Source organism: Thermobia domestica, chromosome 7 (assembly GCF_964235325.1).
Source record: "Thermobia domestica chromosome 7, izTheDome1.hap1.1, whole genome shotgun sequence".
Taxonomy (NCBI): domain Eukaryota; kingdom Metazoa; phylum Arthropoda; class Insecta; order Zygentoma; family Lepismatidae; genus Thermobia; species Thermobia domestica.
This window is the reverse complement of record NC_137460.1, coordinates 29,510,584-29,582,672: the sequence shown is the minus strand read 5'-3', so window position 1 is coordinate 29,582,672 and position 72,089 is coordinate 29,510,584. Positions and strand designations below refer to the sequence as shown.

Here is a 72,089-nt window from a genome sequence, read left to right as displayed (position 1 = left end):
CTGGACCATTAATTTTCGTCAAATTAATAACATAATTTACAGCAAAACCAGCATAAATTGTTACTGGATCCAACATTGTTTTCCAGCTTAGAGGTCTCCAGCAATATTTTCCAGTATGCCATGCGGGAACATTTTTGCCCCGAAAAAAATTGGCCAATGTAATTAGGATATAAAGAATATAACAGTTCCGTATATGTTTTTCTGAACTCATTAAACCAAACTCGGATCCTTTTACTATATCTATATGTAAATTGCTTCGTCTTTATTTAACCGGACTTCAACCTTGTCTTTGGCTGCTTCTAGTCCGAGGAATGCTCTAACGTCACAATATCCAAAATTGACACGGATTGTTCCGTTAGAATAGGTTTGAACTTTCTTTTCAGAAAGTTTAAACTCTCTAACACAGTAGCATAACTAGAATTTTTCTCAGGGGGGTCAATGAAGGGCCCAAGAAAATTTTGAGGGGGCCATCTCCAATGAATGATTTTTTCATATATATATATATATATATATATATATATATATATATATATATATATATATATATATATGTATATGTATATATATGTATGTATGTATGTGTGTGTGGGTGGGTATGGGTGTGTGTGTGTGGGTGTGTTTGTGTGTGAGTTTTCAAGGTGAATGTTTTCATCTTTGTTGTTCATGATTTTACTCTTTTACGGTGAAAATGTATGAATTTACTACTTCAAACAACTAGGATACATTAATACAATTGATTTCCAATATAAGTAAGTGGTAATTTAATCGCTGCATTTAAAATATGTGTGGCTGGTTGATTAAGTGGAAGCAGAGAAATACACTTTTACAGGTCAAGAAAATAACTTAGAGGTTCATGCCTCTACTTAAAAGAGGATCTTTCTATTCTTGTGGACAGCAGCAAACTTGTCAACAACTTCTTCAAGATCTAACGATTTAGCAATTTTCTTCAATATAAAGTAATCATAAGTTTTTCGACCTATCATCAGTCATTGAATTGCCTATATATCTTTAATCTTTTCAAATATGAGAATGGCCTTTCACATGTAGCACTAGAAACTGATATAGTCACAAAGATTATATCTAACTAGTTGGTTTCTAGGAATGCGTTTTTGTAGACGCAAAGATCAATGAAATTCACCAAGGAATCAACTTTGGTTTTCTCTCGTCTTCAAACAACTTAATTGTGTTTGGGAGGATTTTGAGTTTACATTTAAATATTTCCAGATCACTTTCATAATACTGGGCCATATTCTCCACAATGTTGTAATTTAGAAAGTTCTCACCTTTTGGATGTAGAGTGGTGATTGATCTAATGATTTTGCTACATGATCCAAAGCGTTTTTCCGTCTCAGTGATTGCTTTATGAATAGTATGTAGAAAAATGTCTCTTAGTATATTATCTTTAGGAAATTAGTTTTTTTGCCTCCAGTAAAGGAAGAGACTCATCCAAAATAAATTTGTGATATTTCTATGGCGAATGTCTAGTTCATTTCCACGAGGAACCCCTATAGTCTATCTATTTCCGGTTCTGGAATTTCAGGACCATTTTCTTTGCATATCCACAAATATTCTTGATAAATTTGTTCGAATGTTGTTCGTTGAGAGTCATATTCTCCAGACCACATTTTCGACAGCGTTTGAACTAGTGAATCTACAAGAATCAAATCTTCCGACATGTCTGCATCTACTTAAAATAAGGCAAAGTTACAGCATGGCAGCAGTCATATTAAATTTTACCCGAAAACATTCCATCTCGTACAGATGACATTTATTTCCAGGATGGAATGATGGAAGTAAATAAATATCACAAGTTCCAGATTTGGTTTAATACCGCATAATAATATAAATAGTTGTTTGGTAGATAAACTGTATTATTAATAATAATAATAAAGTAAAATATGATGTATGAGGACAAAAGTGCTTACGAGACAAACGTCGCGCAGAAACAGGAACTGAACTCTAACAGGACAGTGATTTGCTGTTCCAGCCCAATTTAAATTATAAGCCTTGCTCTTGAAGCTTAAGTTTCACTTTAAAGTAAACTGCCAATAATTATCACGTATTCTTAATATTTCAGAAAAATGTCAAAATTTCACGCTCTAAAAATGGTAGCCTAATCAGTGACGAAACTAGACCACAATGCCCAGGGCAAATTTTGCGATTAGTACCCCTTTCATCTATGTACATCTACACCAATAAACACACATATTAGTTTGATGGCGCCCGGGCAACTGCCCCGGTTCCAGGTTCTTGTTTTGATCTGGCCGTAGTTCAATTACTTTTGGTTACTTTTACCCTTGAGCTTTAAATCTGAGTAATGAATGTGCCTTTACGTTATTAAAATGATGAAGTGAGCACTCTTTGAAGCAAAAAGAGGAAATATGTTTTTCTTTCCCTAATATCAAACAGTGTTAGAGCAGACATTTAAATCGGGACTCCTTACAGCAAAAGAAGTATACGTGGTCCTTTTCTTTCTTTCGTTTGTCTACCTTCACTACTTTTTAGAATTTGACGTGAATTCAAATACACAAACACTTCACACCCACACTGAATGGCCAAAGCTCAGCGGTAAAACATCAGCTTAATATTCGGAAGATGGTGTGATTGATCCCTCATGGATAAATTTTCAACTGAGAAGATTACCAAGATTCCTCCTCGGTGGCCCTATTGACTAATTTCCCTTATTTCTATCCTCTGAGTCTCGGATGTTTCAAAAGCTTAAAATAAATTCAAATGTAGTTGAAATAACGCTACTATCCTGTAGTCGATGCTAAATTAATATTGTAAGTTTTGAGATTAAATTTGAAGGAGGGGCATGGATTAATCGAGGGAAATTGATTACTTAGTGTACGAAAACTTATTTCGTCCAACATGAGTGTAAAGTTTTACTGCACGCTATTTGTAAGTAAGCATCTCTTATTTTAGTATGACTTTCAACATTGAAGCAAATCAGAATGCAGACTGATTTTGCTTTTTTTTTTTTTTTTTTTTTTTGGTTCTTTGTCGAAAACAAAGAAGACAACCAGATAAGGGACAGAGGTTAAAATGAACGTTCAGATGCTGAGGTCAATGCATGCACCTTACAGATTTCAATAAATTAGATCTTGCAGTACTACAAACTAAAAGGAGCCTGAAGATTTTTGCTCGGAACGCAGACTATTGCAACATACGATATTCTGAAGTTGGTAACTTTATTGTCGAGATATGTTTCGGCAGAAGTTTAGCTTGTGGCCACTATTAACTCACCGTTTGTCGACCTATAGCAGTATCACTCTGTGTTGGGGGGGGGGACGCTAGGGGGGGCCAAAATTTTGAGCAAGGGGGCCTGGCTCCCCAGGCCCACCCTTGGCTCCGCCACTGCTCTAACATTAAATTTGTGGAAGCAGCAGAGAAAATATAAAAATACGTTACTTGTGTAGGAGAACAGTGCTGCCATCTATTGTCGCCTATCTCTCTTTACACCAACCACAAAGGAATAACATTACTTGTGTCAACGGACCTGTGGATAACGCAATATGTTAACAATTGCGAGAATCCAAATATCCAGCAAACTATACTTGATACGAAAAAAGCTTTCTGGATCTATTTCCAGATCATACAGTTGAACTAACTGCAGCGTTGCCAGAATTCGAATTTTATCAACTTTCGCTTTCAACTTATGTAGTGTTGCCGGATCTAGAAAATAAATTTACTGACAGATATAGGGCCATTCCTACCATCTCTCACCAAACCTATAGGGCCATCGTACCAAACCAGTGTTTGAATTAAACTTCCGAACTAAAGGGGGATGTTTTTGATAAATATATGGAAAGAAAATACTTACTCCATGTAAAAATATCGTTATTTCTGCGAGTCGGGCCGGGGATAAACTTTAACGAGAGGGGATTTCCCCGCCATCCCCAACATTAATCGCTAGTAGTAATGTGAAAAAGACAGAAACAACAGAAATATCACATTTCGCAGCAATAGGGAGTCTTATTCGCTTTTCAGACCAAAACAGAAGTTCATGTATTCGTGCGCGCCCGCGTGTATGTGTTTATGTCGCAAAATAAAGTCCTAAATCGATGCTGTAATAAATTTCCAATTTACAAAGTTTTTCTTTCTTTTTCTTTTTTCGTTTTCTTTCTTTTTTTGATATTTAGAAACTAAAGAATTCTTTAAATCTGAAAATGAACCTTGAATAATAATAAATCTCATAAAATGTCTATAGCCCCAATCACTTTTTTGTTCCTGGAGGCATTAACGCTCAACTTACAAAACTCAATAAGTGTAAAATCACTAAATGTACAATTAAATGTAATTCATAAATGTTGCGAGACTGCGAGAAGTCTCGCGAGACTTCTCGTGCGAGACTTAACCGAGTCTCGTCTAGCGTCTCGTCTCGCATGGTTTAGTCTCGTCTCGCGCCTCGCATAAAATTTTCAGTCTCGTCTCGCAAATGCGAGACGAGACGCGAGACTTCTCGCGTCTCGCGTGCATCCCTAGCCGTGACTTAGGATTACAGATTTTATTCAAGGTAACATTGAGTTGAATTGCTTTTGAATTTAATGTTCCTTTCAGCAGTGAGGCTATCTGAGACGCGACCTACTGATTAACATGCAATCCGAACCACATGAACTCCCGTCGGGAATCAAACCCAGATCTCCCACGCCAAACAAGATAACATTGGAAACTCAGTTCAAGGTACGTACTAACCATGTTAAAAATTGCCTTCAAGTAGTAAAGAATATATGGCCATTCGCAGTGGGGGAGAAGAAAGGCTATTGTACCCCTTTCAGTTTTTAAAGTAGACGTTTAGTACATGTCAGACACATTAATTTGCTTACTCACATATCATAGTATCTAATATATTTATATTAAATACTATAGTAGATAGTGATATATTTTATTTAGTGTAGTTGATAACGACAACAGTGTAAATTACTCTTGTTTTATGATGTGAATGCCAACATCAAACTGGATGTCAGTGTTTTGCTCAACCCTTGGAATCGGTTATTTCCATTTCTTTCCTTGGAAGAAAATCCTGCTGGCGTCCCTGTTCTTGTGTTTTCTGTTATGATGTAACAGACGGCATGTTCTCTGCGTTGATGAGTTAGTCGCTTTTACAGGGCGAACCAACGGTCGGGCAACCCGGGTAACTGTCCGGGGCGCCACATTCTGGGACGCCTCAAAATTAAATTTAACAACGTATAATAACGTATTAATAACGTATTTTCTACCGCCTTTTGGTTTATATTCTTGTAAAATGGCGTCAATTATATTATCTTTTTCCATTCCACCATGAAAGAAGAGAGTTTCATAGTATTAGGGAGGCTGTATCGACAAATGGGGACACGGCATGTACAAGAAAGAGTAGAAGGGGAGTTGGTATTGTCTATAGCGAGCCATGTTCTTTGTAAACTTTTCCCAGGCAATGAATGTTATTGGATTTTATATAAATGTTACTCTTTTATAGTGGTAGTGGAGGGGGAACAGTATATACAGCACTTACTTTTGATTTCTTAGAAATGATACCGCCGTGCCGAACTGTCAGTCTTTGTTGAAAGTAGTGTCTAGGAGATGTTATTGTTTCCCTCTGTATAGTTCTTGCCAAATCATTCATTACGACAGTGTTTGTGAAAATTAATATACCACTGTGCAACAACATATTGTCTATGCGCAAAACAACACCTTCGACATAAGTGAACTGTATTTATTGGCATTTCGCATTGTTAGAGCAAATTGTAGCATAGTCGGATATTTGGTAATGACTACAGGGGTGTTCTTTCATACTTTGCTTGGGAGGAGGCAAGAGTACCACCAACATAAGACTCATGTTTTGTACTAGTATATTAGTACAAAATTGACTAAAGTATATGTATTCCTGAAACTCTTGGAAGGAATTGCCTCTCCTGCCCTCCCTAGATGACGCCCCTGAATGACTCCTGACATTATTGATATAATAAAACAATTTAGAATATAGCAGTAATCATGTCAACATTAGTAGTATTCAATAAATGCTGCCCGATATTGTTTCTGTTTATACATATCGGTATATTGAACCATATGTATATTTTTAAGTACTAAACATAACTATAGCATGTATTTGATTAAGTTTTATTTCTGAAAAATGTGTTTAAAATATTAAAATCGCTGTGATACCATGTAATATATAGACTAGGACTAGGGGGGGCTCAAAAAGTCACTTGCGCCGGGTGATAATTTTACCTTGGTCCGCCCATGCGCTTTTACTCTTTTATATAAATATTGTATACGTACTGTAGTAGTGCTGCCCTACTGAACACAAACTGTGGAACAGGGAAAAGTAAAAACCATGAACGGGAGTAATTTTACTTCCCCCTCAAGATGGTTAGCCGAATGTAAGCAAGTAATGTGTTCTCTCGATTTTTGTTCCATTTTAGGTATCCAGTGACTTGTTTCGTGTCTAGTTGAATTAAAGCCTGAGTTTGTTTGAAAATAAGAATGTGAAATGTATATTTTTAAAAAAGAAAATGTCCCGGTATCAACGGTCTAGCCATGCAGAATGAGTTTAGCAATCGAAAGATAAAAAAATGAAATGAAATCTTTGAGTTTTACGTCCCACGGTTATGCCGGTTAGGCTAAAGGAGACGGTGATAATGAGAGATGAGTGAAAATGGTGGAATGAAGAAAGTGGGAGGAAACGGGAGTACCCCGAGAAAACCCACGAGCACGATGTTTGTCCACCACAAAGTTCACTTGGCGGGGGCTGGGATCGAACCAGGGACCCCAAGCACCAGAGGTGAACGCTCTACCACTGAGCCACCGTGCCCCCCTCGAAAGATAAAGAAAAGTATTCACAATTAAATGGCATCTTGATTTAATATAATGTGGTGGCCGGCTACATTCCCTTCTCTTACGCATAGGGTTATAACAATGATACGTTGAAGATAGGTGAACATTTAATTTTGAGAAAGAATTTGAAGTTATACGCGTTTTCCCTTACTTTCATTATTTCTCTTTTGTATGAAGGAGAGACGTGTAGGATTTAGTGGGTGATTGTAGCAGATGTAAGTAGAATGTAGTTAGTTATACTAATTACCTTTGACTTACAGATAGACGATTGCATGTATGTTCATAGTTATTGAGGTAATACGGTACACTTTTGAATAGCAAGTGGTTATTATATGCTCAACGACAATTATAAAATTATGCTACATTTTTTTTTCTTTTAGCAGTCAGCGATGAATGTGTCGTATTGATGTCATTATAATTTCGGAATTTTTAAAAGAAAATATGTTAGCTAATTTTGTTCATCTTGATAAATATATATTTTACTAATAATATGAAATATGCGTAAGTAGTTTCTCATTTATAAATCCAAAGAAGGTAATTTGTTCTTTGTTTTAGTAGACAGAAGAAGGCAATCTAGCATAATTGATGTCCGATCGTTTAGAGGGGCTGATTGTGACACTGATCACTACCCGAGAGCAGCGATAATAAGAGAGAAAGAGATTATCGTTGAATGAAAGAAATATTCAATGTCCGAAAACGGGGGACCGACCTATTTTGGAATGAAAATTGAAGGGTTGGAAAAAATCACAGGTGTTCTCCCGTTTCCTCAACCTTTATCATTGTAGTTAATGGATTTTTTTTTGTCTCCGCCAAGAGACTCTTGCTACTGCCTTCCGAGCAGGTGAGAACACTGACTTTGAAGAAAAATTTCGTCACATAGAACTAAAGCAAGAAAAAAATAAATTTCTCCAACGTCGGGCATTGGTATCAGTTATAAAAAGAAATAACCAAACCTCAAAAGTGCCAAATATTCCCTAAGATGCATATGCAAATCCCCCGCTTGATCTAACTAGTGGTTAACGTGTAAGACTTCGGTACACGTGGTCCTGGTTTAATTCCCAATGGGAGTGCATCTTGGCGTTCACCCAGTGTCGTGACGTAGTGCTCTCAAACGGGTCGGGTTGACCCGATCCGACCCGACTCGGATAGGGTCAACTCGGGTTGGGTTACGGGTCGGGTCAACTCAGGTCGGGTTGTCGGGACGGGTCTGTCGTGTCGTGTCAATCGGATCAGCTCGGTTCGGGTTATTCGGGTCAGCTCAGATCGGGTTGTCGGGTTGTCGGGTCGTTTCGGATAACGGGTCGGGTCAGTCAATTCGGGTCACGTGTCGGGTCGAGTCGGTCTTCAACCCGACCCGACCCGACCCGTTGAGATCACTAGTCGGGACGGTAATACAGCAAATAATAGATGCGTTAAAATAATAAATAATACTTTTGATAAAGTGGATACTTTCAAATGTCTAGGATCAGTATTAACAGACGAAAATCACATTCAGGAAGAAATTGAATGTCGACTAAAAGCAGGGAATTCATGTTATTATTCAGTACAAAATCGCTTGTGGTTGCGAATTCTGTCGAGGAATTTGAAGCTTAAAATATATAAAACGATAATCATGCCTGTTGTTCTATATGGTTGCAAAACATAGTCGCTAACTCTGAAAGAGGATTGTTGCGAGTAGCTCGGGATAAAAGTGTTTAAAGAGTAATAAGATACTAGTTGTAAAAGAAAAAGAAAAAGTCGTTCTTAGGTGAATGTTTGTTTTGTGATTTAAAAAACAAGGATCTTGTCGAAGAGGTTTGTAGATGATTGAGTTGTAAGGAGATTACTTATATAAAAAAGAGTCTTGAGTAAAGTATTGGTCAAATATTATGTTATGTGGAATTAATATGTATAAATAGTGTCGTAATAAAAGTACGGAAGTAAAGTCTTATACAGGTTGTAAACAGTTACTAGTACAGGTTTAACAATTGGCACAGTCGGTAGGACTACACTTGGCGTTTGATTGGTAAAAATTGCTTCTTTTAACAATTTTGAACCGTTTGATATTGAGAATGGCAGAATTCAAGTTTATATCGAATGATTTGAGCAGATGGCACTTTCTTTAGCTCTACCAGAAGACAGAAAACTTTCCACTTTTCTTGCTGTTATAGGTTTACAAGCTTATGAAGAACTACGAAATTTATGTGCTCCTTTAAAACCGGCACAAAAAAAAAAAAAAAACGTATGCTGATGTAAAAAAAACTGATGCTTCAGCATTACGGAGTGAAAACCAATCAGATAGCAGAACGTTTTAAATTTCATAACATCAGACAGCAAGAATATCAAACTGTAGCACAATTTGTGATGGCTTTAAAGAAGCAAGCAAGTTACTGTGATTTTAACTCCTGTTTAAATCATTCTTTAAGGGATCAATTTGTTTTGGTATGAAAAGCAACATTGCCAGACGGCAGATATTAACATCAAGCACACTAACATTTCAACAAGCTATTGATATTGCTACTGCTGTGGAAAGAAAAGAAGAACAAATGGCCTTGTTTAATAGTGTATCTGATCAAGCACAACATCAAGTTAATCTACTGCAACCACGTTGGTCTAAAGGTTCAAAGAAATTCCAAGGAAGATTGGGATGTACAACAAATAGTAGTAGTTTACCTGAAAGTCCAAGACGTACTTCTACTTATTCTTCGTCTTCGGACTTAGCTAGCAAAAATGATGGTAGAAGGAATTATTGCAAGAGTTGTTTACGCTCTCATTCTAAAGGAGAGTGTCCAGCCTACGGAAAGAGATGTTTTAAGTGCACCGGTCTTCATCATTTTGCTACTGCGTGTGTGGTACAGACTTTGGAGGGTAAAATTAATGAACTTCATTTAAAGGAATATGATACCGATAAAGTACCGGAGATTGAGAAACAGAATCTATATGATGAGAAAACACCTAGAATATTAGATGAAGATAATGTACAAGATTTATATCAAGTTTTAACATTAGAAACACTACATTATCAATCTTCAAATGATGTTCCACAGGAAAGGCCATCAATGGAGAGATTGGATAATCACAATGACGTATACAAAAGGAAACCTAGCCAAGCAACAGATCTATTGAGTAATCACAGTAAGGATAAGACAGTTAAACATAAAGATACGCCTGAAAGGAAAGGGATATTGCCTAAATACAAAGATAAGGTGAAATATAAAGTAGATATGTTACAAGCAAGTACTAGTAGATACAACTCACTAATAGATTCGGAAGAAGAGGTCCTTCTTGGTTCCGATAGCTTAGAAGAAGAACAGTGCAAGGACAGAAGACAGGGAGAAACGTATCAGAAAAAATATAAAAAAAATCAAGTCTTTAAAGAATCAAGAGATTATGATTGTGGAAAGACAGATTTTAAACTTGAGAGAAGAGGTTTCTCAATTAGTTCTTAATGAATTAGGATGTTGGCAGAAAATGGTTCAGGCATGGTGGGATAAAGTTAACCAGATAGAACAGAGACTAAAAAGAGTAAATACAAGGCCAAGGTCGAAGAAAGGGGCAAAGGTCGAATAAAGTTAAAGTAAGAAATGTGTAACATCTGTTTGTTTTTTAGGATACCCGGGAGGATTGTTGGGAGTAGCTCGGGATAAAAGTGTTTAAAGAATAATAAGATACTAGTTGTAAAAGAAAAAGAAAAAGTCGTTCTTAGGTGAATGTTTGTTTTTTGATTTAAAAAACAAGGATCTTGACGAATAGGTTTGTAGATGATTGAGTTGTAAGGAGGTTGCTTATATAAAAAGAGTACTGAGTAAAGTATTGGTCAAATATTATGTTATGTGGAATTAATATGTATAAACAGTGTCGTAATAAAAGTACGGAAGTAAAGTCTTATACAGGTTGTAAACAGTTACTAGTACAGGTTTAACAAGAACATAGACTGAAAGTATTTGAGAACAAGATCCTGAGATGAATATTCGGACCCAAGATGAACGGGAATGGGGAATAGCGGAAAGTTCACAACGAGGAACTACATAATTTATACGGTTTATCAAACATTGTTTGGGTCATGAAGTCTAGGAGGCTTAGGTGGGCAGGTCATGCAGATAGGATGGAAGAAAGAAGAGACGCTTTCAAAGTCTTGACTGGAAGACCAATCGGAAAACGACCATTAGGAAGACTTAGGCGCAGATGGGAGGACAATATTAAGATGGATCTTGCAGAGATAGGAATACAAAGTAGAAACTGGATGTAGTTAGCTAAAGATAGAAGTCAATGGGGAGCTTTTGTGAACGCGGCATTGAACATCCGGGTTCCGTATGAAATAGAGTTAGTTAGTTTTCTTATTCCTTCTACAGCAGTGTGTATTGAATCTCAGGGCGCTACTATATTTAAAAGTCTTTGAGAATAGATTTGCTGTAATTCAGAGTTGACATTTTACAATTTTTGATAATTTGTGCTCATTACATTAAATTATTAAATTCAATATATATATATATATATATATATATATATATATATATATATATAGTGAATTCTGAATAAATTTTATTTCTACCTGAATAATTTGTTAACAATTTGAATGAAGTTAGTTATGCTAATTGGAATACGTAAAAAAGTTTATTTTGTGGGGGTTTACAGGTGCAGCTGAGAGGTGCTGCTTTGGCTGAAGTCACTCTTACTTTTAAAAATCCAACCAGAAAAGTGAAATTTTGTTTTTGCTTGATTGCAAATTACGGTTGTAGTAAAGTGTGATATCGATAAATATGACAACTTATATTGTTAATAACACTACACTGTATTGTAAATAGCTTCTCACTTAAGAAACCACACGGTTAGGTTATCTCTGGTGGTAACGTTGTTCCGAATGTTACTCAAATAGAATTTTAGCGATTTTGTTCAAATATCATAAACATTTCGTTAACATCCCTTTAATATGGAATATATCATTTCTTCTGGAAAGACTAGGAAGGGGCAAATTATACATATGGATGAGTAGTTTCGGAAAATTTTCCCAGAAGCTGGTGATGTAATTTTCATATTTCATAAACACATAACAATCCTACAATATCCTATAATTCACTTCTGATAAAAAAAAAAAAAAAAAAAAAACAAGGGATAGTACCGGTACATTCTTGGTTATGCTGGTGACTATAATTCAGAGTGGTTCGAAAGTCCTATTGAAATTTTGTTCATACTAAAAGTAAAGTACAGTTATGCCAAAATTTTTCACATCAGAAGTTCTTCTTCAATTTTGCGTATCAGCAAATTAGTTATGTGTAGTATTTTTCGTAATTTTTTTAGCTCTTTATTGTTAGGACGTATGGATTAAAATTTACAACATATTGAGAGCATCAACATCAGAAGTTGTTTCAACAAATTTCGGTGCGAATATAGAGTATGAGAAAAGAAGTGAAAATTAAAGCTTTTTGATTTTTCTTAGCCAAAATGTTAGCGTGGCGACTTAACTATGTGTGTAACCTGACCTATTTTCGGTGAGACAAAAGATTTTCCGGTTTTAACAGATGCCAGTATCGAAGTGGAGGTCTAAGATTTGACGATAGTATTATATATGTTAACGACACGGTAAATAAATTGCACTTTAACCATTTTACAGTCATTGAAACACCATGATGCATGAGTAATTGCTCGGTTGTACTGTAATTTAGAGCCACGTGTAGCACCAAGGTTATGTGAAATGTGGACCTACTCAGAGCCGGTTCTAGACATTTCATAAGGGTAAGTAAACAATATTTAGGCGCCTCCACCTAAATGATAATAAAGAGTAGATTAAATGGACAAACATTCTTTAAATAATTGTTACTCTTGCAAATTTCTTCAATATCTATTGTCTCCCTGTGAATATTAACGAAAAATGGCGAAATTGACTGTGGATTAATACTGAAATAAATTCCAATTTTAATAATTAATATAATTTTTTTATTTAAAAAAAAAGCACATGACACAACTAAGATAAATACCTAAGATTTATTTTGACAAATATGATTGAAACATAAAAGTCGAAACAAAGTAAAACTCATGAGATTCAAGTCTAACGTTAACACAGGTTTGATATTGACAAAGAGGTATGCTTTTATGTTTCATTAAAAACATGTTTACATAGTTTTTCTTAGTGATATGATTGTGATAATTAGCTTAATTTCTCGTTTTCTTCGTTACTGGAAAGTTCAAGTCATAAAGGCACTAATGAATTTCAATTTGGCAAAATCTCTTGTTCTTGCACCCGTATCCATTGCATTGAGTACGTTAGTGCGTGGCTTAGTCGATACTTAATTTGTCTTCAATCCAGTGGCACAATTTCAAAATCAATTTCCACCCGCAAAACTTCTTTTCAGGGCCCCATATGTATTGATGTGAGGTGGAAAATTTTCCGCGCAATAGCGTTCTAAAAAATATTAGTAATCAAGTAACAATTCGTCAGTAATCATAAAATTGACTGAATTCATGTATAGAATGTTAAAAAGTGAATGATCGTTTAAAGAATCTGAAAACTTTCATGGCTCAGACAATTTTCAGTACTATGTAGGAACAACCGAAACAATTTTTCATGAATCGAAATATTTTCTGTTTTCTATGGAAAAATTGAAGAACTTTTTAAGAGTCGGAAAACTTTCATCATTTTGAAGCAAAAAGTAAAAAAAAAAATCTTTTTGTAAATCGGAAACTTTTATTGCTCTGTAGAAAGAAGTGAAAGAAATTTTCATAGATCGGAAAATTTTCATTACGGTGTAGAAACAAGTGGAAAAAACTTTTCATAAGCCGGACAATTTTGGATATTGTGTATAGTGATGTTAGATGGAAAATTTTCCACTATATTTAACTGCACATTGAGCTATAAAATTCAATTCCTGTAGAGGAAAGTTAGACCGATACAAATTATAATTTTCAAATTAGCTTTGAGGAATCGGAAAAAATTTGTAATATTTCAAGTTAGAAGTAATAATTTACATACTGTTTCTCTCTCTTCCCCCGTCTGCGAGCCCCTTCGTTGCTAAACAGTTAGCATACCCGCCTTCGGTATGATAGATCTGGCTTCGATTCCAGGCGGAAGGTCATGTAGTTCGGATTATACGTTAATCAGTTGGTCAAGTCTCATATGACCTCGCTGCTGAGAGGTACGTTACTCAAAATCACCTCAACTCTCTCTCTCTCTGCGTGTGTGTGTGTGTGTGAAAAGTACAGAGAACATACATCGAGTTCGTAGAGTACAAATATCCCATTCTATTATTTAAAATTTATTAAAAGTGATGAATATTTTGCGATTCGTAAAAACATATTCCACTTATTCCTACATCGTTATTTAGCCGCAAAATTTACTGGTAATAAATATTGTCTTAAAAAAGTTTCATGAAATGAAAATTTGACGATTCTTCATTTCTTCAAAAATGTTTCAAAAACTTCAATTCGTTCTTCCCTCAGAATCCAGCATTGATGTCAGAATTATATCTTGTTAGTTTAATACGCGTAAGACGAAGTTTTTCTCATAGCTTTACTACTTTTCTAGTTTTACATACTGCAACATTTATAAATAGGTAGAGATAATATATAATTCCTACTGTAAATTTTGACTACCCAAAATTGGAGTTTAAGTAAATCATGTAAACAAATACTGACCATTTTCTGGAAATAAACATTTATTTATTCATATATTCATTCAGAAGAGAAAGTGAAATATATCTAATAAGGAAGCTGATTTGTGTAGTTGTTCTTCAAATAAAATAATAAAAGAAACGTAAAAAGGTGCACTGTTAGTGCTGCATTCTAAAATAAACAAGTAATTTCATTTTAATTTACAGAATGAAAAACATATTTCTTTATATGTTTCCCAATTTTTTCCCAATTTGACATATTAGAAAAATTTCTGGTTCCCGAAAGCTAATTGGAAAATTATAATTTGTTGTTGTCTATCTTTCCTCTACAGGAATTGAATTTTATAACTCAATGTGCAGTTAATTATTGTGAAAACTTTTTCATCTAACATCACTATACACAATATCCAAAATTGTCCGGCTTATGAAAAGATTTTTCACTTCTTTCTTAATCGCAATGAAAATTTTCCGATCCATGAAAATTACTTTCACTTGTTTTTACAAAGCTATAAAACTTTCCGATTTACGAAAAGTTGTTTTACTTTTTGCTTCAAAATTATGAAAGTTTTCCGACTTATAATAAGTTTTTCAATTTTTGCATACAGGACAGACAATTTATCGATTTATGAAAACTTGTTTTACTTGTTTCTACATAGTACTGAAAATTGTCTGAGCCATGAACATTTTCAGACTCTTTAAACGTTCTTTTACTTTTTTAACATTTCTATACATGAATTCAATCAATTTTATGATTACTAATGAATTGTTACGTGATGACTGATATTTGTTTAGAACGAAAAAAATTTCCGGAAAAGTACAGAAGAAAATTTTCCACCTCGCATCACGGCTAAACAACGATGTAGGAATAAGTGGAGTATCTTTTCGTAAATCGGTAAATTTTCATCACTGCCCTTTGGCCTATGAAACAATGCAGTCCTTTCATGTCTCTTTCCAATATAGACGTTCGAATCATGCAATGAATAACAATGTAGCCTAAATGCAATCGGTGGCGCACCCAAGATTTCTCTGTTGGGTCTGAAGGTTTATCGGAGTAGCCCATAAAATGCAAATAATTTTGTGTTTTTTTTTTGTTTTTTTTTTTTGAGTTGTGCTAATTTTCTTTAAAATTAAAAGTTCTGGGGAATCCAGACTCTCGGATCATCTCCATCGATGCATTCCTGAACTCAAGTAACTAATAATGAAAACTCAACTTTGCATTAGGACTATTACTGAATGTTTAAAAATATCGGTGGGTGGAGTACGAAAGAATGGATTGATAATGATTGTTACATTGTTATAATACAACAAGCATATGTATACGCTGCTGTGATTGACAGTGAGAGTGCTGAAAAAAGTGTTATTTATAATTCTAATGACCTTTCGATTACAGCTTCGATTTCTTTACACTCTACAGTTCTACAGTTACCCTTTAGAAATTTATACTACGCATATACTACGTGAAAACTAATTTTATTCAAACTCATTTTGAAATGCATTAAATTTAACTCAGACCCGCAGCCGAAAAGGCCGTATCCATTTTAATTTAACAAGTAAATTGTTGCAATCAACTAAAATAAACTTACAGTTTCAAAAGATTGTTGACTTGAAAATGCTTAGTTAATAGTATTGACAATTTCCCCAACTCAAAATTCGTATTATTATCATTTTCAAAAATTTGCCCAGAAGTTAAAAGAAACTTTTCTAAACTCTTCCCTTGCCTCTTATCTTGTTCCAAGTTTCGTAACTTTCTTTTCCGATAAAATGCACCACTTAAGTGTCTTTTCTTAAGTGTCGGCCATTATTGTCAAATGAAAAACAAAATGCTATTAAAATGTGAAAGCACGCATCATTATAAATATTTAAAAAAAAATAACAAGAAAAACGAAACAACTCAGGATAGAAATAAAAATGTTGACGAGTGAAAAATGGACTAATAAACATTAAAATAAGTGAGCGATAAGTGTTGTGTAGCGACTGTGAAGTACTGATATTAGGAACGGAAGTTAGAATTTCCCTCAGAAATGATCAAAATTACGTTTGTACCGCTCTTCTTATCTTAGTATTCGCCCCTCTCCCTGATCCAATGGAAAATAAAAGCTTAGTCGCTTGAACTTCGATAATGAGCATTTCATTTACGCTGAGCTTTATCAACTCTTAAGTGTCGTCACTGAACCGAAGCATTATGCAAGGTCATTGATTATAGTGGAGCACCCTTGAAGACATTTCTTCCTACTATGATAATGTCACTGTTTGTTGATCTATTCCCATCTCAGACATACTTGGCAATGATATTCTCCAACGAGCTCGCGAAAGGACTGTTGGGAGAGGAATGAAGAGTCTGTTGTGGATATGGTGGGATTGTGGAAAGAATGCTCTGTTTTTAGTCACACTGCAGTAGTGCTTAATATAACATCTATTGAAAAGCTAAATTTCCCTACATTTTATTTCATATTCGTAAAACTTCCCTTTTACTCTATCAAAAAAATCTTTTCCAAACCCTTCCTGCGCCGCGGAAAAATTTTCCTCAAACTTCCTTCATTTGTGAATGTGGCATTAGCACTAATTGATGTACGAGTCCACTTCAATTGTAAAGGGTTGTTTTACAGCCAACCACGTAAAGATACAACTTTATCATTTCTTAAATGTATTTTATCTGTATCTCAGTTTGTACAATATTTATTTGATGTTATTTGGAAAATTTTTCACCATAACATTTTTTTCAATGAATATTCACATTTAAAAAAAAGCTTGGCGCCTCTTGCAACCGCGTAGTTCGCAGGATTCAAGATCCGGCCATGGACTTACTGCTTCAGGTGGGGCAGAAATCACATTGGCTTCCACTGCGACTCGAATGAGCGACTCCCTTCCAAAGGTGCGTATGTCAAATATATAATCGAAATGGACCTCAAATGATCCAAAGAACAAGATCTTTCTAAAGGAGTAATGCTTGTTCTTAACTAGCTTAGACTTATGGTTGGTACGTCATAATTCTTAGCAAGAAACAAATTTTCAAGTAATGAGATACACATGTGTCGCGGATGCATAAAAATGAAAAATATTTTCTGGGATTCATTCAAGAAATTTTAGGGTTCTCAAAGTAAGATAAGTGCATGGTTCACATATGGTTGTCTTTAGCATGAACCCAGCTTTCCAACGATAAAATACACAGGTGGTAGGATATCTTAGTAGGTTTTACTAATGCACTATTGCAATAATGTTGTGTATTACTTTGTACGACTTGAAGTCAGTAATATTCTTAAATACTATTTACAACCGAAATAAGAATTTTATCATTCATAATGAAATTATTTTCTGTAAAGTATCCAAAGTATTTAACGTATTGTGATCTGGTCAATAAAATTACCACCATCCTGTGCAAAGAATATTCATACAATATATATATATATATAATGTGTTAATGAACTATACCGACAAAGTAAGAGGTGATTCCTTACATCAAAATAAGAGAAGTTTATATTGACCCGTGGGGAAAAGTGCGTAGTTTCAGAGCTAGGACTGTCCAAAATCGCGAAAAAGTCAAATTTCCACCGGCCCTGTTTTGAATTTCAGAAACTGTGGGTGGTAGTCCTTATCAGCGTAAAGGAAGTCACGCATACGCAATCCGAAAATGCATATTTCATTAATGTTCAATTGGTTTACAGAGTATTCCCTGCAGGGTGAAATTCCATCATGCCATCAACCAAATTTTGAGATATGCTCTAACTTTATGACTAGTCCAAAGTAGGCAAACGATAAGCCTTGATAGCAGTGACAACAGAATCCTTTGGCGTGATGTCGAAAGTATCATCAGAAGGAAGTTATGGACCGTCAGAACACGGTTTTTTGTACTCGGGGAAACGCATGCTGCAATGTTTTGTTTCACGCTTCTACGTGAAGAAAACGTGAAATTTACCCTGAAACTATGCACTTTCCGCCATAGGTCCATAGGAACTTCTTTCTCTTATTTTGATGTGAGGAATCGCCTCTTACAGTTTGTCGGTATAGTTCATTAACACCATATATATATATATATATATATATATATATATATATATATATATAGTAAAGAACCCGAATATGAGACACTTTTTGTCAAACTTATATTACGCTTTTATTTGTGAGTGGATACAGACAAATTTTACGGTTCTACCACAAAAAGGATGTAGAATTACTATAATCATAATAATATCAAGAAATTGAAATATTTAAAGCCTCTAGAATATTTTGAACAAAAGAATGAAAAACTCACTTTTAAAAAATAGGTTCCTATTATGAGAAAGTATGTCTAAAATGTCTAAAAGCAATGAAATAAAAGTTACATATTTCTTAAAAAGAGTGCCCTTGACACAGTGACTGCAAAGAAGAGCCGCTCCCTTGTTTTACCACATTCCTCGTGTCCCCATGAGAAGCACATCATGTATCTCCGCCCGCGAGTATCTTCCGAGTAACGCCTGTTACAAAATTGGCACTGAACGTCTTGGTCAACACTAATGTCACTGTCTTCATCAGCACTAATGCCAACGTCCGATCAATCCGATAGTTGGAAATCAGGAACACCCGAGTCACTGCTTGATTCTTCTCTCTTCCTTCTCTTCGAATTCTTGCGTGTAGGCGCTGATTGGCTTCTCTTAGTAGACTTAGGGTTACGTCTTTTCTGTTTCACTAGTAATGACTGTTTATAAGGGGAGGGAGCTATCAGTTTAGCACTGCTCTGCCTGGAAGATCTCCGCCCGTTAAACATTGACGTATGCTGAGGGATTGGCGTGATATCATTTGGTGTTACAGTGGCTAGTGTATCTGTGGGTTTTAGAATTTCATGAACAGCCAAAGATCGATTATCTGCACTAAATGGGACTGGTGATTAACAAACACAGTTGCAGAAGTACTTGGTTCGTCGATAATTTCCATTGACTTCCTAGTTTCAGAATCCTTAGCGCTGTCTGAGCTTGAAATTGTGATATGGTGGATTGGTGTAGAAGGAGTTCTTGTTTGATCGATCATTTCCGTCGAGTTTTGAGCTTCAAAATTCGTTGCGTCGTTGGAGCTTGAAGTTGTGGGCTGGTGGACTGTTGCAGAAGTACTTGGTTGATTGATTGGTTCCATGGAATTTTGAATTTCAGAATTCCTTGTTCTGTCTGAACTCGATGCTATCGGCTGATGATCCCGAAAACCATACCTGTTACAAGGATAGAGTCCACTTGTTTGAAATCCACTCGCAGACATCTCCAAGCTAGCTGCACGATTGTAAGCTTTATTGAATAATTTTGCCACAACGTAGTGAGTTACAACATGGCCTGGATTGTTTCTTAGGAATGTTTCAATTTCTTGTGCATAGTATGTCTTCAGCGGGCCCATAAAAGAAATGTCCAATGGTTGCATGACATGTGTTGAGTGAGAAGGGAGACATACGATTCTCACATGATTTTCTCGTGCCTTACCGATTACGGCAAGATTTCTAATGTGAGAAAAGTGACCGTCTATCACTAGTAAAATCGGATCTTCTTCGGTGTGTTTTGTGAAATCTATGAAATGTTGCATACATTTCGTAAATAATTCACTCTGAATCCAGCCGGATTTGTGACAACCACATATGGAACCTGTTGGTGCTCCATCCATTAACTCAGGCTTCATATTTATCCGTTTAAAGACTATCATAGATGGCACATAAGTCCCTAAAGGATTCATACAAACTACGACAGTTATCAACCTAAACCGTTCCTGTAACTAAAGTTCATTCACTTGTTTTTTTCCTTTCACACTTAACACTTTAGTATGCTTGTCCTGAACAACTCTATGTCGTGTTTCATCTACATTAAAAAGTCTGTGTGGACCTTTGATGTTTTGGAATTCTTGAAATATGTCAAAAAATGTCGACACGTTATTTTCATTGAATGAGGTTACTCTTGCAGCTGAAATACCTTGAAGAGTCCTGAACGAAAGTGTGGGATGTCTTTTTAGAAATTTTCTAAGCCACTTTTTACCTGTAGACTGCCTTTCTTGGCTGAATGGATGAGGAGTGTTATTCCTAAAAGCAAGCTGAAACGCCATACTTTTGACATCAACACACCGGAGACCAAAATATCGTTTATCCATCTCTACACAGTAACGCTCTAACTCTTCTTCAAGATCCGGAGGAAGCAATGGCTGTCTTCCATAATTAACTTTAACAAGTTCTTCTGGAGACCGACTGTCCTTAACGTATCTTTCAAGAGTCCCTTTGGGCACATCATATTCCTTAGAGGCTTTCAAATATCCCATCACGCCATTACGTACAGCATAGACAGCATTAATCATACTCTCCTTGCTCCACGACTCTTGCTTCGCCATTCTATGTGAAATAAAAAAAGCAGCATTAAGTATTAAAAAAAATCGACACTCTACCTGAACTTAAAAAAGGCTGAAATATAGTCTAAAAAAATTAGATTCGACATTCTACCTGAAAGAGAAAGCAGGCTGAAATATAAGTAACAAAAATTATATATCTGAAATAATAAATGCTGCAATATAAGTAAAAGAAATTAGATACAGCACTCTACCTGAAATACAAAGAAAGTTGAAATATACATAACAAAGAAATATATACTTGAGATTCAACCTGGAAGGAAAATATGCTTGAACATTGGTATATATATATATATATATATATATATATATATATATATATATATATATATATATATATATATATATATATAACATTCTATGTGATCTAGAAAAAACGATGCTGAAATCGGTTGGATTTGGCATACTACCTAAAAAACAAGAGGAAGGCGGCTACTTTAGTAGGAACAAATAATAAAGTAGATTATTCTCCTAAAAGAGAAACAGAAAGAACTGAAACCGATTTAAGGAAACATAATACATTGAGATACTAATATGTAATATAATTTATTAGTCTATAATTAAATGACATTATAAAATTAAAATACAAAATTTATTAAATTATGTCTCTGTACTTTAATATCTAATTTTATAAAGAGAAGCAGAGATGAGCGTTGTAGGCAATACAACGTACTGAGAATAGGGTTCTCAATATGAGACACGTCTCGTATTAGAACCCCTTTGGTATCTCATAATATGCAACTTCAAAAGAAAATAATGCGAGTTTTCTGCAAAGTAGTACGACGTCATATGTTGTAAACAAAAGCATGCAAAAATATCTTTGGAATTTCCACTTTATAACTATGATAAACATCAGCCTAGCTTAATTACTTTTATACCACATACTTACCTGAAAATGAAGCTCTGCGAAATATTTCACCACAGCGAGTTGTGACTTGCTTCTCCTATAGTTACAGGCACAATGACGCACTATCTTTGAACAGGTCACTGTACTAGGGTATTGCCTCAAAAATTTCCATTCACGTTAGACCAAGGGAAAACGGTATTTTCATGATATCTCATATTAGGCTCCTTTACTCTCTCTCTCTCTCTCTCTATATATATATATATATATACAAGGTCTGTATGATAAGTAATGAGACTCGCCGCGCCGCGGCGCGCGTGTCGCTGGAGCGGGTTTGTCGGTGATGGAGGATGTAGGGGGGGTCCGAGCAAAGCAACGCACCGCGCGTCAGTTGGCTCCGAGCCTTAGTGGAGCGCGGACAAGCCTTGGACAAAGCCCTTGTGAACATTCTTGTCACGGCGGAAAATCAACAAACATGGAGGGTTCCATCGAACAGCGTTATGCGATCAAATTTTGCGTTCGCCTGGGGAAAACGGCTACTCAGACGCTTTCTCTCATCACGGAGGCCTACAAAGAGGAAGCCCTATCCAAAGCCCAGGTGTTTCGTTGGCACAGTGCGTTCCGGAACGGCCGGGAAAGCGTTGAGGATCTGGAGAGGGCTGGACGCCCGACAACAGTGACTACGGACGAAACTGTGGCAAAAGTGAGGGATCTCCTGAACTCAGACCGTCGATTATCGTTGAGATTGATTGCTGATGAACTCGATATGAACCACACAACAGTGCACAAGATTGTGACGGAACAATTGGGAATGAGAAAAATCTGTGCGAAACTGGTGCCGCGAGTGTTGACTGACGAACAAAAGCAACGACGTGTTGATTGTTGTCAGGAACTGTTGAACCTCATGAACAGTGACCCTAACTTTGAAGATGACGTCATAACAGGTGACGAGTCGTGGGTGTTCCAGTACGACCCTGAAACGAAACGTCAAAGCGCGGAGTGGCACACTCCTGCGTCCCCGCGCCCCAAGAAGGCCAGAATGTCGAAGTCAAAGGTGAAAACAATGTTGATTGTTTTTTTTGACAATGTGGGGGTGGTCCACAAGGAGTTTGTACCCCAAGGACAAGCCATCAACGCCGCCTTCTACAAACAAGTCCTTGAGAGACTGCACAGGAGCGTCAAGCGGAAAAGACCGGCGATCGCTAGCCGGTGGAAGTTGCATCACGACAATGCCCCTGCCCACACCGCCTTCTTAGTGACCTCCTTTTTGACCCGGATTGGGGTGGAAGTCCTTCCACAACCACCCTACAGCCCAGATGTGAGCCCGGCCGACTTCTTCCTCTTCCCGAAGCTGAAGCCACGCTTGAAAGGAACCCGTTTTGCAGACGTCACAGCCATCCAAGCAGCCGTGACCACATTTCTAAAGGACATGCCGGCTGCTGACTTCCAGGGGGCGTTTGCAGCGTGGAAACATCGATTGCAGAAGTGCATCGACGCAAGAGGAGAGTACTTCGAAAGCTTTTAAGTCCCTGTACAGATCAGATCAATAAAACAATGTTTCCAGACCTGGTCTCATTACTTATCATACAAACCCTGTATATATATATATATATATATATATATATATATATATATATATATATAGTGGCATATTTAAGGGTGAATTCTGGGCATAATCCCTCTCGAAATTGTACTTTCTATATTAAAGTAAGTGGAATATTTTGCAGAATTTTCACATTTCCAGCAATAAAGTTAGCAATACCTCCCTAAATAAGATTTTAAATACGCCACTGTATATATATATATATAATAGTTTCTAAGTACCTTTTGATCCCATATTCTAAGGAAGGTACAGCCAATCACCATCACCATATACATTAAATTAGCATTCTCACTGTGATGATTTTTTTTTTAAAAAAAAGGAAATCCACAACTTCCTTAGATTCTTTCTTACATATATATATATATATATATATATATATATATATATATATATATATATATATATATATATATATATATATATAAGAAATAGCGGGACAAGCGCTTGAATTGTAGTATTTTAAAATGAAGTACAACCAATGACCATGTGTATTAAATCATCTTTCCAATGACGAAACAACTTTTATTATTAGTTTAGCCTTCCGAAGATTTATTTTTAGTTATAAAAGAAAAAAATCCCCCTTATCTTTCAAGGCACTCTGAAATGTAATATAGTTTATCACCAAACGAGGATAGTGGAAAAGCACATATACACATAAAATACTTCCACTATCACTCAAATTCATTTCAATATGATGTGCACTGACAGTAATTACTTATATTCACACTGTCATTCCTTCACGAAATGTGTTTCCCATAATATTTCACTCATAAATTTTCTATTTGGTAGAATCGTTTGCTTGGATGAACCCCTCAATTTACATAGTATTGCCGAGCGAGCGACAACGAGTGAAGGCGGGTTGTTAGAGCCCCGTAGGGCACATTACTTTCTTCTTTATTACAACTGAATGTGAGGCGAGTCAGTGATCTGCACCCCTGCCGCTTGAATATGGAGATGCTATATGAAATGTTATAGGAAGGATCTAGATAACTGCTCTATTATTACGTGCATTTACATCAGGTTAGGTTAGGCCTAGTTTGTTTCAGAGTATAATGAGTGCTGTTGGACATTTTACACTTCTAGTTATCGCTTAAAAGCTCTTCTCGCATCATTTCTCGTCTGCTCAGAGGAATTGGGTGATCATGTATTCGCCAAGCGGTGCGTGAAGTCTCTACCGAAATTGCATAGAGCACAACCCAGTAATGTGTATAGTTAGATTTAAATAAGTACAAGAAAAGTTAAAAAGAAATAATTTAAAGATGAACCCTCCCTGTAGCCCCAAACGACAATAGAACAAGGTCCTTAAGTCCATTTTTTTTTTTTACTTCGCTTATCTTCATCTGCTTCCACTTCCCCCTTCTGATCACTTATGCTCTGTTTAGTGATGGGTAAATTCCCGGGAATATATTTTTCGGGAATATTCCCTGGGAATATTCCCGGGAAGATTCCCAAAATGGGAATTTATCCGGGAATTTATGTACAATCAGAAAGAAAATTGTATTCTATTACTATATTATGATTTCAAAGTGAAATTAATTTTTATATCAGAAATCAAAATTCTGATATAATCAAAAGGGACAACATATTATTACTGTTGCCCCCAAAGGATTCTTTAAAATGTATATTCTGAACGGTACTATGTTACTTTATTAACACTTTATTATATTTAGAGAGTACCCATAAATGTATATTTACTTACAATATGTTCTATCAATTAAATATGTGTGAAAAAATCATATAGTAAGTCCTAATACTTTTAAACAGCTAAGCAGTTTAAATTTATATGTAAGTTGATTTGCTAAACTTGACTCTACTACTGATATTATAAACACATTAAATTTATAAATGTTTTAAACCAATTAGATTGGGTAAATGCCAGAAGATACATGTCTCACCAATTTAACGACATTTGTGCATACACATTTATGTTCACAAAATTTGCAAGATACTTACTTATCTTTATATTTTAGCACGTAACACTGCCATACACGACCTTTCATTCTACCTATTTCTCGAAATTCACATGTAATACGTTAATTCACATGTAAGAGAAGTCCGAGTACCTTTTCAGAAATTAGTGTCAGAGATAGTGATTGGTAAATTCCCGGGAAGATATTTTTCGGTAATATTCCCGGGAAGATTCCGAAAAATAGAAATTTCCCGGGAATTTATGTTCAATCACAAAGAAAAGTGCATTCTATTATTATATTATGACTTCAAAGATAAATTCGTTTTCATATCACAGTATGTTATTAGTGTTGTCCCCAGAGGAGTCTTTAGAATGTATATTCTGAACGATGTTATGCTATTTTATTAATATTCTGTTATATTTAGAGAGTACGCATAAATTGATATTTATTTACAATAGGATCCTATAAAAGTAAATATATTTCAAAAATAAATTTACATGTAAGTGGCTTTTCTAAACTTGACTTTACTACTGATATTATAAACGTATTAAATTTTTAAATGTTATAAACAATTTTGTCAACATTTGCGCATAAATATGTATGTTCACAATATTTGCAAGATACTTTCCTGTCTTTGTAATTTTGCATGTTACATTGCCACACACGACCTTTCCTCCTGCCCATTTCTCGAACTTTCATGCGTTAATTCACATGTAAAAGAAGTCCAAGTACCTCTTCAGAAATTCGAGTCAGAGAGAGGAGACAGACCGACGTCTATTACTAATGGTTGTTCAGGGTTTATAATTAGTACTTCATCTCTATTTCTATATAAGTTTACTTAATTCTAAATTACTTTACAAAATGGTTCCTTTTCATCATTTGTAAATTAGTACTTTGCTAATTTCGGCTGTTATTTAGCATTGGGGGCCAGCTTTTGCACCTAGTTTTTTGCGATATTATATTCCGATGCGGTGTTTTATCGTTTAATAGTTTAATTACGTTACGAACATTAAATTGAGGCAGCATTGCAAAGCGAGCGTTAGCGAGTGAAGGCGGGTTAGAGCATCGCATGGCACGTTGTTTTATATTTTCGTTACCAACAATTCACTTTCTTTTCTCACATAAACCACAATCCCCTACTGCCTTAAAAAATTGTGTTCGATACTTTCATAACTACTTGATCATCACTATCAACTCATTTCTTCAGTAAATCATCCTACTTTTGGCTAGTTTTGGCCCCACAATATAGACAATTAGCTTACTTTTTAGTGCAAATTCAAATGGAACTTAAAAAATCATATTATTAATTATATAAAGTACAGTCAAAAAATCTTAAATTTTTAACCTCCAAATTCTTTAAAACCTGGAAGTAAATCATAGTATATTAAAATAAAGTAATTCGTCATATGGTTCTTATAATTTGGAAGATAAAGTAAAGAAATGGAAATAAATTCCTTCCCGGGAATTTATAGGTGAGGGAAAAAACCCGGGAATATTCCCTTTTTTAAATTCCTTCCCACCGGGAATATTCCCACTGCCCATCACTAGCTCTGTCTAGTGATGGGTAAATTCCCGGGAAGATATCTTTCGTGAATATTCCCTGGGAAGATTCCCAAAATGGGAATTTATCCAGGAACTTATGTTCAATCAGAAAGAAAATTGCATTCTATTACTATATTATGATTTCAAAGTTGAATTAATTTTTAAATCACAACATATTATTACTGTTGTCCACAGAGGATTCTATAAAATGTATATTCTGAGCGGTACTATGTTACTTTATTAACACTTTATTATATTTAGAGAATACGCATACATGTATATTTATTTACAATGTGTTCTATCAATTAAATGTGTGAAAAAATTATATAGTAACAATTTAAATTTATATGTAAGTGGATTTACTCAACTTGACTCTATTACTGTATTATGAACACATTAAATTTATAAATGTTATAAACCAATTATATTGGGTAAATGCTAGAAGGTACATGTCTCACCAATTTATCAACATTTGAGCATACATATTTATGTTCACAAAATTGGCAAGATACTTACTTATCTTTATGTTTTAGCGCGTAACATTGCCATACATGACCTTTCATTCTACCTATTTCTCGAAATTACATACGTTAATTTACATGTAAAAGAAGTCCGAGTACCTCTTCAGAAATTCAAGTCAGCGAGACAGACAGACGTCTATTACTAATGGTGGTTCAGGGTTTATTAATAATACTTGATCTCTATTTCTACATAATTCTAAATCATTTTACAAAATGGTTCCTTTTCATCATTTGTAAATTAGTACTTTGCTAATTTTGGCTGTTCTTTAACATTGGGGGCCAGCTTTTGCACCTACTTTTTTGCGATATTCTATTCTGATGCGGTTGTTTTATGGTTTCATACGTTAAATTACGTTACCAATATTAAATTCAGACAGCATTGCAGAGCGAGCGTTAGCGAATGAAGGCGAGTTAGAGACCCACATGGCATGTTGTTTTCTATATTCGTTACCAACAATTCACTTTCTTTTCTCACATAAATCACTTCCATTTACCTTTCCGTTTTGTATAAATCCCCTACTGCCCTTAAAAAAAATGTGTTCGATACTTTCTGGAATACTTGAACATCACAATCAACTCATTTCTTCCGTAAATCATCCTACTTTTTGCTAGTTTTGGCCCTCCAATACTAAAATATTACCTTACTTTTTAGTGCAAATGGAAATGGAACTTAAAAAATCATATTATTAGTTAAATAAATTACCGTCAAACAATTTTAAATTCTTTAACCTCCAAATTCTTTAAAATCTAGAAGTAAATCATAATATATTAAAATAAAGTATTTAGTCATATAGTTCTTATAATTGGCAAGATAAAGTAAAGAAATGGAAATAAATTCCTTCAAGGGAATTTATAGGCCAGGGAAAAAACCCGGGAATATTCCCATTTTTTAATTCCTTCCCACCGGGAATATTCCTACTGCTCATCACTAGCTCTGTCGTTTCGTAAATGAATAAAAAATGAAATTTTTGAGTTTTACTTCCTACACATATACCGGTTAGCAGTAGCGGTCCTTGGTCTGTAGAAGCACCGGTTGCAATATCAAAGGTATGTAGGTACGCGCAAGTGTTCCCCTACCCCAGCATTCTTAAGTCTTATCCATAAAATATTCCGGATATATGGAGTGGAAAGTCTTTTAAGCTCTATTTGTATATTATTGATCGAATTATTTTTCTAATATTGATTTAATATATAAGCTTTTTTTCAAACAACCACTATCAATGTACGTTAATATAATATTTATATACAAAATTCTACACTTATGTTATTGAACAAGAGATAAATCGAATATAAAGCATGTGCTGTAAGCCATGAATGATGGCGTTAACCCAAAAAGAAAGAAAATTGCATATAATCATGCACGCAGTTAAACAAAATTATTTAATTATATAAAATATGCATTATTTTAAAATAGAAGATCTTTCTTTGTTCTTTTCGAGCTTCAAACTTTTCTATGTCTTCATTGAAATCTGAAATGCTGCTTGCCAAGTTTTTCTGAATAGAAAGCATCGCTACCGCAAATATTTTCCGCTTTATTTTCTTTAGGGTCCAGAAACTCCTCTCTCCTCCGACAATATGCATTTTGTTAGCATTTCTGTGTATAAATATACGGCGGAAAAAGTCAATTTTCAGAAACCACGTATTTTTGTCTGCCGTTCTAGTATAAAGAAGCATGACATCTAAGATGTTTTCCTACAAAAATGAAAAAAAAAACATAGTTTAACATTCCAGCAAATTTGACCCAAGAAGAGAGATGAGTATTGGAAGTGAATGATTAGATATTAATTTTTTATGGTCTCCGCCGGAAATCGAACACAGGATCAATGTGCACAAAAGACACAGAGCTAGGAATTAGACCAGTGGTAAGACATATTCTTCTTCGAGACTTGATCAACCCCCCCCCCCAGAATAGGATTTTCTAAAAATAAAACTTATCCCAAGAATTTTACAATTCTATTATAAATGTTAAATGAAATATATTGACTTCGAATGACAACCCCCCAAACTCAGCTTGGATCCGTCCCATCTACCACCAGACTTACATTTTTTCTTTGCGAGTTTTTTTTTTTTTTGTGAATAACTTCTTTCTTCCAAGCGTCTGTATCTCTCTCACACCTATCAATTGAGTCAAGCGCTGCAAGCGGACGAATTCGTAACTATTACAGAAGCTGACCAGTTGCGAAAGAGGGTGCAACTGCAAGCGGGCAATACGGGAAGATAAGAGCGATGCAAGAATAAATCCACTTCTCCATGTTAAGAGATAGGAGCTCGCTGCCATATGCTCAATGTTACTGCTTCCAGTGGCAACGCTCACTAAATCTCTGTCCCAGTTTTTTTAATTAATTTTTTAAAGGAAATGGATCAATACTGTTTTGCACTCAAGAGCAGATATTAATTTTTTTTACTGATACACTACTTTAATACTTGAAAATATTTTTAGTATTTAAAAAATATCCGGTTGCACAACCATGCAATATATAGTACTAGCCGCCGCTGCCGGATAGGCTAAAGTAGACGGTGGTGATGATGAGAAATGATTTTAATGGTGGAATGAAGAAAGTGGGAGGAAATGGGAGAACTCCGAGGAAACCCACGCACACGGTGTTTGTCCACCACAAAGTTTACTTGGCGGAGCACGGTATGAACCCGGGACCCGATGCACCAGAGGTGAACGCTTTGCGACAAAGCCGTTGTTTCGTGAAGAGTGAATTGTTCAAGTCGTCTGAAGGCATTACTTTATACTGAAGATACGCTTTCACAATATTATATACAGTACTAACAACTTTTAGATGCAGTGTTCATCTAGTTAAACATATCTGTAAATACTGTAAAATAAATACTTAAAATACTGCACAATAAAATCTGAAGATGCTGGACCATAAAATCTCAGATGAAGGTAGTTGCCATTTTGTGTATTTCTATGCAGTTTTTTTTTTTGAGTGATTCTTTCTCTGTTCTGATTGAAACACTCCCGCATTTCAATTCTTCAGTGCTTTATATGTGAATAATTTCATTTACCTAATTCTAGACCTTTATTACAAATCTGCTTCCTTTATTTTCTACTATGTATAATTTTGAATTAAATACATTTTGTGAAATTTTTCCTTTTCTTTTTCTTTTCTTTTTTTAGGTGAATTACCTTAGTGAAGTTGGGAGAATAGATGCAATTGAAACGCCTGTTAAGTGATGCAGTGGCAGTGAAGTACAGTTACTGTGATCTAAAAGTCAACAACGCATTTGGAAAATTAAGAATGAAAGTTGTTTTTGGTAAGTAAATTCTACAGAAAGCCTGGATAGTTTTTCCTACCTGCTCCATTTACTTTATTGTGGAATTTGAGGCAAAATACTTAACTGACATCGGTGGTGCTTGACGTAATGCACCATTTGTTTTGTCCATAAAATATTTTAGTATGGATAGTGTAATGGAATTAGTATTAAAAAATACACTGTAAAGAAATGTTTGTTTTCAGAACATGTAGAATATAAGCGCCTGTTTGATTTTGAGCCCTTAAATGAACATGGCTATTATTGGTTACCAGACAATACAGAAACTTATGATCATGTGTTTTTGTGATAGGCATCACTTATTTGAATGGTGTGTTTAACAACAAAATGTGCGTTTTGGACTAATGTGAATCCCGTATTGCTCATAAAAACATCAAGCTTTCAGGGTAGCCATGGACTTATTTGAAACTATTTTGATTTACAGTCTTAACTCATTTGACTATTTTTCTAAAGGTACCACAAGAAAATAAAGTCTTCCTGAAAATTTGATGTAGCTCAGAAGACTTCATGCGTGCAGCCAAAACGTGGAAAACGTGCCGTCGTAATCAGTAATATTCATGTTCGCTTAAATAATATTTAGATTCAAAATGGGGCGGTACGGGACATGATCGGCGTTCGAACATTTCTTTTGATGCTAGTCTCATTACAATAGCCTTGCAACTAAAAGCTTTATCGGCAAATCAAATAGTGGATTATTTTGTGCGAGACCCAATGTCAGTTCTTCTTTAGGACCGACCATATGTGGCTGGGTTTTTCCATGTCAACACAGTCCATAGCCCACCATCTCCAGAATTAAATGACATTTGCAGTACTGTCCTAGTAGAAATGCCCTAAGTATAGCTGTACGAATGTTTATAGAGGGTCTACCACCGCGCATAACAGCCTTTGCGGATGACCTCGTTATAAGGAGCAAAAATTTGAAACAACAATTGTCAGACATGGAATTGCTGTTTAAAAGGTTAAGAAAACACGACTTTAGAGCTAGACTCACTCAGACGACAGACTCACTAGTATATTAATAACGAGCAACTAAAGGAAACTGAAAAGAATGTTAACCTCTTTCTTAGCTGTCCTACGATTCGCCTTATCTCCGCGTCCTGAAATAAAATACTGAATTCCATATCGCAAGAGCAAATGAAAAACATGCATTTTTGTGGTTAGCTCTGTCAACTGAGAACAATTTCTCACTAAACCGAACACTTATTTTCAATGCTTGTGTTATAGTTTTAGCTACATACCATAATCCATTTCATTTGCATAGATACTAATACAAGCGATGATACATTATGGAAAGTTCATTGATGGGAATTCTAAAACAGCACACTCTGCAAAAAATGGCAAACCAAGTTATCACGTTACTATAGTTAGAAGTGTAATAAATTATTAACAGATATTCTTGCTTTCTAATTAGGCCTGTTGTCCGTAAAGATCACGGTAAGTATTATTTTCTTTCCTGGAATATGAGAAAAATCGCAACAATAACTAAAACAATGTTTTTCCACACACATATATATAGCATTGGTTTGGGCAGAAATATTATCATTTAATACAAATATTCTAAGCGTTAATACTTTTCGTAATGAGTATCATGATTCTGGTTATCAGCCTTAATATTTTCATTTTTGGGGCTAGCCTTTGGAATTTTTTTTTACTGTTTAATTACATAATGCCAGGATTAGCTAAGAAATCAGCATGAACCAGTTGTTCGAAGAAGATTCAAATTATCTGAAGTCGAGATCTGAAATTTTACGCAAATATTAAATATTTTAGTGATATGGTAAATAACTCGATTCCCAACAATTTTAGAATCTTTAACCACCATGGTTCAAGGTTTTTTGTTTGATGGGATTCTAATTTTGTATCACTTTTAGCACCAACGTTATGTGAGATGCGAATCTACAGCCTCGAGTGAGATATGTTTCACATGAGTTTCTGCTGTGACTCGAATCCGCGAGTACCACTGGGAAGGCGTGTACGTGAACCTAGAACTTCGCGGGGCTTATATGATCCAAACAAGATCTTTTCTAAAGGAGAGCTCGTTCCCAGTTTTTTCAGGTTTATTTGTTGTTTAATGACAGCCATAAAATGTTTAATGACAAAACTATGACCTGACACTTCTTAGGGCAATAAATAAATAAATAAACAGGGAATGCATGGTATTCATAAAGAAAACGAACACATAATAAGAAATAATAAAATTTTTCTCTGTTGGGTGAACACTAGAAAATTAGATAATCGGCCCAACAGCGATCAATCATCTTCATAAGATAGTTTTAAGACACATCAGTTACGTGGATTACAATCAAAGAACTCAGGATAGTGGGAGTTGGACTAATGGATACTTATGTACAGAATTACATCATTAGGACTACTATATTATTTCTATAAATAGTGTTTCCTTGTGCAGCTGTCAATATCTGAAAGTCTGGTCTCCTATTAACACTTTTCGACTGACCCAGTCCTCATTTCACATATCACACTTGTGGTATATTCACTACCTTTCGCTTTATTAACTCTTCAGCAGTATATTACGTCAATAAACTCGCTTAATAACAATAGTTCTGCGAGAGACTTATAGAAAAGAGTAAAATCAATTAGTTTAGTACTGCAGTCTTCCCAAAAACACAGAAAGCACAAATGAAGCAACAAATATTTTATAAGCACTTACAATTATTCAAAACAGTAATACTTCAGATGGAAGAATGCAATAAAAGCTTTGAAATCTCTCTAAATTTTTTAATGTTAACTTCTGAATAACTCAATTACAAGAACAGATTAAAAATTAACTTGTTAAATTTTTTGAAAGACAGGTACTTCAAGTTTGTAAAAAAAAATGTGTGGTTTGAACAATTCAGTTATAATAAGTTTAACCCTTAAGTACTATGGACGAAAATAATCACGTAACTACTATGGAACAGTCTGTCAGACCGCATTGTTGTTTCACATTTTCTGAATAGTAGTTTCATTCCATGTTTTTAAAAATGATATCCTACATCTCTTAGTTGCTTATAGAAAAGTAAAACATACTAATTTCACGATGTAAAAAAAGCTTTATATTTTTAAAACAATGAGAAAGGGAACATAGTCCAAATTTGCAACAATGCTTTCTTTGTTATTCTAAAATTGTAATTGTTGAAATATTCAATTTTTTCTCCGTTTCTATGTAGTCAAAATAACACTAATTTAAAATACACTGTTCTTATAGATGCGCTGAGAATAAAAATTCAGTAAAAACAGAGAAAAAAAAATGGAATTTTAGCTTTTTTAAACTTACAGGAAGGTACTGTTATAGTTGTACTCGTACATTTTTTTAGTGAAAAGGTAATGAATAAAATTTATTTTTAGTTCTTATATGATGGAGAAAGTAAAGAAAGTACGTTTTACCGTTAAAGAAAGTACCGCACTAACTTTTCTGACAGCAGGCACTTTCTTCAGGTAGGCACTTATATTTTCTTTTTCTGCACTGCAAGGAAATCGGTACACCACACTGCTGGCACGAATGAATATCTTTGCTTTCCACTTACAACTCAGTTGACAGAAGACTACGTTTTCCGTTTGAACTCCTTATACGCGATGGTGGGAAACTCACTTTTAAGCTGTAGTATGCTCTTGATTGAAAAACTCAGCTCTCGTGGCAGATGTCCGATGAACAATCTACGTTTTTTGTGAGGCCTAACAAGTCCTTTTGCGAACGTTTTCATGAAATCAAGTCTTGTGATCACTGCGAACTTAGCGTAGACTTGATGCAAGACATACGCATTGATACCACACGCAACATCCACCAGCATAAAGAAAATTGTCAATGGCTATCGTCTTGTTCGACGACTTGATGAGTAATCTGTACATTTTTTTTTCTAGAGTATCCACTCCGCCTTTACTCATGTTATAAAATGTGATTATTTCAGGTTTTTGCAGTGTCTGGTCATTATTTGATGTGTGGTGCAAGACGCGCCACACGATAAGACACAAAAGAGCTAATAATCAGTAGATAACGAAAGACAACTGATCAGCAAAATACTCACGTAACTACTATAAAACATCTGTGAGACCACTCGACCCCTCCAGCGACGCGCACAGGGAATCAGTTATAACACGAATTTACAATACGTAACCATTTGCTAGAGAGAAAGGTAGACGAAAATATCCACTTGTAGTAGTGAGATTGTGGAAAATATAATGATATGAAAAGTCGCAGCGGTCTGAGAGACGGTCCATAGTATTTACGGGTTAAATTATTTCTATTTAAGCTTGTTTTCTATTTGCAGTCTCGTTCATTGAATTCAATTACCCAAAGTTTAACAGCAAACGAACCAATAAGCCTTTAACTCAACACACCGTCATTTCATTTAAAAGTTTACAATTAAATGTCAGGTGATTTCGGTTCCACTTTACTGCAAATAGTTATTTCATTCTCTACATTACATCAATGGAATAATCCTAAATTGCATTCTTGGAGTTTTATTGAGTTCTACAAAAATAAGCAGTGTTAGCTGTTGAAATTGCGTAAAAGCCACACCTTCTACTACTAAACAGTACCTCCCTGAAAGCTGTACAATACATAAGCCATGCATTTTATGACAAATAGTGTTTTTCCACTATTCTCGTTTATGAGCATACCCACTGAAACTGACGCGCCTGTTACCTATAAACACAGCTCTTCTCTATTGCGCACCCTTGCTACCCTGCACTGACTTGGTTAAACAGTATGCACGCTTTTTAGTGGCCATCTAAAAGAAGTTGGTTTCTATTTCATGCACAAGTTTTGATGGTATATATCCACACGATATCAAACAATAATCACTACCAAGACAGCCAGAAGGCATTTATTCCGAAGTTTCATGTCCATCTGTTTTTCCATCAAAACCGTAATAAAAGCAATAAAACTTTAAAATTTTCCATTTTCACTTTGTCTATTTATGTTCTGTTCGCTTTCATTAACTTACGAAATGGGGAATAGGTTAGATTCTGTTTGGTTAGGTTAAAAAGCTTGTAGAAGAGTAGTATCGCATATAGATTAGTAGCAACGTTAGTTCCTGTCTGTACCGAACTGTAATATTTAAATTACATTGTTCTGCCGAGCCAATGTCAACGAGTGAAGGCGGGCTGGAGTCGTGCAGAGTAGGTTGTTTTCTATCTTTATTACAGCTAAATGGGAAGGGGATCCATTACACTAACAAATATAACTTTCGCCCACGGATCCTTGCACTTACTTTCTAACCACACTTCAATTTAGGGTTTTTTACAATACGTTTTCAGATTCACTAATCTATGATTTTTACAAAGTTTTAAAAGATTTTCCTCATTGTCAAACCATTGCTTTACCAATTCACATCCAGCGCAACATTTTTGTATATTTGCAGCCATGTTGACACCACAAATGCTCGATGTTTTCCCATTAGAGATGGGCAGGGGGAATATTTCCAGTGGGAGGAAATTTGAAAAATGGGAATATTTCCGTGTTTTTTGCTTGGCTTACAAGTTCCCGGTAAGGAATTTATTTCCACTTTTTTACTTTATCTTCCAATTTATAATAACCGTATGACTAATTACATTATTTTAATATATTATGGTTTACTTCTAAATTTTAAACAATTTGGAGGTTAAAATATTTAAATTCTTTGACGGTACTTTATATAACTAATAGTATGAATTTTAAGTACCATTTACATTTGCACTAAATAGTAGAATAATTGTTTAGTATTGAGGGCCAAATTTGATTGCGAAACATACGACAAATATTTTAAAACTGTGTAGTTATGTCTTGCCATTCTTGAATGCAGACTAAATCCCTACCACAGTTTGGGCTTCTATGAGAATTTTCAACTCTCTGTATCACGATGTGTAGCCAAACTTGAACGCCGACTACATCACATTCCAAATTCATTGTACGTGTAAGCTTTTGTGATTAACATGTGATCAGCCAAAGCTGAAGGTACCGTAAACCTTTTCCCAAACTACTCACATTTGTGACGTTTTCCTCCTGTGTGGACTAACATGTGTCTAGCGAGAATTGAACGTCGACAAAATCCCTTTCCACACTCTAGGCATATGTGAGGTTTTTCTCCTGTGTGAATTAACATGTGTGTAGCCAAATGTGAACGCACTCTAAATCCCTTTCCACACTCTTTGCATGTGTGAGGTTTTTCTCCTGTATGGATTAACATATGTTGAGCCAAATTTGAACGGTTACTAAATCCCTTGTTACACTCTAGGCATATATGAGGTTTTTCTCCTGTGTGCATTAACATGTGTGTAGTCAAATTTGAACGCACACTAAATCCCTTTCCACACTCCTTGCATGTGTGAGGTTTTTCTCCTGTATGGATTAACATGTGTTTAGCCACATCTGAACGGCAACTAAATTTCTTTCCACACTCTAGGCATGTTTGACGTTTTTCTCCTTTGTGGATTAACATGTGTGTAGCCAAACTTGAACGCACTCTAAATCCCTTTCCACACTCTAGGCATATGTGAGGTCTTTCTCCTGTGTGAATTAACATGTGTGTAGACAAATGTGAACGCACTCTAAATCCATTTCCACACTCTAGGCATATGTGAGGTTTTTCTCCTGTATGGATTAACATGTGTTTAGCCAAATTTGAACGGCAACTAAATCTCTTTCCACACTCTAGACATGTATGACGTTTTTCTCCTGTGTGAATTAACATGTGTGTAGCCAAATGTGAACGCACTCTAAATCCATTTCCACACTCTAGGCATATGTGAGGTTTTTCTCCTGTATGGATTAACATGTGTTTAGCCAAATTTGAACGGCAACTAAATCTCTTTCCACACTCTAGACATGTATGACGTTTTTCTCCTTTGTGGATTAACATGTGTGCAGTCAAATATGAACGCAATCTAAATTCCTTTCCACACTCTTTGCAAGTGTGAGGTTTTTCTCCTGTATGGATTAACATGTGTTTAACCAAATTTGAACGGCAACTAAACACATTTCCACACTCTAGGCATGTCAAAGGTTTCTCTCTTTTGTGGATTAAAAGGTGTGTAGCCAAATTTGACCGCAATCTAAAACCCTTTCCACACTTTTTGCATGTATGAGGTTTTTCTCCTGTGTGGATTAACATATGACTCGACAAGTGTGAACGTTGGCTATATCTTTTTCCACACTCTCTGCATGTGTGAGGTTTTTCTCCTGTGTGGATTAAAATGTGTGTAACCAACTTTGAATTGAAACTAAATCCCTTTCCACTTTCTAGGCATGTGTGAGGTCTTTCTCTTTTGTGTATTAACCCGTGTGTAGCCAAACTTGAACGTACGCTGTATCCTTTATCACACTGTTCGTAAAGGTGTGACTCCTCAGCTGTATGTATAGACTTATGACTTGAAGAAGTTAAAATTTGCGTATTGCGTTTATCACTCTTTCGGAACGTATGAGGCTGTTGACTTTTATGTGTTACCATATTACTTGACAAACGTGAGAGAATAATACCTTTGCCGAACTGCTTCGTAAGCTCAGATTTCTCATCTGAATGAGAAATTGCGTCCTTTAATATAATAAACGTATTGTCTTCTCTGCGGTCACATTCATTGTGGCGCCTGTAACATTTTCAATAAACAAGGAAACGTGAATTGACTTAATAAGTAACAAACAAAAATGAAATAATTCATTATTTGGTCTAGGAATTAATTCGTGCGGGTGGACAAGAGATGGCGCAACGAACGGAGCGTCCCACAGTTCCGTGTATCCACACATGTGTTGCAAACCCCTGTCATCGCGTATCGTTCGTAGTATAGGGCAGTGGATTAAAGCGTCAACAACACCAGTTTGTAGTGAAGTGAACATGGCGCAATTTGTGCTTGATAAAGTGTTTTTGCGGGTTGTCCTACTGCATTACTTTAACATGCAGAAAAGTGCGACTGAAAGTCATCGTATTTTGGTGGAAGTGTATGGTGACCATGCTCTAGCTGAGCGAACGTGTCAGAAGTGGTTTGCACGGTTTAGAAGTGGTGATTTCGGCTTGGCAGACCAAGAGCGAGCTGGACAGCCAAAAGAATTTCAAGACGAAGAATTGACAGCATTGCTCGAGCAGGATTCGTGTCAAACGCAGGAACAACTTGCAGCAGCATTAGGCGTTGATCAAACAACAGTCTCCAAACGCTTGAAAGCCATGGGAATGATTCAAAAGATGTCACATTGGGTTCCACATGAATTGAAAGACAGAGACGTTGAAAGACGAAAAACCATTTGCTAATTGCTGCTTCAACGACAGAGCAGAAAGGGGTTTCTGCATCGAATTATTACGGGTGATGAGAAATGGATCCATTACGAGAACCCTAAACGAAAAAAGGCCTGGGTGAAACCAGGTGAACCAGGTCCATCACAACCAAAACGAGATATTCACTGTGCAAAGGTTATGCTGTGCATATGGTGGGATATGAAAGGTGTGGTGTACTATGAGCTGCTGCAACCGGGTGAAACTATGAATGGAGAACGTTGTCGACGACAATTAATGCGTTTGAAGCAAGCTCTGGCCAGAACACGACCAGAATGGGAGAACAGACATGATAAACTTATTGTTCAACATGATAACGCTCGCCCACATGTCGCAAAACCGGTCAAAACCTATTTAGAAAATGTCGGATGGGAAGTTTTACCCCACCCGCCGTATTCACCAGACGTTGCTCCTTCGGACTACTACTTGTTCGATTGCATGAACAACGATTTGATTGGACAGCGGTTTACTTCTTCAGAAGATATCGAAACATGGGTCTCTGACTGGATCGCTTCCAAGGATGAGGACTTCTTTCGCCACGGAATCCGTACATTGCCTGACAGATGGGCGAAAGTGGTGGCTAGCGATGGACAATATTTTTCTTAAGGTATTTATGTATTTTGTGTTTGTACTACAGCTTCAATGTGTGCCTACCAACCGCACGAATTAATTCCTAGACCAAATATATTTCAAGATAAAATTACGATTATTTTTGTTGTTACGGGAAATATGGAACCGAAAACTATGGACGTTTTCCAGATCTCTCTATTCTCGAAACAAAAGTTTGTGATTTGCTTTAAATGATGTACAATTATTTATATATACGATATCAGAGTTAAGTACATACGAACGTATGTATATGATCTGCTTGATGTGCTATGAAATAAATATTTCATTCTTATCAGTGAAAACAGAAATTTATTATCACTCAAATATTTATATATTATTAATTTTTGTGTCACAAAATTATACAATCGCAAAAAACTTGTTGCAATTACAGCTACAAGAAAATGTGATGATGACAAAGAAACAAAGAAATGGTATAAAAAGATTTATAATATTGCACAAAATATGTCATTCGAATCAGTATAGCAATCTCTACGTGTTTCTAATATAGTCTGATATTTTGAGATAGTAAACTTTAATACGTAATGCAATCTTTGTGTCAATTGATATATAGCTACGCGGTTACATCTGATACATACTTAAGCCGTCTTATTAAGTAAATACTTTTGAGAGGCTGCGAGTATTTCATTTCTTTGTAATTTTTATCTGTTTATTTGAAATACGTGACATTATGATTCCAGAAGTCCACGTTAAGGTATTGTGAACATGCATTAGCACCTTCGTCACCCTTAGATTATTACTGGTGCTATTGTACGTTTCTGCTCAAGACGTTGGATTTAAATTTCTAATAACCTGGTGTAATTCTGTTCGGGGAAATCAAAATTCCATACTCGGTTTGGAAACCTGCTATTACTTTTTTTTTCAAACAATGCTCGCGAGTGTTATAGGCATCGTGAAACACTTCAGTCATTGTTGTTTATTATATTAGAGGTTAAAATGCCGTTTAAAGATAAATGATACACGGTGAATAGCAAAAAATGCAAGAAATGTGTTATACATCACACTACAGTGTTATGCATCACATTACATAAGACAAGGAGCTGAACTGTGTGAAATAAAATATTTAATATGTTTAGTGTCTATATTTAAGTGATATTTTATCAAGTAACGTTCATTCAAATGGTTATCATAAGGACTGGAAGAGGATTAAATTTTTACGTGAAGAATTATATTTTGTCGGGACTCTCTTTTGCATCAGTGTTTTCGGAAATACAATATTCAAAAGGGAGAACATGAACAATCTGCATATCGTCGCATAAGAACCAGAGGAATGTAACTCTATATTCGTAGGTTTAAAAGCGAGAAGGCAAAAATATTGTTTTCTTAGAAAGATGTGAATTTAATACGATGTCACTGATCTACATTACAACAGACAATCGACCAGAACAGATGGCGTTACGTTGCGTTTACAGCAAGTGTGGATTTCAAAATTGTGCCCAAACATGAAGAAAATGAAAACCACATTTTTGAAATTACGTTCCCCTGGTTTTGTGCGACGATATTATATCTCAGTAAACAAACTCGACATCTAGATAATTTGGCATTAGCTACGGAAATGAGTAAATCGATTGAAATTAGATTTTACACTGCAGTTAACCAGACATTTATCTTACCTAGAAAACTTCTTCCTTTCTTTTTTCGTTACTGTCATTAGAATGAAGATCCTACGAGTAAGAGAACAGATTTAAATCTTAGGCGAAAAGCAATGTATCTCACGAGTGGATTATGGTAAGGAGGTGAAATTTTTCATAAAATCTCTACTCAGTACCAGTGAGAAAGTGATCAACGGCTTACGAAATGAAAACGGGAAATTTCCGTAATTTCCTTATATATAAATTTAACAGATGATATAAAATTAATGTGTAATGTATAGATCTTCATTATATATTCTCTGATGTAGTTAAGTGATCACAATCTTGCTAGCATACCAGAAATTTTAAGAAAACTACGTTTTCAAGAGGACGTTGTGAAATTACCCTGTAAATCCATGTAATTTCAAATTAACTTATAGACTTGTAAATCTGTTTTAACACATGCAACGTCAAAAAACTTGTAGTATAGGACTTAAGTATTAACTAATGGGAAGCAAGCCATGTTTATCATTTATTTTTCAAATAAGGCCTTTATAGATTTGGAACGTGCTTCTTTGCTTATATAGAGCGTTATACTTCATAAAAAAACATCGAGGAATCACTACTTCTTCCTCCGGAATTCACATTAGTATTACATATTTCATTCCCGCGTTACTAGAATACAATACTCAAAGGAGAAGACTATTGGCACTCTTCACTAAGTATCTCTACTTAGTGTTAAGGCTCTTATACATATCTTCTTTAAACACAAACTTGACGGAATAAAAATTATATAATACAATATGCCTAATATTATCATGAACACTGGACATTTATAAACCATTACAACATAAAAACTACAAAAGTAATTTATACTTAACCCGAGAAAGAACATGCTAATTTTAACCTTAAAAGGCCCAAGGGGTGCCTCTGAGACTCCCTGCTGCATACATAAGCTACCTGAACTCACTGCGGCTATTTGTATTTTCCGTCATTCATATGAAAGGCTAGTCACTACTTTGCTATGGAATCATTTGTCAATGATAATAAACAATGAACAGTATCATATGATTAGAAAAGTGCATACTTGAATAAGAGCCTCAGAAGCATCCCTTGGACTTTTACGTTAGTATAAAATATAACGCTATTCTTTCAGAGATAAGGAAAAAAATGCTTAGGAAACGCAATCAGAGGGTGTATTTCAAAGGAATGGAAGAATTCTAGAGCACAGGACACGGGACGAATTATCTATTAAGAATAATGGCATTAAAATTGACCAGTGTGCCTCTGAGGCAGCCCTTGAGTATTGATGGGCAGTGGGAATAGTTTTTCTTAAAGCAGTTTACATCTTTTCTCTCATAAAACCTTGGATTCATAGCTATCGTTGTGCTTTTGTAATTAAACCGTCATTAAAGAATGAAATGACGCTTAGAAGGTATATTTTTCTATGCTACTATGGAACTTTTGTTCGAAACGCGGGATGTACTTAAACAGTACACCGCAATGAAAACTGAATTAACATCGCTCTGAAATCAATCTAAATAATAATGATGATGTCGGCCTAAAGGAGTTCTAAATAGAAGAAAGAAAAGCCGTTAATAAAATACCCTTTTCAAGTGTATTAGGAGGATATTGTCTGAGAAAATGCTGCTGTCCTTAATAAAAATTGAGACTAACCTTAGTTTGAAATCGATTTGTAGGCATAATGACAATCTCCTTTTAAAGGAAATCCACAGAGGGAGAGAGAGAGAAAAAAAACAACGTCCGGCACTCTTTTTAAAGGTATTAAGATTAGTAGCTATTGCTTAGTTATTTTTACTGATTAATCTCTTCTTATCTTGTATTCTAAAGCAATTTTTAAATGAAAAATAAACAACTCTGCTGGACTTGTATCTAGGGCCATTCTCGTGTCTGCCTAAAATCTAAAAGCAAAGTAACAAAATTTCTTTCACTCACTTTGTAACAAAGACCTGATCTCAGATTACATCCTCTGCAGTTAAAAGCAAAATAGCTGGTACTAACTGTTAAAGTTCGAAACATGTTTCAAATAGAATTATTGGAATTTTATTATTTTTTGTACCTGGGATATTTTTACATTCCTTTATAATCTCAACTAAGATCTCAATTCTTTCCATACGCTTAAAATGAATGAATGATCTCAAAATTATACCATCTGCAGTTAGAATCAGAGTGTGTCCCGTTCTGATCAAAAAGTTTGAAACAAGTTTAAAGCTACAATCAATATTTCTATCATTGTTTGTCAGTACAGACATTTACACTTCCTCCTTCATTCCAAAAAAGAAAAAAGTCACGATTTGCTTCTCTCTTCTACTAGGAGTAGCACGAAATCAAAAACATACTTCTGCGATAGGCTCAGGGCAACGCAAACAAATTAAGAATCGGAAAGCGATTGAAATAGAACGAAATACAATTTTCTTTGTATTTTCCGGCTAGGGATATTCTTACAAATTTCTAAATTCTAGAAAGCACAAACTCTTAATTTGTTACACTTGTCTAGTAAAAATGAAAATGAGTAGATGAATAAATTAATCATTCTGCATTATTGGTTGTAGAGTGGTTGTAATTAAAAGATACAAATCCGAAACATGTTATGAAAATGTTTGTAATTCGTATTCTTGAAATATTATAAAACTTGTGGTTGAAAATAGTTTTCCGCTTCTCAACTCAAAGGACATAATTTGAAATTATCGTATCCGTATTAACTGATGGAAACACATTGTCTATTGTTATCTGATACAATATAAAGGATACAACAAGTATGTTCGCAGATAACAGAAACTAAGATTATCCATTTCTTCTATTTTTTACCTATTGAAAATTTTGACCTTTCATTTACGTGCTTTGAGGTGCTAAGGTTTCACTTCAAATAACGTTATCGGTATTAATGAGTGAAATAATTAGCTACTATTTTCTACAAACTAAGAAAGATAACAATATCTTAGGTATGAGCTACAAAAAAAAAAAAAAAAATCCAATCGTTATATCTGTAACATGTTTTGAATCTGGATATATTAATGGCGAGCATTCTTCTTTTAAGCATAGGGGTTACAATTTGAAATCACGCCATTTTGTAAGATAAGTGAAATGAGTTTAAATTTTGGATGATCTTAAAGAAAGAACGGACCTAGATATGAGTCACAAATTATTTCCTACTTTTGTATTTATTAGAGACGTGTTTCGACACAGTAGGGAGCACTGATGCCTAAAAATTGTTGTAATATTTTTATACATCAGTGGAAAAATTGTGTATTGTCCTGGATTACTCAATACGTTATTACTAATAATGTATATTTTGCAGTTATATTTTTTGTATGCTTTGTTCAAAAACTGGCATATATATATATATAAGTTTACATAAAATTTCTTTTATAATAGTGTACAAGTTTGTAGTTTTCCATGTATCAATCGAAATAGCACTAGCTTGAGGAAAAAATAATACTTATACAAAATATTTTGAAACAAGGAACTGATCAGAATAAATAAGAAGAGCAGCGTTCTTGCAATCTCCATGTTCATTGCCGACACAACTGCCATTTCTAATCATAATTATAATAATAACTCTTATTATAAAAATTGAGAAAAATCAATGCCAATGAACAAGAATTACTGCGCATTAAAACTATGGATTCGATACTGATAGCGGCCCTATTTGATTAATTCCTTATTTCTACTTTTCGTAAAATTGTAGGCTCTTTCACTTCTATAGTTCCCTTTTCCATATTGTTAATCATAAATGCAGGTCAACTTGCTGTTATAAATTATGAAGCGTGTTTTTTTTAAATAAGGTCCGTTTTGTTGTAGACACTAGTAGTTCTTGCGCATACCACAACGAGCGTGTGCGTCTTGTACGACATGCCTCGGGAGCAACTGTGCTCAGTTTCAGCTCCGTAGCTGGCCTGGACGGTTGTGTTCTGTGCTTTAACAATGTTTAACCCTTTTAAGTTTTTTCGGTCGTTTTCGACCGATATTGTAGTGTCTTAAAGATTCGATTAAAAGGGAACTAAGAATGCTATTTAGTTCCGTTTTTTTTTTATTTTTAAAGAGAGGATGCATTCAAAAAAGCCTTGGAAGGGTCTATACGCTTCCGAGCGTCAGAACATAGGGGGGAATGACGTCATCAAGTTACAAATTCCCTTCTTTTATTGAGGTCTAACTTCAACTTTTTTTGGTGAGCTTCTCCTTAATCCTAGAATCCTAACATTTTTCTAAACAATCAGTGGACCAATTAGTTTTTATGAGAATTTTTTGGATCTCTTCGTCAACATAGAAGGGGAGTTCAGAGGAAGAAAATGGTAAAAAAGCGATATTTTTGACCAAAAGTCCCACTTTCGCGATTCTTGCTCCGCTCGGCAACATGATAGGGATAGAGTGATACTTTCTGAAAGCCTACTCGATTCTGAAGAGAACGACGTATGAATCATCATCCTACGATAATTAGGGACGTGTCAGGAAATTTTTGAAATTTGTATAGTATCCTTGGGAAATTTCGGAAATACTCACAGAAGAGGAAAATATTTTTCCCGCTCGTAGTATTGAAGATAGGAGATTGGTATTTGGCACAAGTAATTAGCACCAAAAGTAATATTTTTTAAAGTGATTTCCATATCTCTATGTTGACAATGGGCCGCGCCAGAGGGTACCAAAGAGGGAAAATGGGATTTTTTCTGCAGAAATCCCTATTTTCCTCACTTGAAACCTCCTCAGGAACGTCCTAGGGACATGCGGGTAATACCATCTATAAGCCTACTCTATTCTAAAGTGAACAATGTACGTATCATCATCCTACAATAATTAGGGACGTGTCAGGAAATTTTTGAAGTTTGTATAATATCCTTGGGAAATTTCGGAAATATTCGCAGAAGAGAGAAATATTTTTCCCGCCCTGTCCTTAGTATTGAAGATAGGAAATTGATGTTTGGCACAAGTAATTAGTACACTACGTATTATTTTCGAAGGTGATTTCCAGATCTCTATGTTTACCCAGGGTTGCTCTAGAGGGCCCCAAAACGGGAAAAAGGGATTTTTCAGCAAAAATCCCTATTTACTCAAATTTTTCCTCCCTAGGGACGTAAGAGGGCATGAGGGTAATACAATCTGGAAGCCTGCTCTATTCTGAAGAGAATGGCGTATGAATCGTGATCCTACGATAATTAAGGACGTGTCAAGAAATTTTTGAAATTTATATAGGGTATTCTGGGACATTCTGGGAATATTCGCAGAAGATGAAAATATTTTTCCCGTCCTTAGTGTTGAAGATAGGAGATTGGTATTTGGCACAAGCAATTGGTACACTACGTATTGTAAGTGATTTCTAGATCTCTATGTTTACCCAGGGCCGCGCCAGAGGGCTCCAAACCGGGAAAAAGGGATTTTTTCTGCAAAAATCTCCATTTTCCTACATTTTTCCCTCAGAGATGTCCGAGCGACATGCGGGTGATACTATCGGAAAGGCTACTCCATTCTGAACAAAACGACGTATGAACCATAATTCTACGATCATTAGGGGCGTCTCAGATATTTTTTAAAATTTGTAGGGTGCATGTTAGGGAAATTTTGGGCGTTTGTTTCATGCTCTCTTAACATGGGTAAAAAATTTTCCCGCCCTTACTATTCAAGACAGGAAATTCGAATTTGTCACAAGTAATTGGTACACTACGTAGTATTTTTCCAAATTTTTGGAGGTCTGTGCGCAGACCCGGTAGAGCCTCAGGGGGCCCCAAACTTTGAAGAAGTTTTTTTTTTGGGGGGGTAGATAATCTCGATCTTTCCTCAAACAATTCCCTTCTGGCATATTATAGGGACATGTAAGTGGTACCGTTTGAAAGGCTGTTCCATTCTGAGAAAAACGAGGTATAAGCCATGATCCTAGGATAGATAGGGAGGACACTGTCGCTGCTTATCTGAGACTCAAGAAAAAAGAAGAAAAAGGCAAGAATTTAAAAGGGTTAAGACTATCAACTCGCCCGCCGCGTGTGAGGTTCGCTCAGTGATACGGTTTCTGTCAGCAAGAAACCTGTCTGCTGCAGAAATTCATCTACAAAGGAGGGGTGGCGAAAAGGGCCAAAATCGGCCCCCGCGGGGGGTCGTTTTTAAAGTAGCGGTACGGACTGCATTTGACCTATATGAGCAATCTATAAGATATAGAACGTCAAAAAATAATAAGCATTTTCATACAGTGCAGAGTAGTTTATAGGAAAATATTTGTGGAAGGAGGCTTGTTGCAAGAAAATCCTTGAAAAGGGGTTGTTTTTAAGTTATTACGTATATAGCGCAACGGAGTACGAAAATGATTTTTAAGTATGTTGTGTAGGATTGGATAAGCGTTAGCATTTGTAAAAATGGCCACACTACTCCACAGCGCTCATAGTGAAAATGAAACTCATCCCCTACCCCCCTCAACCACTACAGCACACTGAGAACACAGCTGACAAGGCCACTCTGTATCGTAACTACTCAGTAACAGCTTTGCTTCAAGGTCGTGCTGTTGTATGCCAAGTGAAGGTCGGATGGGAATGTTTCGTGTTGTTTAGTGTAAAGAACAGTTGTTCGAAGATGCCTAAACAGTACAATTGTGACTGTTGTGGATCTCGAAAGGCATTACGTGCTTTAAAAGTGTTACGCAACTTGGAAATATTAGAGTATTTGAAAACGAAACACAAACATTTGGTGGTTAATACGAGAGTTTGTGGCAAGTGTTACACTGAGGGATACAAGAACAAATGACGAAGCAGAATACGTTCGCGTTTGGAGGACCGCTCCTCGCAAACTCCGTCCGCATCGACATCTGCCGCAGCACAAGAGATGCCTACTGCCGCATCGCAGGAAATAACTAAAAAACATTTGCCTTGATTTGGGTCGGACTGCTAATACGCATAAAAAATGCATCATTTGCAACAGTGAGACAAACCTTAAACTGATACCTCCAAGAGCTCGCTGCAAGATCTTTGTTGAAAATGGTATTATTATTTCTAAAGGAGTGCGGTCTTGCTCACGGCATTTAGTAGGTGATTTTCTCAGAAGTAATGAAGTGATCGCGAAAATGTGTGATCAGACCAATTTCAACAAAACCGAAATAAAAGATCTGATTGAAGGACTGCGTAACATTGCATCTAAGAAGGGATTAGACTTTGACACTCCTGATGCGTTGAATAATGACGACTCTTGGAGACTAACCGGGACCACAATTGAGCAGTTCAATGTTCTTGAAAGCATAAGTAGTAACGTGAAACACACTGTCAACAGAAGTGCCCGAACTAGTTTAGTGGTATTTTTAACCAAACTTCGCTGTGGTTTGTCCTATAATATCCTATCTACAATTTTTGCCTTATCAAAAGATGTCATAAAACGATGTGTTCACACTGTTCGTAAGGCTCTCATGTTTGAATTCGTTCCGAAACATCTAGGTTTCAAACATATTACTAGAGATGATTTTATTCAGAAACACACCAGAGCATTTGCGAAGACCATCTTCACACAAGGAGAGGATAAAGCTATAATAGTTATGGATGGAAGTTACATTTATATAGAGAAGAGCTTGAACTACCAGTTTCAGAGGAGGACATATTCAGTCCATAAAGGTAGACCCCTGGTTAAACCCATGTTGATTGTGAGCACCACAGGGTACATTTTGTCTTAGGTCCATATTTTGCAGATGGGAAGAACAAGGATGCCTCTTTTATCACAGCGCATATGCGACAACAAGCAGAGGGTTTAAAACGTTGGCTTAGTGAGAATGATGTCATCATCGTAGATAGAGGATTCAGAGACAGTGTGAATCTTTTGGAAGACTTGAATCTAATAGTAAAGATGCCACATTTCCTACAGAAACAAACTCAACATACTACACAAGAGGCTAATGAGTCGAGATTAGTTACATCAGTGAGAAGGGTAGTAGAAGCCTCAAATGGTTTACTAAAATCTTTTCAAGCACTAGTCCACGTCATGCCCAATTCTCAAGTGCCACACATAGGAGACTATGTCAAAATTGTAAGTAGCATCTGCAATCCATTTAGGTCTCCTCGAATAATGGAAGATGATAAAGTGCAAAAATAATTGGAGAAGGAATGTTAGAATTGCACTTCCATCCCAATGAGTTGCAACACCGCGTGACTGCAGAAAAGTGGTTAAGAAAAAGGGTTATTTGGCAAGAACTGACTGCTGACACTTTGACCGACTTCCCTCGTTTAACACTTGAAGAACTTAAACAACTGACCTTGGGCGTATATCAGCTGAAACAGGCGACCTCTTATACAGATGAACTAGGCCTTTACAAGTTGTTCTCACACAGATAATGTTCGGATGTAATAAGAGTTTTAATTCAGAGCCGACACACATCGTCCAAGATACATACTGTATGGATACAGTATAATATAGCTACAGTTGGATCTTGGTATTGCCAATGTAAAGTTGGAGCACGTGTTGTAGGATGCTGTGCTCACATTGCTTCTGTGTTGTGCTTTATTGGTTACTATCGACACCTTCATCACCCACAAGAAAGACACTCCGCACATTATCAAGATTTTATAGAAGATGCTGATAATGACAAAGCAGTAGACTCAGATTGACAGGGAAGTGAAAATAGAACCGTGTGTTTCTCTAAAAGTTGTGTTACGGCACTGAGTGGTCTGTGAAGAACAAACTAATAAAATGACTATTGTGATATTGCCATTCTGTAGTAGGCCTATATCAAGTAGTTCTAATAGCGGATACAACAAATAGTGTTTTGACAACATAAAAAAGGAAACGTTTTGTCTTTTTAATATTCATTTTGTTTCGTTTTCGTCAGTAATGTTAGTTTCTTTTCCATGTTACCTACAATATAATACGATTGTGCATTTTTTTGTTAACAAATGGTGCTGTGTAAAACCTTAATTGCAAAATATATTTGGTTAACATTCTGTTTTTCATACATATCTGCTCTAGTACTACCATTGCAGCATAAATGAATTGAAAAATCAAGGGGGCCCATTTTAGGCCTTTTCGCCACCCCTCCTTTGCGAAGTGTACGGTGATAGGGTTATGAGTGCAAGCAAAGTACGTAAGTGGGTACGAGAATTCAAAAATGGCCGTGACAACGTCCATGAAGAGGACCGCTCCGGTCGCCCTTCTACGATTACAGACGATTTGGTGGCTTCAGTTAAAGCGAGGGTTCCTGAAAACAGGCGCTTCAAAATAACAGTTCTCTCAAACGAATTTCCTGACGTGTCGAGATCAGTGCTTTACAGAATTGTTTCCGAACACCTAAAGTTTAGGAAACTGTGCTTCCGCTGGGTCCCGAATCTCCTAACAGAGGACCACAAAAACCAAAGGTTTGACTGTGCGATGAAGTTCTTGACTGGTTATCACGGAGAAGGTGACGGCTTCTTGAGTCAGATCGTAACTGGAGACGAAACATGGGTTTCGCATATCACGCCCGAATCGAAGCAACAGAGCATGGAATGGAGACACACACACTCGCCTGTAAAGGTGAAGGCCAAACAGTCTCTGTCCAAGCGCAAAATTATGGCTTCGGTGTTTTGGGATAGGCATAGTGTTTTGTTAGTCGACTTCATGCTACGAGGAACCAGTATGAATGCAGAAGCATACTCCCAAACCCTGAGAAGGCTACGCAGAGCGATTCAAAACAAAAGACGTGACATGCTGTCAAAGGGCATTATTCTTCTCCATGACAATGCAAGACCTCACACTGCAGGTCAGACCCGCAATTTGTTGGACAGTCTTTGCTGGGAAGTTTTAGACCACCCACCCTACAGTCGTGATCTTGCGCCGAGCGATTACCATCTCTTCCTCCACCTCAGTGGCAACCAAAAGTAAATTGTAATAACATTTTAAATAATACCGTATTGTGTATGTTATACATAAATTCATTCACAAATTAGCTAGCACCCACTAGAAGCGACATGAATAACAAAATTCAATGTTCTAAATCATGACACGAAAAAAATATTTTCGAGTTAAGGAATCCACATAGGTAAGAAATTTACGTTCCTGATGTATTGTGTTACTTTGGATCACAAATATGCAAGCAATGAAAGCATTTCAGGGTGTTACTCATAATATCTTTAGAAACGTACAAATTCATTCATATTCAACACGTATGATATGTAGGCTTATGCTATATACAGTGTTTTGCGCTATCTCCGTTTTCGTGTATACTTATTTGTGTAGACCCAATTGATCCTAACAGGCGCATCCCTTTGCTTCCAGCCGTACCAACACCATTCGCCTTGCCCTAATTTACATAGCAATCTTTTTGTTTTACTGACCATCTAGCACATATTGGTTAGTGTTGTTTGTACAATAAATTCTTGTATCGCCTACGTGCAACAGGACCCTAAAGTGATCCTGTAAGGAGAAATAGATGCCCATATCCTAGAAATGATTGCTGAATATATAAAAAGTCGACTTTCTTGAAATAAATGAGTACCGGTATGAAATGAATTTATGTATGTATGTATGGCCATCTACAATTAATGAACATCCATTGTTGGTTAGAATACTCTTTTATCTTGTTTTTTGTTAACGTCTTTCGAAGCCCACCGAAAAGGTGGAGGCTAGACTCATTCGAGCTAAATCCTGAATAAAATAACAAACGTCCATAGTTTTTGTTCCAGTATAACCATTTCACGTTTAAATTTCGAAAATTTTAGGATAAATTTCATTCTCACGATCTGTTATTTTACCTAAGTCTCTAAATAAATAAAACATTATCGTCGAGCACGCATATTATAAATATATACAAGAATAAAGAATTTAGTGAGAAATGCATACTTAATAATAAAGAATCATTAGTTTATCAAGATACAAACTACATAAGATTTTTAACCATGGTATCGATCTCATAATTATAATTTTGTATACAGTTAGTCTATGTGTGCCATGTCATTTCCAAATTGCAGGTTAGTAATTTACGTTCGAGATATCGCCAATACTATTAATCTGAGTCAATTACTTTATGAAAAATTGAATATTACCTTTCTGGCCAAACTGAATTTAAACCTTTTGTTGTTAATTGTTGAAATTCCTTAGAGTACGACGCGCAAGTCCCTTGAACCGCTAGTTTTCTTAGCGTTTCTGTATCACTTTCAAATGCAGGATGTTCTATGGCAAATTCTGATTTTACCGTATCAACATTTAGTTTCTCATCCAAAGAATACATAGCTACATCCTTCTCCATTGTTTGCTCTCCTTCCGTTGTAGATAATACTAATTCTTTGTTGTCAGTCATTAGTTCGTATGTCCACCCTTTCCCTTCGAGTGGATCTTCCTCAGGTAAGTTATAATCAATTTCTTCTTTGCACATCAATTCCAACTTAACAGATGCCTCACCAGCCATTATGACTTCAAATTTAATAAAAATTCGACACTGTTCTTATACTTCCCTTGTCTTTTAAGCTTCCAGTGTTAATGAAATGATTGACAAGATCGTTCACAGCAACTTTACACTTGCAGTCAAACATACGATCAGATATCTATGAAATACAGAATAAATGCAGTTTGAAAACAATAAGTTCTTCACAATTTTAATGTCCCACGTAACAAAGACCATTGGGCAGTTATCACTTGTATTAAGCGCATAATAAATTATAAGAGCGAATTACTTAACAAAAGATTTAAAGTATAAAGTAGATAAGTATGCGAAGAGAGGTGTTACCAGCTCCCACGCCACGCCGTGAATAGAGATGGGCATAATCGAACGACCGTAGTCGATTCGTTCGATTTTTCTCATAGTTCGAACGAATCGATTATTAGTTCATAGTTCGGACGATTCGTTCAGATGTTCACAAAAGTGTAGTCGACGAAATTTTTTCTGCTATTCATATGTTCGTTCATGTACACGTTCATTTCTAAATGAACAAATCGTTCGAACGGCTTCTTGTAGAAGAAGAAAAAGACATCAACTCTCTGTAACTGAACTGTGGTTCGTTCAGCACGTTCTCCTTGCATGTGAATAGGCGGAGCTTAGTAGAATAGGGAGAAAGTCAATGCAATTCTCATTTTGAACACAGCGCGGGGAGTTCTCGATCAGATTTTTTTTTTTTCATTTGGTCCTTGTACTCGCGAGCCCGTCTGCCCCTGTCCCTGTCTTTCTGTTATACTTGTTGCCTGTGAAGAGGAACAGGGAGGGAGGGAGACAAGCAAAATAAATGTGAAGTGTCATAAATAGGAGAATAAAATACACCATTCTTTAGCAAGCGTTTGCCTCTTATGTTGAAACCAAACCACGCTCAAAACAAAATCATCTACAGCAATGAAATAAAACATTTCTAACTTAGAAGTGAACTCTGTATTAAATAATGTAATGTATAATTTCTAAGTACATCAAGGTGACCAGACGTCCCGTTTTAGCCGGGACAGTCTCTTATTTTCAATCATTGTCCCGTTTTTTTTCTGATTCTCAAACGGGACACCTAAATGTCCCGTTTTTAAGCAAAAATGACCCAGATGTCCCGTAATTATTATTCAAAATATAAATGGTCATTGCAAGTTCTACGCTCTTCCGTACCGACACTCATTGGGAAGGTTCAGCCGTGCCTAGAACTTCTGAATATTCAAATGAAAATAGAGTGCTCTGTGGTTCAAGTGGGAATTGAGTGGGAATTCTGGGTGTTTAAGTAGTTAAAAGTATTGTTGGGTAATACTTAAGTTAGAAACACTGTGTTATCATTCTTACTTGTGTATTTTGTAAATTGAAAACACTGCTGAGTCCCAAAATGCAATGTGGAAGTCACTCCTCCCACCCACCCACCGTCGCCGATTCGTATGCGTCCCGTTTTTGAAAGTAAAAGTTCTGGTCACCTTGAAGTACATGGTTGTATTAATTTACAATGGTAGCAAGTCGAAAGCCATTTTTTTTTTAAATTATACTTCAACATTTCTGCAAAAAAATTTTAAAAATTCTAAACTACTTCTAAGTATGAATAAGAACAATACCATGTTACGTAACAATGGCTTCCATTTAGCTCAGTTTGAGCAGCATCGACAATAGTGTTGCCACGAAACGAGATTTTAGGCTGTCTCGGCACTTCTCTTGAAAACGCTGTCTCGTTTCGAAAATTATTGTCTCGTTTTGTGGCACTGGCATCACTAACCTACAAGAAATCATGTTATGGTACTAGAATGCACACAAAACAAAATTTCTTGATTTTATTGTATTTGATAGGTGATAATTTTTGAGATTGACAATTTTCTCGAAAACGATTTTATTTTTTACTTTTTTAAATAAATAACAGTTTGCTGAAGATACTTGAATATCAAGTAGCTGTAATGTGAAAATTAATGATGCAGTGGCGCGACAGGATTTCTTTTTGGCAGGGCTCCGAGAATGGTTCGGAGTACGTAATGCAAATGTTTCTGTGTATTTGCTCCTGCAATTATACTGAGTTTCTTAAAAATTATAAGTTCTGAGGGAGGTCCGGACAGACGTATGCCTTAAATTGAAAAAAATAAAAATCTGACTCAATATGTATGGTAAACTTAATGCAATACATTTGACACCAAGTGACACGATGTGTTTGTACATTAAACATATTTATATTGGTTATTTATGTTGTCCAAACAACGCATTTTATAATTTAAAAGGTACCGGATATCATAAAAGTTAGTGTCGGTGATATTAATTGCAAACATTCATATTTTCAATTATTATATGCTGTGAAAATAAATAAATCATAAAGTAGGTCACTTACCTAAGGCTTCTTTTTCCATGCAGAATCTTAAGAGCGTCTAGAGTTTTATCCAGATTATCCAATGACACCACATAGTTATTAAAGTATATAATGAACTTGGATACACACACACATATACACTATAAAAGTTTTAATACAAAACGATTTTTGCTTGGGTCTATGCACAAAATGAGTTTATGTACAAAATGTTTCTTCCAAATTGGAAATTGCACTTTACTGTCATTCCATATTTGTATTTAAAAATATTAAAGCGTCCAGTCTATATGAGACTTGTATACAGTGGCGTAACAAGATATGGGAGTTGGAGAGGGCATTGCCCTTCCTCAAATTCTGGAAGAAGATATTGGGAGACGTCGAAGGCGTATAAGGTTTATTCTGCCTAATTTTACATCAGACTCAGGGGTGAAAATTTTTCTGAAAACTTGATTACGAAAACAGTGCTGTGTATACACTACAAAGCTTTCGACAAAATGTAGTGTTCTGTATTATTATAATCAATGGACACTTTTCCTGTTATTCGATTGTCTAGAAGCGTCTTTAATAAAATAAGAAATGCTACATATTGCAGTAACGGTAAGCTGTAAATTAATTCTTTACTACTTTGTCTGTCCTGATTGTCTGAATTGGCTCGTTATTGGGGGCGGGGGGCTCTATTGAGAAAGGAATTAAATAAATATTCTTGTCCCCTCCTATATTTTAACTTTTGTTATGCAGTTGCGTGAACACACAGTTTATAAAGGGATCCAAAGCATTTTCGTTCAAACTCTCCCTATGCATTGAGTAAAATCCGTTCTCCAGACAGCAGTACATTGTACAAATATATGAAATTCTCTTGCTAGCTACAGAAATCAGTACGGAGCATACGTTATCCGTATGCTACATAGGCACTGTCCTTAGATGTTACAGCACGTCGTTGCAGGATATCTGATATCTAACAGTCTTCATTATGTTACATACATATATGCATGTTACCTTCGTCAGCTATATGTTATATACGTCCATGTGTATGTGAGATCCTGACCGCCTATATTGTTTCATACGGAAAGTATGTACAGATGAAACATTTATACAGAAAGTATTATAAAACATGCTTTTTCCGTTATACGTTTGCTGTACGTTAAGTCCATAAACTACAAATGTAACATACGATTTTACGTACGCCCCATACAATTTTTTTCTGTGTCGGAATCGAACTGGGACTGCGCGTGCTGAAGGTGTTAGCTTTTAAATGCTGAAACTTTTTCTTTAAGGGTTTTCAAAAGTTTTATTGAAAAATCCAAAGCAGACGACCTAATAGTGTCAGACCATACGCATCGTTAGCTTTTTAATTTTGTGGGAACGCATAGAGCTTATTAAATTTCGTTGTCAAATAAAGGGCAACTTTCTTCCGTATATTCTGAGTCATCTTTAAATATCGTGTATCTTTTATTTTTATGATATAGTTCTTGGAACAGGAGATACTTTCCAGAAGTGTAAATGGGGCTTAGAGTAGGTCCCCATTTTCGAGCAAAGTAGCTAACCACTGATGCTAGATGTGAAATTATTTAAAAATTAAAAGTATCTAATATACAGTGATTTTTTTTTTGTAATTTACATTTTCATTACTTTTCCCAGATTATGTGGCTCTTCAAATGGGCTATAAAACCAGCACGCAACTCGTTTTTTTTTCTTAATGATAAAAAAAAGAGTATTGGAAATAAAAGACTACCGAAAATCCCTACTTTATGAGATGTAAAACAATAATATGGAAATAGTAGTGATTTTTAAAATTATTTTCCTCATTTTTTTAAATTCCTGGAGGACCTGTGTTACTAGTACAAATATAATTTGTATGTTGTATTTATATGGAAAGGTATTTGCATACTAGTAACACTTCCCTCGCACGAGGGTCGACAGACAATAGAAATTAGCTATAAAATGCAAAATAATTGCCCCAGGACATTCAAAGCCAAAGCCTGCGAGTCAAATTTTGGGAACCCAAACATTTTGTGGTATAGAAGGGTTTGGTGGATCCCAGTGAACAATCTAATTAGTTTCATTTTAATGTGCATTAAGGGTGGTAATTATTAGCATTTTATATTTTTTATATCGAGATTATCGATTGGAATTATCCAGATTTTCCTTATGTATTTACACTTTGTATGTCTTTCACGGGTACTAGAGCCCCAGCTTATCAGGATGGATCTAAACAATATATCTCATTGGAAATGGTAATATGTACGAAATCATTTGAAATACAATGCACAATAAGTTAAGGTCATCCTAGCGGGAATTATGACCAACACCAAATAAGAAAATGCGTTTTTCAATAAATATTTTTGGATTGCCTTCCCTTTCACTCACATACATTTGCGTAAGACGTAATAATTTATACACCAGTTGAATGATGACTTCTTTTCAAACAAAACAGGGCATACTTTTGTTTCCTAGCACTTCATTTGACCAGTAAGTCTACAAACTGAAAAAAATGCCATTTTAAATTTCACTTCATGACAATTTTCCTCTTCTGAAATTACATAATAATAATAATAATAATAATGATAATAATAATAATAATAATAATAATAATAATTCATACCTTACCTAGAATTTTACCAACTTTCTTTTGTTTACATTATTGATATGTTACTTTAAAAAAATCAACATGCTACTTTTTCATATTTGTATATCCTAGAGACCTGGTTAAGAGTTAAAATCAGAAGCGGATTTTAGGGGTGACAATTGGGCAACCGCCCCGGGCTTAAGGAGGCCCCGTCTTCTGAGTATATTTCTTCCAAAAGGTGGGTACAAAAGAACATCGCACACACACGTACATATATATCATAGATAAATTTTGAATTCGCACCCTCAGCGATTTGTAGCAGTACTCTGACCCCGTGGGGTCATTATTCACACTACAGTCGGCGAGAACTATCTTGGCAGTGACGTCAACACTCTCAGTTGCAAGGCTACCAACTTACGCTATTCACAAATAGTGTTTAGATGGCACACTGAACGCTTCGCACGTCACATCGTAACTAGTTTAAAATAATGCTGGTAGCGAACTAGAGAGAATTTATGTAACAGTGTATTTGAATAATACTAGCATATATATGTGCATTGTTACGACATAGAAAGATAAAATAAGGTTAGACCCTATATTTATGTCGTCAAACGACAATATATTTCCTTTCAAAAAGCAGTTTTCTATTTCCAATAGATTTTTTTTTAAACCTAAATCCAAACTTGCGCAGTATTTGTTGTAATGCCCACTCAGAACCTTTGAAGTTAATGCTTTTCTTAAGTTCGCACAATAATTCATTTAAGGTGGCGACAATGCTTTCAGCATAGAGATTGTGAATTGTTCTATGAATTAATACTTCATCGAAAGAATCTAAATTTCTTTGTCTTTTCTGTGTATTTGGCCTTGCTTTACAGGGTGTTACGACGGGTTGTCCAGACTTTACTCCTTCTCTTTCACAATTCGCCACACGAATCTCTCACTGACACATGTTGCTCGGGAGATTTCATGAACACTGTCAGATTTATTATTGTTTGCTGCAAGAAGAGTTGTAAACATTAATAACAATGTTTCCTGCATCACAATGCAATGGCTTGCCTTTCTTTAAGGTACTATCACCCATTCTTATAAACAAAATTTCGAGAACGAGAATAAAACAAAGGATTGACAACTTTCACCAATCAGCACAGACTGTACAGCCCTACACAAAGAAAACACACGCTTTTCAGTTTATTTCATTTCGCTTTTGTTTTTTAATTTGTGTGTGTTTTTTTCCTGGAAGTGCTGTTCTTATGTGCTATTGGTAAATGTTATACTTTTCGAAGTTACGTTCACTAACACCCACGCTCTGTTTCCGCGACCAGGAAACACGTTCACATATCATCCTCTAACTCAAGGACCGTGATAGGTAAAGACATGGGGTTTCTTTAAAATAAACTTTGGACTTCCCTTCCCATTTCGTCCACTGCATATTTGTGTCTATATTCAATAGAACGAAAGTTTGTAGCATGTTGAAATCTGAGTGTTGTTAGAACAGACTAAACATAAATGGCTATCATTTAAAATTATTTTCCATATACTTATAATATAAAATTCAAATATAAAATAACCATATTCTTCATGAAAGTTATATAAATATAAAAGCAAAAAAAATGTAGCATTTATGTCTCCTCGAACTCTAGTTATCGTTATACAAAGATGAGAAGTATATTCATCAAAAACGAATCTCTCATTTCGGTTCATTTCCTTTTGCTTTCCTGTTGTAGAGAACGGAGAGTGCTTTTAAGTTGGTATTTGTATTCGCACATTTTCTCTTTCCTGGAATTGGACGTTGAGTTGAACGAAGCGTCTGCTTTAACCAGTGGGATGGCATTTGAGCAAGAGCGAAGTCTACGTCACTGCCAGGATAATTCTCGGGCACTGTAGGCCCCGCGCACACATAACGCCGCCTCTGATTAAAATGTAGTAAAATTGTCTAAAAACTGTTTTTACCGAATTGCTAAGTACTTTTTCAGAAAAAAAAAGTATATAGGGAGGATATTTTCGGACTCGTGGAAGGAATTGTTATGGTTAGTCTTTAAGAATTGTCTGAAACAGTGAGTTTGACGTGTAGGCAGTGGCGGCTAATGTTAGTGTTGCAGCGTTGCGCAACGCCCAAAGTATTTCAAGAAAAAAATATTATTAGCAATAGTAGTAAAGAATAGAAAAAATACTTTCTAATACTCCCATATATACTTTAAATAACATGTTTTTTTTTACTTCTCTAACTGTCCGTTTCGTTAATCCGTTTTAAAAAGCGAAAAATAATCCGTCACAGAGTCTCTAATTTATATTGTGTTGCAGCGAGCATGCAACGACCAGATTCCTTCAGCGCGGGAATTGGAGCAAATGTTAAGTCTCCTTTCCCCTATCTCAGAAGTTAAAGGGTCTGGTCGTTGCAGTGCTTCTGCAACACAGAATGGTTTCCAGTGAACGAGAAGGTTTTTCGCGCTAAATAAGATTTCTAAATTTTATTTCACTAGCAGTTAACAAATGGAATTTGTTTTTATGCATTCATATTTTTATATTACGGTACTAATACTGAAGCAAATCAATATAATGACAATTAAAGAAAGTGATAGCAAAATTACAAAATTATATATATATATATATAGTAGAACAGAAATCAAATGAAAGTAGATCCGGATTTACAAGTTAATTCTTAGCTTATATAGATAATGAAAATTTCTTCTACAGTAATTTGTGAACCAAATATCAATAAGTCAATATGCAGAATCCCCCCCTTCTGTGGATAGTATTTTAGTATATACATATTTATTTTATAAAATAAGTATATTATATACTCTTGATAGAACTGTATGGTGGGGAACGCCACATTGAATTTGGGACTAGTTAGCAATGTTCAGAGGCATAGCCACGAGGGGGTCCACTGGGTCCGAACCTCCCCAAAATTTCGAAACTCGACTAGCATTTGTAGACTTTCTTAACGAACTATACTTGTTTAACAGAGAAATGATTGATGTAAGCTAAATATTTTATTTTACGCCTTATCATGTACTCTTTCTTTTCTTATTCTTTTCTTATAGAAATAATCGTTCTATCATTTTTTCTAAAAATATAGGTGACAATAATTAAGAATTACTTATCTTTTTGGGTACAGTAAAAGACAGGTTCGTTATTACGTAGACGTATTGGACCTTCCTCAAATACTTTGGACCCCTCCCAGCTAACATGTTGTTCCTATATCTGGCGGGTTTCAAGGTTGAATTCCAGAACGTTGATAAACATTGTTTCGCCTCGTGTGGAAGTATGTTGTGTTCATCGTGCATTGCGTAACAACCAAGACGGATGATTTGGAATGTAGTTCTTTTTTTAATTTTACGCACAAGTGTGTGTGTTGATATATGAATAGGGTTGCCAACTCTGTAAAATAAAAAAGAACCGACACTTCCTCAAAATTCTCTGTGATATAGGTCTCAGCGTGAAGTATCTCTGTTCGTACCTATTCATGGAAGTACTATCGTGAACGAAAGTGCATTAACAAATATATTCAATATGTCCTTAGAACATTCACTAATAACCTTAATAGATACATTGTGCTATAAATGAGAAACTGAAATTGATCAATCGGCATTGATCAATTTATTGTATTTAACAGTAACTACCATTCCTTTAAAATTATCGAAACAGATGAACAAAAGTATAATAATCTTTACGCGACAATTTTGGATTTGGAAAATGAAATTCACTCTTTAAACATGTAGTCTCTACTTCAACTATAGGAAATTGCTTTAAGAAGTCCTTTTCCACTCTTAATAAATGTATAAAACTCCTTGACAGTAAATTTCAAATTTTTCCTGATACAGTCCCTGTCATCTCTCTAAAATTTTCTAAACAAGTGAACAAAATATATGAATCGTTGATACATGGTGAAAGGTAAAAGTTTTGAGTTTACAGAAAGGCAGATACTTTTCAATATCTATACTTCGAACTAGATACAAATTTGAAAAAAAACGGTTATAAAGGGGCTGGTGAGAAGTTTGTACCCGTCACCGGCTTTACTCAATTTTTTTCCGGCCAGGCCAATGAAAAGCCGGACAGTTTACAGCCCTATGTATGAATATGTGAAATTCGCAATTCATATACTAGTATCTCTTTTGTATCAGCTGTTTTGGTTATTAGTTATTAGATTTAATTTTATTGTGTGTGCTTTAATTCTGTACATAACCTACAAATTCTGAATGAATTGTATATCATGACTTCTGTAAATAACTTACAAAAAAAAAAAAAAAATAAGATGCCCAGCTTTCAGCTGAGGAAAAACTTACAATTAAGGCTTAGACAGAACAAGCAAACTGCAATTCAGGAGAGTATTCGAAAAAAAAGGAACGGTTTAAGTTTACAGGACACCTTATGGCAGTAATGTTGTATGCACAAGGTACATTTCCACAATTTATTTGAAATTTTCGTAGATAAATTGTGAATAAAGCGTGTTCAATGTACATTTTTTTATAACATTAATCTCTGTTACGAACTCTCTTCAGTCTACACTGAAGAGGAATTCGGATCACTGTCAGGGACTGAGTTTGCTAGAATGGATTGTTCACAAAAATCTAGAAAAAATATTTAGTGAATCTACAAAGCATCTGCAATTAATATTAACTGTACCAGTAGAGTGGGGTCACTTGGCGCTGTTTTTTTTCCTACTGCGCATGCGCAAACCCTTGACGCTGATTGGCTGGCGCAGGTCACGTGACCCCGCCCCCTTGGCCACGCCCCTTGACGCTGATTGGCTGGCAACGCCCCTTGACGCTGATTGGCTGGCAACGCCCCTTGACGCTGATTGGCTGGCCACGCCCCCGGCCACTCCCCTTGACGCTGATTGGCTAACGTCGGTCACGCCCCCGGCCACGCCCCTTGACGTTGATTGGTTGGCACCGGCCACGCTCTTTTACGACCTCCATTTTAGGAGTATCTATTGCGCTGACTGGCTGGCGGCGGACCCCGCTGATTGGCTGGCGCAGGACCCCGCCCCCTTGACGTTGATTGGCTTTCCACGCGCACTGTCTTTTAGGAGTACCGCACTGATTGGTTGGTGCCGGGCCCCGCCCACTGGACTCACGTACCGCGCACATGCCCCATAAGATTCGTTCCCTTTTATGAGCACTTTACGAACACATAACATAGCACATATAACATAAGACTATCTAATGTAGAACGCTAATTGCTATGGAGTCTGTTCTACACAATTATGACGCAACTCTCGTCTCTAACCAATGGTAGTTCTGGTTGGTTAAATCTTACATTCAAATATGTTGTTAGTGATCGGGAAACTTTTGGACTTTAGCGTCGCCGTTAGTATTTTCTCAACCTAATTCGCTAAACACACGTCAATACCCATATAGTGACGGAAGAGGCAAAAAATACAAAAATTTTCCTTTCTGACACAAAAATATACAAAATGTAGCACCAGAACTAAATGAACCACTCGTTTCTTAATCATTCACAAAGGTATAAAATGTATCATCTTCATTTTTCTTCTGATTGTTACAAAAATGAAATAGAGCACCCAAATTTATTAGAGTAATACAAAATAGTACAAAAATTCTGAGCTTGTTATAATGGGCCTTCTTCCCTTTTTTATGGTTGGTACAAAACTAAAAGGTGGTATAAAGGTGAATACGTTTATTCCTTCGTTTATTTGAATAACACAAAAAGGTATAGAAATTCTGAGCTTATTACTTCGTTTGTTTGAGTAGCAGAATATGGTCTTTCTTTGTTTTTCTCTGGTTGGTACAGAAAGTATAATTTGAGTAGTACAAAATGTACATAAAATAGACCTTCTCTCCGCTTTTTAAATTGCAAACAAAATTTATTCATTCTTCAATTTTTTTTCTACTTGGTACAAAATTGAATAGGTCACTCGAATTTAACCCTTCGTTTATTTTAATAGCACAAAAAGGTACAAATTGATATTCTTTGCTTAAGCCTTCCAAAATTTGAATAGTACAAAATGTTAGTGCTTTCCTTTTTTTGCTTGCTACAAAACTAAATAGGCCGCACAAATTTATTCCTTCGTCCATTCGAGTATTACCAAATGATATAAATTTTGAGTCTGGTTAGTACAAATTTATTCCTTTGTTTGTTTAAATAGTACAACATGGTCAAGAAATTGGGTAGACCACTCAATTGTGTAGCACAAAAAAGTTATAACATGCTGAGCTAGTTAAAATGGTCTTTCTTCGCTGTTTTGGTTAGCACAAAAATTATTATTTAGTTAAATGGTATTTCCTTGCTTTTTTCGGTTTGGTATAGAACGATCCTTCTCGGCTTTTCCGGTCAGTACAAATTTATACTTTTGTTTCCTTTTTCTGCTTGGTACAAAACTAAATAATCCATCCAAATTTGCGTATTACGAAATGATATAAAATTCTGAGTCCATGTTCGCTTTCTCAAATTTAGTCCTTCGTTTGTTTAAATGGTAAAACATGGCCTGGAAATGAGATTTCTCGTTGGTACAAAATTCAATACGCCACTCAAATGGTATATCAGGCTGAGCTCCACTTTTTGCGGTTATTAAAAATTTATTCCTTTGTTTATTTGTGTACCTTTTTTTCTGTTTGGTACAAATATTACAAAAAAGGGCATAAAAATCTAAGCCTGAAATAAATGGTTAGGACACCCATATTTATTTATTCCTTCCCTTATAGTCATGGCAACAATAGGTATGAAATGGTTCTTCTTTGCTTTTCTTCGAATGAGTACAAAAACTTAGACTATTCAAGTTATCATCAGTTTTTTAATGGTACAAAAAGTATAAAATTGCCCTTCTTTGATTTTCTTCTGATTGGTACAAAAATAAACTTTGGGGTGGTACAAAATTGTACAGAAATATTGAACTGGTTAAAATGGGCCTACTTCGGTTTTTTCTCTGGTTGCTACAAAATTTAATAGATCACTTATATTTATGCCTTCGTTTATTAGACTAGTTTAAAATGATATAAAATTCGCCGCTAGTTAAAATGGTCCTTTGTTTGTTGAAATAATACAAAATGGTATAAAATACTCAGCTAGTTAAGATGATCCTGCTTCGGTGTTTCAAATTAAATAGCTCACTCAAATGCATTACTTCGTTTAATTGATTTTGAGTTGACACAAATTATAAGTCCTTTGTTTATTTGAATACTCCAAAATGGTGCAATTGCTTTTTTTCCTAGGTGGTACAAAACTAAATAGACCACTCAAATTCTGAGCCGGTTAAAATAGCATTTCTCAATAGTACAAATTGAATAGGTCACTCAAATGTATCCCTTCGTTTGTTTAAATAGTTCATTTTTTCTCGTTGGTATAAAAAGTAGAACATCGAAATTATTCTTTCGTTACAGAAATTATGAGCTAGTTGAAACGGTCAATTTTCGTTTATTTAAACAGTACATAATGATATAAAATTCTAAGCTAGTTAAAGTAGCTCTTCTTCTCTTTTCCAGTTGGTACAACAGAAAATAATCCACCTAAATTTTATTCATTCTTCACTTCTTTTTTTCTAGTTGGTACAAAACTAAATATTCTATTCCTTCGTTTATTTGAGCAGTACAAAATTATATAAAATTCTGAGCTATATAAATTGGCATTTCTCGTTGGTACAAAATTGAATAGGTCATTCAAATTTATCCTTTCGTCTGTTTAAATAGTACAAGATGAGTTAAAACAGACCTTAGCACAAAAAGGCACATACATTCTGAGCTAGTCGAAATGGCATTTCTCGTTGATAGAAAATTGAGTAGGTTCCCTTTGTTTCTTTATGAGGTCAAAGGTCAACATACTTAAAACCTAATAACTCGAAAACGGAGCCACATATTGAGATGGTGTTTCCACATTTAGTAATTGGTCACCAGCAACTACATGTTCCAAAAATACCGACCATAGAGGTCAAACTCGAAAACGAAGCAACATATTGAGGGGCGGTTTCCACATTTTAGTGACAGGTCATCAACTACTACACGTCCTAAAGGTACTTATCACGGAGGTAAAAAAATCAGACTCGTAAACGAAGCAACATATTGAGGTGATGTTTCTACATTTAGTAATTGGTCACCAGCAACTACATGCCCCAAAAAGGTCAAATATTTAAACCAGAATAACTCGTAAATTGAGCGTCGGAAAATTTTGTACCAAGCAGAAAAAGTGAAGGAGGAATAAATTTGAGTGACCTATTGAATTTTGGTACCAACGAGAAATCCCATTTGTAACTAGTTCAGAATTTCTGTACCTGTTTGGGTTATTCAAAATTTGGATAGACTAAGAAAGCAAGATATGCCATTTTAACCAGCTGAGAATTTAAATCCCTCCCATTCTTGGGTAACATTATATTTATGTAATGCCCGGAGTAGGCAATTTTCGTATTATACCCTTCTATATTCTTTTTAATATAAACTTTTTATTCTATAAGTAACCCTCTTCTCCGGGTTGGAAGCAAATGAAAACTTTAATGTGGGTAGGCATCTTGGAAATTTAGGAGAGCAGACAGTTTAAAAAGTGTAATAGTCTGACAAACCATCCACTGCTCAGTCCATTGTTGGTCAAGTTTTAACCAGAATGTAATAAATGTAAAATATTATGATTAATTAGTATTATTGTAGATTTAAGTGAAAATTTTCATACCGTAACCAATATTCTGAAAATATTTACGTGTGTTCATATTTGAATTTAATTTGTGTCCTATATATTTGTTTCATAGTAGTAATGATAATTAAAATAATACCACTACTAATAAAAATAAATGGAAATGAATATATATTTGTTGTGTTAGTTTTCAAGAATGTTGAAAGTTCTTTTCAATGAAAGTAAATATTGAAAATTAATGCTTTTGATAATAGTAAGAAAATAAATTCATGTTACACTTAAGAGTACAAGGCACTACATTAGTAAATATTTTAGGTTACAATAATTATCAAATATATTTATAAATGTAATATTTTGTGTTTAATTGTAAACAATGCCAGTCATTAGTTATTCAAATTATTAAATGTGTTATTTGAAAGAAAATGATGAAAACTCTGTTTATATTTTGATGTGTTTGAAATTGTGGCACTTAAGTGTTTTAAAATAACAAATATTAATATAATGAAATACATTGATAAACTTTATTGAAATTATGGCCCAACCGTAATCCGAAATTCGTTTCGTATGCCCACGTGTTCGTTACCGTATTTCCGAAAGGACTTTAAAAATTTTTCGTTATATCATCACAAGAAGACTTAACTGATGTTAACCCTTTAAAGACCAGTGGAAGAAATTTGGTGACACTAGTGAAGTGATCAGTGTTGCAGGGTTCTGTTTGTTTTTCCTCTCCGCTCAAAAACAAACGTCCTGTCGAGCGCCTTTGTAACCATACGGTTCAGCTTATTGAGTTTTTATCAAGAAAATTTTAACTTTTCAAATAAACCTTGCATAAAAGCACTCTCAAGAATTTTTCTCTCAGCCAACAAACGAATATGCATATATGTATGTGCGTCTCGTCTGCGACGGAGATCGTAGAGTTCCTCGATCCTTCCCAAATAAGGAGCTAAAATTCAGCACAAAGAACAATCGTCGTCTCTAAAAATTCCTATGTATGGGTTGTCATAGCTATTTTTAACTTCTGACATCACCAAACTGCGTAGCAAACCGAGCTGTTGCCTAGCAACGCGGCGAGACGGAGAGAAAAGGTGCTTTAGTCTGACGAATACACTCAGTGAAGTTACCACGAGAAACTGTGCGAACAACTGAAATGAACAAGCAACTTAAAATAATGTTTATTTTTTGTTAAGTGCGAAATGTAGTAACATTAAACGTCGTAATATTGAATCAACGCTATAATAATGAGGATTACCAATAATTTTAAAATGTTCGTTTAGGAGTGTAAATCTAAAATTTGTTTCAGCGACATGGTGTAGACAAGCAACAAAAACCATCTGTTCATCGGAAAGAAGATGGAAGGAAACCAACCCGCAACCTTCTGGACAGCCCCCTGGAATCACTAAAAATAGTTTCTTTTCAAGTGTCACAGTGAGTAAACAGTGTTAGTGAAATAGTAAAAATCAACAATGTGACGAAATATAACAAATGATTCGTGGCAACCGCGTCAACCGCGTTCTCAATAATAAATGGGCCTAAATTAAAATATCATTATCATTATTAGTTCTCCAAACTAAAGTGCCTTTATTAATGTAATATTTGTTCGTGAAGTTCAAGTGTTAATTAAATCAAAAAATCGAAATCTGAGTATCCTTTCAAAATAATAATCATGGTTTAAATTTATATGTGTTACTTTTAAGAAGCAATCTAATTCACTTTTCTTTACAGCAGGAGTGATTAGCGCCTATGCAACTTAGTAATTCGTACATTAATAAATTACATCAGCGCTAAATATACAATTAGAATCTACTTTTATGCTGTTTCTTTAAAACGTTCTGGTTCGAACTCCGAAACATGTGTCCAGTAGCTATATGGTAGGCTTAGATGGATGATCCAAATTGTTGATAAATACTAAAGGAAACATATAAGTTGCAGAGGATCGAATCCCGTACCATTGTAGATGTCCGAGCCCACCTAGGGATCTGTAGAATCCGAACTACGTAATGTTATTAAAGGCTTTACTCCGACAACGGACACACATAAGGATCGAACCCAGTACTATCACAATAAAGGCGTACCGAACAAGACACGAACCCAGACGGGTTATAAATTATGTCTTCGAACAGGGACAGGTTAGAATCGAACCTATCTGTTATAACATACAAGGGAAGAAATCAAACTGAAAATAATAGATATGTAAAAACTCAAAGTAATTATATAATAGAAAAAGAAGCAGAACTGTGTGAAGCTGCCGGTGTATATCTCGGTCATGGTGGAATCCCTGAAATTTGTAATTTTCAGGAATATTTAAAGGATTAAAAGTTACAGTGTATAGGGAATTATCAGGAAGTGATGTTATGTTTGATGCTCCACCAAGTAATAATGAGACAACAACTTTAAATTTACTGTTCATAGATAATCATTACAACATCATTGAAAGCTTGACAGCATGTTTTAGCTGTAGTTATTAATGCGAAAGCTGTCATAAGAAATATGAAAAAAAGCATGAACATTTGAAACAATGTAGAGCTGTGTTGTTATCGATGTCATCAAAAGCCACCGTGTGACTTTAAAGAAACCCATATTACTTGCAATGATTGTAATCGAGAAATTTATGGCCAGTCATGCTATGACTATCACAAGTCAGCGCCGTGTCAAAATGGAAAGCCTTTATGTTCCATTGTGCCCAGTGTTTGTAGGTTTATGTAGTAAAAGAAAAAGGATCTCACGTATGTAGAGAAACGTATTGCAATGTTTGCTATGGTATAGTACAACCCAATCATGAATCTTACATGAAAGTGAATGAAAGAAAATCGAAAAAAGCCAATGAAAAAATTATCATAGAGAAAAAAGCCATGATTGTGTTTTATGATATTGAATGTACACAAAATACGAAAATAGAACATGAGGACGCAAACATATATGAACATATACCTAATGTCTTGGTTTTACAACATGCATGTTATCGTTCTTATGAAGATAACATAAAAAATGTTTCGTAAAATAGCTGAATTACTACTACATAGAATGAAACATGATGATAATATCACGTGGGATAATAAAGGAACTGTTTACATCAGAGGTGATAAACTAGAAGGATCTCACATTGTAGATTTAATTTCTGATGTGTCGCGACCCCGAAAACACACAAATCTACCGGGATGGGAGAAATTTTGAAATTATTTATATTCTAAAAACACACCTCAAGAACTTATTGGAAATCCAAAACGTTTGTCATATATTTTACGATGAACTAAAGCATCACCAGCAACATCATCGTCAAGGGAAAAATAGCTCTGAAATAATTTCCAGAAGACGACGACGATCAAGAAGAAGAAGAAGAGGAAAAGGAAACGTGCCTGCAAACGTCCACTATGGCCAAGATGGAAACCATAAACAAACAGTTAAGCAAGATTTACTAAAACCTTTCACATCCTGCATCGTTTTCAACTGTTAAAAAATTGTGGATAACTACAAAGAGGAAAATTCCTATACATTGTATAAGAAAATGGTTACTACAACAAACAACATATACGTTATACAAACCAGTACATTGTCGTTTTTAAAAAAAAATTTCTATATAGTGAATAACATTGATGATATGTGGGAAAGTGATATTAATGATCTTCAGTATCTTCATAAATTTAATGATGAATATTGTTAATTCTTACAGTGATAGATGGGTTCAGTCGATATGCCTGGGCTGTGCCATTAAAATCTAAAAGTACAAAGGATGTCTTAAAAGGATTAAAAATTGTTTTCAAAGACAGAAAACCAATTACACTAAGAACAGATAAAGGAAGTGAGTTTACTAATAAAGCAGTACAGAAGTTTTTAGAGGAAATGAAAATAAAACATATTAAACTAAAAATCCTGATATAAAAGCTAGTATTTTAGAACGTTTTAACAGAACTCTAAAAGAAAAAATGTGGAAGTATTTCACAAAGTATCAAACGTATAATTATTTAAAAGTATTACCTCTTCTTGTGAAATCATACAATGAGGGATGTCAATTAAGCATTAAGATGTCACCCGCAAATGATTCTCAAAGTAACCTGTTACAAGGGTGGCATAATCAGTATGATAATAAAATAAAGAAGAAGAAGAATCCAAATTTCTCAAAACATCTTAAGATTGATGATACAGTACGAATTAGTAAAACTAAACGTATATATCATAAAGGATACATGCAAAACTGGACGTAGGAAATATTTAAAATGAAGAAGATAATAGCAAGAGATCCACCTGTTTATGAAATAGAAGACTTAAATAAGGAACCTCTGGATGGATTATTTTATAGAGAGGAATTACAACCTGTGACGTTATCAAAGAAGTTTTACATAGATAAAATCATACGTACAAGAAGAAAAGTCAACAGAAAAGAATATCTTGTTCATTGGAAAGGATATCCTTCTTCTTTCGACTCCTGGATACCTGCATCATCCGTAAAGATCGAGAAATACAATGGAACCTGATGGAGATTTTTACGTTACGCTTCCCAGTAACGGTTCTATGGAATATTTTCCTGACAATACCTTAACATCATACACTACGAAACTTCATGAAAGAATGGAATTCCGTGAAAAGTGGGAAGTGGCTATTGTTGAAATTCATTACCCTAATTCAATATTAAATATTAATGAAAAAAATAATTAAATTTTTTACAAACTTGCAAAAAGTGATGGATGGAATTTGTAACTATTCCTGTACGTTATTACACTGACATATCAGAATTGATGAAGTTAATTGATACGAAAAACAGATTCACAAATTTACATGTTTCCTATACTCGTTAGAGTAATACCTGTTTTATACGACGTCTTTATAAAGACATAAATGTAGACGTTGCATTATCACCAATGTTAGTACGATGTTGGGATTTGATCCAAACGTTTATTTAAAGCATATGCAACAAGGCCAAAGCATTCCAAATTTGTGTTTAGGACTTTCATCTACAATGTATGTGTATTGTGATATGATTCAATCTGTATTTGTTGGAGATACAGTAGCACCTTTATTACGTATCATAAATAAGAATCCTGTTAATCATAGGTTTGGAAGTAGTGTTATAGAAATTTTTAATCCTCCACATTATTTGCCTATAGAGAAGATGCATTTTGAACACATCAAAATATATATCCAAGATAGTACAGGCTCTCCACTGGCATTTACTTTCGGAACTGTATGCGTTAAACTACACTTTTGACCAGTGCGTCAACATCAACAAATATAAATAATCCATATTCACAACATTATCAAAAACTATCTTTTTCTGGAACTGGAAACATTTATATTGGATCCCCTTATCAAGTTGGACATGATATTGGAAGTTTCCTTGGAGGATTATTTCATTCCGTCATGCAATTAGTAAAACAAGGAGCTAAAACAATAGGAAAGGAATTATTAAAATCTGGAGCAAAAGTCCAGATGCCATCGTCGATAAACAACATATTAACGAATTCTTTCATCAACGAATGGGTGAAGCGAGTTCCGTCTTGCAAGAGAAAGCAAAAACTAAACTGAAATCTGTGCTAGGATTTGGATATCAACGAAGGAAAAAAAGAATTACACATCATTCCATCTTTAACACTTCATCATTACACATCATCAAGCGCAAGAAGAAGAAGAAGAAGGGCAAGAGGAAACGTACACAGAAAACAAAGAAAAATCAGTCGTATTAGAAGAGGAAAGTGTCACACGATATCTTTGATTAAATCATCACCATCATAGCTTTTTTATATCATCAATCCTGTGAGTGTGTAAAAAGTGAACTAGAATTTTTTTTCTACAAAACCAATGCAAACCAGTACATTGGATAATCATGTTGTTACATACAAACCAATCAGTTCATTAGCTGATAATGCTCCTATAGAATATGTCATCCCAGGAGCAAGTGATGAATACATAGATCTAGAACATACTCTTTTTGACATTGAAGCTCAAGTCGTTAAGCCTGATGGATCAGCATTTGTTGAAAGTGATAAAGCTGTGGCTCCTGTTAATGACTTTTTAAATTCTACGTTCAGTGCAGTGGAAATGTATTTAAATAACCAAACTGATTTCATTTCGATTTCATAATCGTCCATATCGAATATACATCGAAAAACTGTTAAATTATGATGATTCTGCTAAAAATACTCATCTTCATTGTGCAGTCTCGTTTCAAGATACTGCCGAACTTATGGACGCAACATCTGGTGGTAATAGAGGATATCAACAACGTTATGAATTAACAAAAAAGTGCAAAATTCGACATGCTTGGACATATTCATTGTAACATTTTTAATCAGGATAAAATTTTAATCCAAGGAGTAGAATTACGCATCAAGTTAATTCCTGCAAAGCCAAACTCATATTCTACTCTTTTGTCTCATCGCTACTGATTC

At 35.3% G+C, this 72,089-nt stretch overlaps 1 protein-coding gene across 2 annotated transcripts; it reads right to left on the bottom strand.

Annotated features, from left to right (window-relative positions):
* Window positions 1–34,288: 34,288 nt before the first annotated feature.
* On the bottom strand, window positions 34,289–52,702 carry LOC145689957 (uncharacterized). Of its 2 annotated transcripts, none has more exons than XM_081764337.1 (2): window positions 51,873–52,691; window positions 34,289–38,003 (listed from the first exon to the last, which is right to left on the bottom strand). In XM_081764337.1, the coding sequence occupies exons 1-2, from the start codon at window positions 52,232–52,234 to the stop codon at window positions 36,398–36,400; spliced, it is 1,968 nt and encodes a 655-aa protein (XP_081620463.1). In that variant the 5' UTR covers window positions 52,235–52,691; the 3' UTR covers window positions 34,289–36,397. The 2 variants fall into 2 exon arrangements, with proteins under 2 accessions (XP_081620463.1, XP_081620464.1); XM_081764338.1 differs by lacking the exon at window positions 34,289–38,003 and adding an exon at window positions 40,790–40,971 and having other exon boundaries at window positions 51,873–52,702.
* Between the last annotated feature and the right edge of the window lie 19,387 nt (window positions 52,703–72,089).

Excerpts from the sequence above, each read along its gene's own strand:
- LOC145689957 (XM_081764337.1), bottom strand. The coding sequence starts at position 52,234 with ATGGCTGGTGAGGCATCTGTTAAGTTGGAATTGATGTGCAAAGAAGAA. Across the intron at positions 38,004-51,872 it reads AATTCAGTTTGGCCAGAAAG|GCGCCACAATGAATGTGACC; the intron begins GTAATATTCAAT and ends AAAATGTTACAG.